We start from the raw sequence: 60,948 nt of genomic DNA, 5'->3' as shown, positions 1-60,948 counted from the left end.
TTATATTGTCATTGCAAGAAATCACATTAATATGTAACAACCGCAAATAGGTCATAAACGCAGAAAAACAAAGAATTTTGTTTTTTAAAAAAATCCCGTTTTGTAGTCTTCCCAAGGTATGCACATTCTGAACGAAAAATAACTCAATAAAACCTATAAGGTGATATTCAAGTTAAAAAAGACCACGATATCAATAAATCTGCCACTGAAAACAACTAATTTACTGTATTCTACTAGTTCCTAGTAGGAATTTGCCCCACTGTGACTGTTTGAAGTCTGTAGCGCATTGCATCCATTCAGTATGAACCTTCACATGGATAAAATTCCACTACATAACAAATATCTTCTCATATCTGAAATAACCTAAATTATATTATTTGTCCGCATGTTCCTATATTCCATTAATTTTCAACTGATGCACAATAATCCCAAAATTTATAATAATAATAATAATAATAATAAGAAGAAGAAGAAGAAGAAAGTAAAGAAAATTTGTTTTCACAAATGACTACTTCTATTTTAAAACTCGACTTTTCTTGTTTGATTGATCTTTTTTGTAATTTTCAGTCATAAATTACAAATGTCAATATACACTTTAGGGGGTGCGGTGGCGCAGTGGGTTGGACAGCAGTCCTGCTCTCCGGTGGGTCTGGGGTTCGAGTCTCGCTTGGGGTGCCTTGCGGCGGATTGGCGTCCCGTCCTGGGTGTGTCCCCTCCCCCTCCGGCCTTACGCCCTGTGTTGCTGGGTAGGCTCCGGTTTCCCGTGACCCCGTGAGGAACAAGCGGTTCTGAAATATACACTTTCTAAATGAAGCCGTTGAAGGGATTATGGAATGAATCCGTTAATCCGCCCCCTTCTTAATAGCACAATTTTGATTTATTTTAATTAAAGCCTTAAAAATTAATAGCGCCTCTTATCAACAAAATGCTGAGAGGAGTTTCCAAATGTTCAGGGTGTTTCTCATGTGAAAACCCCTATCACTTCAACTCTTCAAGGGTGCAACATGACAAAATATGCAGATAACTCATGCCTGTTTTGTCAAGATTGCCGCAGCTGCAAAAGACAAATAACCCCTTTCACTATTTTTACTTACATACATTGAAGTAAATACATCAATTTTGTCCTTCAAACCAGGATATGTTAAAGATCACCTGCCTGCAGGTAAACTCAGAATGGACCAAAGAGTGGACAGTTTCAGACCTTGTTGTTATGCTGTCCTTTCTTCCTTCGGACCTTTAAAATTTATTAATCTGTTCAAGTGATTAATTGATTAATTGACAGATTCAAGTACGATAAAACTGATGCTCTTGCATGAACCTCACAATAGTAAAAGATCCATGTTAAACTATACAGTTAATAAATGCAATGGTACTACGAAAAATAAATAAAAGAATTAAATGATAGAAATACTAACAATAATAACTGTTGCAATAGTAAGAATGTTTAAAAAATGTAGCTTTATGCACTTTTCCTCTTTATGCATAACATGTGTATCAATTGTTCTTAAAAATCAGTGTTTGATATCTTATGTTTAGTGATTAATAATTCTTAGCTCAGCACAAATTATGTCTGAGGAAAATTCGACATTTGAATAAAATCGAAATCATTACACAGCAGTTTTTTTTCAGTACGACAGACAAGTTATTGTCCAGAAATGTGTAAAGCAGTTTAAAAGCTACCTCAAGTTTTCAGTTAATGTGTTCGATTTTAATGTTTTTGCAGTTATCAAATCACCACATTCACCTTATTCAGGTGTTTTTTCTGAGCTGTTCATTTATACCCTTTCTGTTTTACCTTTGTCTTATGCATCACCAAACAAAAATATGCCATGAACACATTGACCGGAGTCTGCTGTAGCCCTTTGCTATAATAGCCACCAGCATCCGACGGATTTATAGACAAAATGATTTCAAACTAGACAAATACCTGAATGCTTTTAAAAACATTTTAAAAATCAATCATGCATGAATCATTCGTCTGATCTTTAATCCTACATGGTTACATGATTGGTCTTTGGAGATGTAAAGAGTGTAAAACCGTTTTGCTGGAATTCAGTTCCACTGAGTAGAATACAATAGAAAAGGTTATAAAAGTGCACAAAAGGAGCAAAAAAAAAGACCCCGAAAGACTGTGGCTGTTTGACTGACCCACTAAGAGCGACTGCGGAAAAGTGAAGTATCATGTTGCCCATCAAGGTAAAAGGGAAAGAAGACATTTGGAAACAAACATCGCGCAAACAACTTGCAAAAATACAGCTCATTGGAAAAAAAATCTAAATGTTTAAGGTGTATAATCTGTAAACGTTGCTTTTAAATTTAAATTCTAAGGGTAATGAAAAGAAAATAAACACATCAACGGACAACTTAAATTTTGATGTATTTTCAAACATCAAACAGAAAATATTTCAAGAAAGAATTAACGACAACATACACAGTTAAAATTTCGGCGTTTTCATTGACAAAAGAATGCAAAGGCAATATGATTTTACCTGCTTTCGGCTTTTTCACTTTTGTTAAAATATGCGATTTAATATTATCAAATTAGCGGTCTTTGAAATTAATTAATTCTTTTGTGGGGAAAGTATTTCTTACTATGAAAAGGAAACCTGCAATAATTTTGTAATCTCATTTATAGCATTTATTACAGTGAGAACATTGCTGAAATGCTGATTTCCATGAGTCTTAAAATAAATGCATGGACTTCAGAAACATGCCACCTTGTCTCCCACACGGCAGTATTTTATCTAAATTCATAAAAGCACATTTATAATATGGGAATAGTTTGATTTCCACAATGAAATTCACACGAGACAAAATGCACAGACAATATTGATTTATATAGTTTGATGTTACACTATTTAATTGGAATGTAGTTATCTCTTAGTTCTGAAATTTATAACACCACTCACACCTATGTGTAAATCATCTGCTAGAATTTAACACAGCTTTATTTTCTTTACAAAATAAGTACGTTTACTTAAGATAGAACTGCAAACTATAATCGCTTTGCCAAATTAAAACATATTAATAATTATATTATATTATATAAAAGAAAAACACAGTTATTATTTAAAGCAGTTCAGAGTAAACTTGAATTTAACCTGGAAATGTACGCAAATGTGTTACTATGTTCTAGTTACTATAAAGATGAAAGGGGTGATTCAAGCCATGTATTAAATGGAAATACGGCCAATATTTGTATATATTGACTGAAATAAACAACGTTTCAGGTTAATATATTTTAACAAAAACTTAAACTAAAGCAAGATGTTAATCTAATATTTTCATAATTTGGCACAGGGTTTCAACCCAGTGACCCTCTGCCAACCAATTGGACTCAACTTGTTATTCTGGGTGGAGCTCCTACACTGTTTAAAATGTGACACTCGGAGCGCGGTGACACGATTCCTTTACTTCTGCCAGGAAGAAGTGCTAGAAACTTCCAGAACTGCCGAAATGGTTGTGTGGACAGATGCTGAGCGCGCCGCCATCACCGGCATCTTCTCGAAGCTTGACTATGACTTCGTAGGGCTTAATGCTCTGGCCAGGTACAGTTCTCTTTTCACGTGTGATGTAATTAAATAAAACAACCACATTTGAAACTTAGCAAGCAATGTTTTCCGGACGGATTAATTTTGGCGGGAAAACATTCTTCATCTTTCAGAAGATGGCTTTCCCGCCAAAACGCGTCCATCCCGAGAAATAAAGCGTCTTTCGGTAAAGTTGAAGTGTGCTCTCCCATTGCTCAAGTCCTGCACAGGAAGGAGTTCGGAACATCCATTATTCCTTATTTAATTAGAAGTTCTGCGTGTCTTTTTTCCTGCTATTAAATAATATTACTTCCGATTATAATGTTCATATTCTGATTATAATCATGTTCATATTGATAATGTAACAATGAAGGTTACAACTCGTGGTTCTACAGGTCAGTGCTATGTGATCCATACTGTAACTTATGACTCTTGTATGTCACTGCTTGTCCCACCCAGGTGCCTCATCGTGTACCCCTGGACCCAGCGGTACTTCGCCAAGTTTGGTAACTTATACAACGCGGCTGCCATCATGGGGAACCCCATGGTCGCAGCTCATGGCAAGGTAGTCCTGCGTGGCCTAGACAAAGCATTGAAGAACATGGACGACATCAAGAACGCTTATGCTCAGCTGAGCGAGCTGCACTCCGAGAAGCTTCATGTGGATCCTGACAACTTCAAGGTGAATTTCAGTCATCTGATCTCTGTGAATTTTATTGCACTGAAATACAATAGGAATGTCAACATAATTATGGAGCATGGCAAACTGCAACAATCATCCACATTTACTCTACAAAGTGTGATGTAATCATACATGTTTATTTGCACTTTATGTGGTGGCAGTAGGGGGTGCGGTGGCGCAGTGGGTTGGGCTGCAGTCCTGCTCTCCGGTGGGTCTGGGGTTCGAGTCCCGCTTGGGGTGCCTTGCGGCGGACTGGCGTCCCGTCCTGGGTGTGTCCCCCTCCGGCCTTACGCCCTGTGTTGCCGGGTAGGCTCCGGTTCCCCGTGACCCTGTATGGGACAAGCGGTTCTGAAAATGTGTGTGTGTGTGTGTGTGTGTGTGTGTGTGTGTGTGTGTGTGTGTGTGTGTGTGTGTGTGGTGGCAGTAGTGGGATAGCTGGTAGTGTAGTGGTTACAGTTGCTGCCTTTGCACCCAAGGGTCACAGGTTCAGCTGAGCAAGGTACTTACCCTTAAGAATTGCCCCAGTAAAACTGCCTAGCTGTATAAATGGGTAAATGTAAATGATTTGGAGAAAAGCGTTAGCTAAATTAGTAGTTGGCCAGTTTGTTTGAGAAGTTCATTCTCTGCTTTTCTCTTTGCAGCTGCTGGCCGACTGCATCACCATTGTAGTGGCTGGGCAGATGGGCTCTGCCTTCACCGCTGATGTCCAGGCTGCCTGGCAGAAGTTCCTGGCTGTTGTTGTCTCTGCTCTCTGCAGACAGTACTACTAGAAGTTTTCTTCAACTAGAGCACTGAGCAACAGCTCCGGAGGTGTTCTGTTTTGAGGAACAGGAACATTAATGATTTAATAAAAGAGGAATTAAGAACCATTTCTTGGGAGCATTTCATTTTTCCACTGTATTCATCACACTACCATACTTATTCATAAATTAACTGAATATTTTACTTAGCTGTTCTACATGCAGTTATTAAATAACTTACAAATGACACCTGCTTTTATGTTAACGTTCACAAAAATATTTTATGGTAAATGAAAGACTAAAGAAACCGATACCAAAGTGAAAAGTGACATTAAATAATGTAAGCTGATTGTTGAGTGACATTGATAGATATATTTTGCCATTCTTTGTCAAGCATAATCATGCATGAAAACTGAGATGGTCTAGGGTGGTTTCCTGGACTCATTCTTCAGATTATGACTTGAATACTACGTTAGGGATGCTATTTATTATCAAATATTTAAATATGATTTGTGTCTGTAAGACTATCATCAACACCAGGATCACTTGGAGTAAATTTGTAGTGACAAACAAGTGTTTAGTTTACATAAAGCCAGGGAGGTGTTAGTTGAGGGAACTGCAGAACACTTTTTTTGGACTATTTCTCAATTTACAGAAGGGCAGCACAGTGGCATAGTAAGTACTGCTGTTATATAGCTCTTGCGTGGTGTGAGAGGGCATGGGTTCAATCCCTGCTCAGTCTGTGTGGGGTTTGCATGTTTTCCTCGTGTCTACGTGGGTTTCCTCCCACAGTCCAAAGACATGCTGTTCAGGTTCACCCATAGTGTTTAAGTGACAGAGAGTTTCACTGATGTATGGATGAGTGACCCCATTGTAAGTACTGTAAGTCACCTTAGTGAATAAGGTGTATGGTAATCTTACTAGAGCAATTTAGAGTAAGCGTGTTGTTCAAGGGTACTAGAGTTTTTAGAAGTGGGATTTGAACCTGCAGCTTTGGGGCCAAAGGGAGCAGCGCTCACCACTATTCTGCTCACGTTTAAAAATGAGAGAAAATTGTGATTTTCATTAATCATGCCTTAGTGGAAATATTGCGGCCTGTTATTAACAATGATAAGTGGAACATGTGCACGGAGCTGCGATACGGGCGGTAATGGTGATCTGTCAAAGCACAGGTCCTCCTGGGTGGAACCACTCTGTGCTGCGAGATAAAACAGACGCAAGTTTCCCCAGAGCTATATGTTGCTGGTGAAACAATGATAAAGTCATGAGAAATTATATACACTTGGATATCTGGCATAGATTTAGTAGGCTACTACCGACTGATTTTGATTTTAAAGTGTATAGCATGTTTGTATAATCCTGTTCACAAAGATGAACTTTTATAAAAGGCAGCAGGAAAGCTAAAAATCAGAAATCTAGAAAAAAATATAAGTAGTTGAGCAAAGTCACTAAGAAAAAAACATATGCAAATTTTATATCAATAATAAAAAACTATGTGCAGAATTTAGAATATTAAGTATTATAATAATTCCAAAATACATTTTATGTAGCTACCAATTTTATTGCTAAGTTGCTTCATATAAAAGCATCTTGGAAACAAATACAAATGATTTCATTTCTCATTTGATTTATAAAATTAATTTTTTTTGTGTTTTCTCTGGGGAAAGCATGATTTCATTGAACTTTAATAAAACCTAACAATATATGCACGAATTTGAAGAAATGAGTTGGCAAAACGAAGTTGGGATCTTTCTGAAGCCTTTGTCCTCTAAGACAGGAAAGAGGCTATCAGTTAGGCCCAAATTTCTTCAAGGGTAGACAAAGTCTTAACGTTATGATAAACGGTGCTTGTGTTTTCAAGATAATTGTGAGATATTCTGATGTTCCTTGTCTGTAAAGGGTTAGTTTTTTTGGGCCGTTCTGTTAAAAAAAAAACTGCTTATGTGTGATGTTGCTTTAGTATAGGCAGCGACTTACATTATAATTAGTGTTTTTTAGATGGAGAAAGAGCCAAAAAGGGATGTATAAACTGAATAGTAACATATAATTTTAAAAGTACAGGCAACACTATATACTCTAAATACTAAAAATTTTAAATATATTATATTTAGCAAAATGTTATGTTTTTGTAAAAGTTGTAATTTAAGGTTTGTATTGATAGTAAAAATAATGACATTTCAGCCAGTGCCTTCCTCACCTTAATAAGTGATATAATGTGTCTGTTTTTATTTTCATTTATCTATTTATTCTTAAAATTTAAAATTAATTCATTCAGATGAATGTCCTTTAATTGCATTTTCCAATAACCACTCAAATAATCATTGGTATAAAATACAAAAAACATGGTAAATATTTAAAAGTAAATAACATTTAAATATGACAGCAAAATCATTTTAATTTATTTAAACTATTCACAGAAATAGTTGTTATTTTAATGATCCAGTGTCCACATACAAATAAACCATTTCTGAGTGTGAAAGAAAACATAATTTTAAAAAAAAAAAAATAAATATTTTAAAAGGAAAAATTCCCAACCCATTCATTAAAAAGTCGATTTAAAATATATACTATATATGGAGATAAAATGTGTAAACTATGTAAAAAGTATTTTTTACATTATTATTTCTCATCTCCAGATGTGCTTAGAAATAAACTGTTGATCAACAGAAAATTAATTCTTTGCTGGCTTTCAGCTCTTTTGATAGTAGGGGTATTTAGAGAAAGTATTTAGAAAAATTACCAGGAACAACAGATACAGATCATTCATAACTTATCTCCAGCTCAAGTTTAAAAAATTAATTTGCTATCATTTTCCCTGACTATTTAAACAAGGATTTAAATGATCATCATTGTGGACTTTTGACTTCTCATTTTATCATTTGACTTTTCATTTTATCATTTTTTAACTTTCTGGAACTGTAAAATTAAACTTAAAAAATTAAACTAAGCATTACAGTTTAGTTAAAAGGTGTAGTGTGCACTAATACACTTTATCGCAGCTAGGTCATATCAGTCCTCGGGTTCCCTTGGAAAATTTCCTTCAAGTTCAGACTGAACATGAGCACATGGTCACATCCGAAACCAGAGTATCTTACCTGTATAAAGTCTAAAAACAAGTGTTGATCAGAATAGTTTGTACCGATGGCCCAATGTTTGCAGCTGGGAAAATTTCCACTTCATGTTAAATTGTACAAATCATCCATGGCTTATTAGTATGCATGAGATTTAGTATTTGTGATCAGATAAATATTTGTGAGTTGTACAGCTTATTCAGGAGTAATACTTTTGTTGGCTGTATGTCTATTTTATGTAAAATATAATTTTAAAATAAAATTCTTAAACTTCAAAACTATTACATACCATTGTCCTTAATCATAGTTCTCTCAGCTGAAGAGAAGATGGGCAGTGTGTTTACATTATTGAGACATCCACAGTCAGCCTTTACTTTCTTCTCTCCCCTCATACCTAGGCCTTCAAAACATTATCTGAATTCACAACATAACTAATTTAAATATATATTCAAACATTAAGAATTCTATTATAAAGTCATTTGAAAATGTACTATGATATTGTCTCAGTGTATAGAGTTCATTCTAACATGAAATTTGTCACTTTAAGTACATATACAGTATAGTCTACACAGTTAAATAAGGCCTGTGTTTTTATTCATATATATTTTGAACAGTTGCATTTCCCTTTGCATGTTTAGCAAAGCAAGTGCAGGTGAACTGCTTCACCCAATGGTCAATGGCCAATAGAAAGTGTCTTGGGAGGAGCATCACACACTGTCACTACTACTGGACAATATAAACGGGCTCACTGCACAGTTCACACACTATTTCAGGACACGGTATACTGTTGTACTGACAAAGCAGCCAAGAGCCACAATGAGTCTGTCAGCCAAAGAAAAAGATCTTATTAGAAGCTTCTTCAGCAAAGTGTCTGGAAAGATGGATGTTGTTGGTCATGAGGCTCTGTCCAGGTAACTAGTGCTTTTTGTTTTAACTTTTCTACTTTCATAACTTAACATAACTTGTCAATGCTTGTAGCTGTTGCCTAAGTGCAGCTGGTAGCATAGTGGTTTAAGCTGCTGCCTTTGTGTCCAAAGGTTACAGGTTCATATCCTAGCTCTAGTATCCTTATGCAAGTTACTTAGCTTGAATTGTTCCTGTGAAAAAATAACCCCTGTGTGTAAATGGGTAAAGAAGTGTAAGCAGCTTTGAAGAAAAGCATCAGACAAATGTAAATGCTGTATCTAACAATTTGTGTTAACATGACTTCAAATGTCAATGATCCTTTGGCACAGAATGCTGATGGTCTACCCTCAGACCAAGACCTATTTCTCCCACTGGAAAGACCTGACTCCTGGCTCTGAGCCAGTGAGGAAACATGGGAAAACCATCATGGAAGGTGTTAAGGAAGGAGTCAACAACATTGATGACCTTCCTGCAGGTCTTGTCAACCTCAGTGAACTGCATGCGTACACACTGCGAGTGGATCCATCCAACTTCAAAGTAAGTTGTAGTCATTTTATGTTATTATTCTTTATTTGATGAAAACATTTGTCTAAATGTTATTTGAGATAATATCCCTATTTTTTCTCTGTATACAACATGGTCACATCTTTCAGCATGTAATTTAAATACATTTTTCTAAAACTTGTGCACAGTTATTGAAACTGGAATTACTGCACATATTTTCAAATAAAGCAATAAAACATGTCTTTTTCTCCACAGATCCTGTCTCACTGCATCCTTGTGGTTCTCTCCATGATGTTCCCTGGTGACTTCACTCCTGAGGTGCACGTCGCTATGGACAAGTTCCTCACCAATGTGGCCCTAGCTCTGTCTGAGAAATACCGATAAATACTAGTTCTGACTCTATAACAAAATAAAAAATAAAGTGAATGATTCAATTCTGTTGTATTGTCTTTTTATTTGAGGACCAAAATAATTCTACAATGAATCAGTAATATCAGCATCTGTGTCTCTGTTTATTGTTGTGTTTCGTCTTCTTCAAGCTGACTTCACATGTAACCTGTCCCACTTATTGACTGTGGAATCTTACATTAAAAGTACAAACCTTACAGAATTTCCAAGAAAATACATGCAAAGTTAAAATCTGCAACATACAAAAGCATCACTGCATTAGGACTCAAAGTGTGAACCTGGTTGTTAATTGTGTGCTCATGTAGCACAGAAACAAGAGCAAAAAATTAAATAAATTAAAAAAATTTAAGTAACTAGAAATAAGAACATAACATTGGACGATGTTCCAAAAACAGGTGCTTTCAGGACATAAAGAAATTCCAGGAACCTGTGTAAATTCAGTTTTCATTTGTAGCAAATCTGACACCAGCCTCTGAATAAATGCTTCGAAAACATAAACTTTTCGTGGTTACTTGCGTTTGATATATGATGTCCACCTGGAGCATAAGACAGAACAGCTAACATCTCTCAAGTCCTGCACTGTATATCTTGTCTGGATGTGGGGCAAGTAAATATTACCAGGAGAATTATCTGGAGTACTATGCTGCAATTATTGCGTATCATTCCAGTTAATACTCCTGATAATATTTATAACATTACATACATATAATATTGGAAGGCTAGAGGCAGATTAGGCTCGCTGGAAAATTATTAGGGGGAGCGACTATACACCTTCAGATAAGCATATGTATTTTTTTACATTTTATTTTATTTTATTTTATTTTATGAATTGTTAAAACCCTTTCCAAACGTTTTTATTATTTAAACGTTTTACTATGTATATTTAAACTTCCCGAACAGCTGTAATGAATATGAAATCGAACTCTTATTCAGTCTCTCAAGTCCCACGGCAGCACACTGGCGCAGCGGCTTGTTCACGTTCATATAGATACTTTTGGAGCTGGTGACTAAAAAAACTGAAAACGATTATAAACCGATAATAAGAAATCAAATTAATGTTTCATGTTTGTGGTTTTATGGTTTTTAATGACAGAGCAAAACCAGAGTGTAAAAGTTTGGCATGAGCGCTTGGGTAACTTTGTGGGTGTAACACGTATGTATTTGTTTTTTTTAAAAAAACACTTTTAATGGTTAAGGGTTTCAAAGTCCCAAGTTTTTTTGTCAAAGTGGATATTTATATTTGTTTTAAAACTCTGATGTCTGTCACTCCTTGAATTAATAAGATGAGATGTTTGGATGAGTGAATAATCTCTGTCATGTTAACGTTGAGAAATGTCTTTATGATAGTAATGTTTGGATGTTATTCCGTGTTTTTGATGTAACATATTGGAGGGTTTTAACTTTTATTCTAAGTTACGGTATCAAATATACTTATAGTATGCAGGAAAAAAATCAAAGATACAGTTGTGCGTTTGTCCTTAAGTACTAAAATCGCAGCACTGTCACAGCAACAATCTGTGAATGTTATGTTTTACTTGAAATAAGTGTGTAAATTTTTATGTAGACACGATTAGCTATTTACGGCAGCGGCGCCAAGGAGATTTCGTCTCGTTCACTTCACTCAGTTTCAGTCTTAATGACTGAACCAATGCAGACTTTTCAAAGCAAGAGAGACTAGTAGTAGCACATAATGCCAAAACGGCATTTAGAATTTAAAGAAAACAATAGTAAAATCATGTGTCAAATGGAAAATATGTGGAGAGCAACGAAAAAGAACTCGAACATTAGAATTTTCTCCATTACATTAATTTATTTAGCAGACGCTTTTCTCCAAAGCGACTTCCAATGAACTCCATGTAGTGTTATGAGCCCGCATACCTTAATCACCAAGGTAACTTACACTGCTAGATACACTACTTACACTGGGTCACTCATAAATAAAATGTACTCTCTCTGTCACTCACACATTACGGGGAACCTGAACAGCATGCTTTCGGAAACCGGAGGAAACCCACGCAGACATACAGAGAACATGCAAACTCCCCACAGACTGAGTGGGGATCGAACCCACAAACTCTCGCGCTACCTAGGCGCTGTAAGACAGCAGCATAACTCAGTGTTCCACCGTGTCACCCGCCTTTACAAGTGAGCTGCAAAAAACGGCAAATACCGTATATAACCCAACTTTAACACGACATGAACAACTTACTTTTGCCATTAACTCATGTGAATATGTTTAAAAAAGTACAGTACTGACATGACATGTTGTTGCCGATCATGAGTATCACGTCGTGGGCTGCCATCCCGGGCAGAAGGAACGCTGCAGGAGTTAACCTCAGAGATTTATGAAACGACGTAGTAGTACATATTTATTTGTACTCCAGTGTACAAAGTGAGCAATCAATTGATTTGAGATTTTATTTCTAATCCGACATGTGCGGTCCTTTCAATCAATGATTCGTGTGGGACCCCCCCCGGGACCCCCGAGTTCCCCCTGTTCGCGAGGACAGTTCAGCCAATCACGTGCGGCTTCATCTTGTGGGTGGACCGAGTGGCAATATTAAAAGCCGTTTAGCTGCTCTGGCAGAAGCAGAATTTAGAGAAGGTCTAAAAGAGCTTTGAAAGATCTCCAGAGTTACCAACATGGTTGTGTGGACCGATGCTGAGCGCGCTGCCATCACCGGTGTCTTCAAGAAACTCGACTATGATTTCGTGGGTCTGAATGCTCTGGGAAGGTGAGATCTTCTCTTCTCCCCCTGAATCTCTGTAGCTTTCATTTTTTTGTTTTGCAAGAATAATATCATCATGTTGCCGACTGTAAAATTTAAGCTGGTTAATGAAATTACACTTTATGCTTTATATCATTTTCAAAGCCTTTCAGTGGCCCTCTTTCCAGCAGCTGTGAGTTTTTCTCATGGTAATAAATGTTTCTATGTCATTACTCTATTTTCATGTGACCCTGTTTGTACCAGGTGTCTCATCGTGTACCCCTGGACCCGGAGGTATTTTGCCACCTTTGGAAACCTGTTCAACGCAGATTCCATCATGGGAAACGCAAAAGTCGCTGCTCATGGAAAGGTGGTTCTAACCGGACTGGAGACGGCCATGAAGAACATGGACAACATCAAGAACAGTTTTGCCCCTTTGAGTGCACTGCACTCGGAGAAACTGCACGTGGATCCCGACAACTTCGGGGTGAGTTTTCTGTATCCGTTCTCACTGAATTGTCTCACACCTTAATACCAAAAACTGTAGTAACGTCACTGAAGTTAGTTATGGAGCAAAAGAAGGATTTGTCTTTACGCTTTGTTATTCCACAACTGCACGTGTGCATCGTGAAGCCATAACCAGTTACAGGCTGTATGGGTAGTTCAAAGTGCAAGTAATTATTGATCTTGTTATAGTTTGTGTTTGTTTGTGAAAAGTCCATTTTCTTCTGTTCTCCTTGCAGCTGCTGGCCGACTGCATCACCATTGTGGTGGCTGCGCAGATGGGCTCTGCCTTCACCGCTGATGTCCAGGCTGCCTGGCAAAAGTTCCTGGCTGTTGTTGTCTCTGCTCTTGGCAGACAGTATCATTAATATTTCTCTTTTTGTTGTGAGAATAAACTGATCAATGATTCAATAAAAGTAAGTTAAAAGAGCTCACTGACTAATGTGTAATCTCTGTATTTCCAAAAATTGCACTGTAATCAAGATGGAGGTGATCAGAATGTCATAAACTCTGCAAATTTACCACTGTAGTGTCATATTTCCAATATTTAAAATGTTACTGAAGTTTTGCTCATTTAAAAATGCTGTTTTTGAAAGAGAACTGTGTTGGCCATGCAGAGTATCAGTATTGCAATAAATTCAAATTGGAAAGCATACACTGACTATCATCACATTATTTCCAGTAAAAGATGTGTGGACTGAAATTGAATTTTAGCATGATAATGTTATCCTGAATTGATGGAGGATGTAGAATTTTAAAGCTCTATGAACACTTCAGTGTGCACTTTTCTCTGAAGACACAATCATTCACCCATTTATATACTTGGTTAATTATGGGAGCAATTTACAGTAAGCACCATCCTGAACAGTACTGGGTCTGAAGACAACAGCACAAAATACTTTGCCACCAGCAACCACTACCACTATGTGTTACTCAAAAATGCAGCTTGTGCTGAAATTCCTCGCTGTCACTGCCTCTGCCCTTTGCAGACAGTATCATTAAAACCCTTCAAGAAAAGCAATATTCATTATCATCATTTTCAGAACTGCTTGCCCCATACAGGGTCGTGGGGAACCGGAGCCTACCTGGCAACACAGGGCATAAGGCCGGAGGGGGAGGGGACACACCCAGGATGGGACGTCAGTCCGTCGCAAAGCACCCCAAGCGGGACTCAAACCCCAGACTCACTAGAGAGCAGGACTGTGGTCCAACCCACTGCGCCACTGCACCCCCAACAAAAGCAATATTTAATTCTGACAAATGACCTTTCACTTTGACAATAAAGAAATTAGCAGCATCCACTGACTGGTTTGACCTTTCCATACCACTGTAAAAGTTTGAATGCTTTACACTTTTATTTTAAGTTACTTCATATAGCTCTCTCTGTAGTACTCAGAACAAAAGGAACAAGCTGAGAAATAACACAAGTAACATAAATACATTTATTATTAAATTTCAGTTTGTATTGAGGCTGGATGGGTTATAAAGCTATGACTTAAGCAATGCTGAAAAGACTTTCGGCGACACCGAAAGTAAACACACACAAATGTCGATAGAATGAACTGATTCTTTAGCTAGAACTGAAAGAGAAAAGAAGACTACAAATCAAGAGTTCAAAAACAGTTACACATTTTTCAAATTAGCCACGTGTAAATTTTCTGGATTCAGAAAGAAATGAAATTAATTGAAATATTGAATAATCTTGGGGGGCCGACAAGTGACAATGTAGATTAAGAGGATCTCTGTGATTCATGGGCGAAAGACACCCAGGTTCTATACGATTTTGCTACATATTGTTGTCTTCAGTTGCAGTACAAAAAAATTTGTACCTCATAACGAAGATGAAGAGATGGTCATTTATCTCTTTTCTTGCTGTGTAGAATTACATGAAATATGAAAACCAGGGAGAGCTCAAGGTAAATGTTTCTGGAAACTTCGATGATATTTGTAAAGGGTAATTGAGTGTATACTGAAAAGTAAATGCAAAGAGAATGAGAATCTCATATATCATAGGGAATAGTAAAATAAAAGCAAAGAAAAAAAAGTTTGGCAAAGTCAACAGAATTGTGGAGTAAATATATAATTCTGAATATTAATGCACTGTAGTCGCTTTGTCAATGTAAATTCTTGAACTTTCACAGGCAAAACAACTGGTCAAGACTTGGGGAACCAAAACTATTAGTAACAGAAGAGTTAATTATATTGTGGGAAGGCATACCTCTTTCTTTTGCACCTAGGAGACATTTGACAAAATGTTCTTTTCATCATATAGATGTCCTATATCCCTATATTTGTCAAATTTGATGTTGCCCTTTTGCCAAAAAAAAAAAAATATTATTAAACATTAAATAGAAAGTAAAGGTTAAAGCATAGTGGTGGTGTTTCTCACCATTCCCAATCAGAGGCTCAGGGTTATCTCTGCACCCTTCTTGGAGCCATACAAGGGAGGGAGTTGTATGCTAAAGGCTGAGATAGAACGGGTGAACGGATGCATGTGTGCTCAAGATAGCCAGCTTGGCAACTAGACACACCGTCTGGCTATAGTTTGTCCTTTCCAGACAACTTTGCATTGGAAATTGCTGAAACGTGTTATGTGTGTGAATTCAGTTATTAATGTCAAGTGTCATACATTTTCAGTTCCTCTTATGTAAATAAAAATCCCACAGAATGGCAAAAATCAGGTCTAGCCATCAGCAATCATCCTTTGTTATGGTCAGTACGGCATTTTCAAAATATGCCACAATACAAAAAATACCCCTTTTACATTTAGTTTCTCTGAAGCAACTTACAGTTTTCAGGTATTTACAATTATTTACTCATTTATACAGTTGGGTAGTTTTGCTGCAGCAATTCAGGGTAAGTACCTTGCCATTTACCCTAGGTTTACAGGTTTTCAGAAATTTGCCTTATATGAGGAATAATCAACCTCAGCGATATCATTTCAGCATAATGCTCTTTTACCGTGAATAATCTTCATATGCAATATAAACAAAACAAAAGCTTAACAAAAGACTTCTGCAAGGGTTTATGAAAATACAGACCCTTTTTTACAAGATTGACTTATTATTCAGAATGACAGTGTTTTTGCCCATTAGGTAGTCAATGTAGGTCCACAGTGGGCATTTTATTCTGCACAACTCTTCATATGAGATACTTGTCTGAGATGTTTTGAAACACAGATGCACACTGGATGTAACAACCCTGAAAGGTTTTTGTCCCACATTATATTGGTGCAAATAAAGCTGTTTTGTAGCTACATCTAATTTATTGATCCTTACAGTACCTTGAAAACAATGACCAGTAGTAAACAAATAGGTTTCAAATGGTGGCTAGGTTCCACTCTTTAATATTGGAAATCGATGAAGATCAACGTTCCTTCAAGCACTTTATTAACACCATCATAACAGTGCCATAGGGAGATCAGCTTCTGTATTTTTTTTTGCTTCCTACCACATTAACAATCTGCAGGGGAATTTTCACTTCAGAGTAAGTACTTTGGTCAAGGGTGTCATAGCAGGTGCACAGATTCAAGATTGAGTCTTTTCAGTGAAAGGCTCCAATTACCAGCTATATTTTAGTAACTGGTAGCCTAGTGGTTAGAGCTGCTGCCTTTGGATCAAAGGTTGCAGGTTCCAGTCTGACACCCACTGTAATATCCTTGAGTGAGATACTTACTTTACACTCACTTCAGTGGAATTACACAGCTGGGTAAATCCTTGTAAGTTGCTTTTGAGAAAAGCATCGCTGAAGGAATAAATGTAACAGAGTCGGACCTTCTGGAAACTCAATTATTTAAACAACGAAAACAGTTTTAATAAGTACCACAAAGCTTGCTTAAGTAAATCCTTATTCTCACGATCAGCTGAAGATCATCCAAGGGATCATTTCGTTAGTGACACCAACAGTGCCCTTATCAACATTCTGTCCACCTGTTTTGCAGAATGACAGACACAGCCAGTGATCTTATGCGCTTTATTTTTTTCTATAATGAACATCTGTGAGCCGAATTATCAAAATGTTTCCCTCCAGTGTGTACTGTGCCTCCCTGCGTTGGACAAGGGGTTACTGTATTAATAATGATTGAGTAAAGTAATGTGTCACATTAAAAAAACAAGCTAGATAAATTATAAAGATTGTTATAAGAAATTATAAAATTCTTTATATTTATACTCTTAGACTCTTTAATATTGGAAATCTGTGAAGATCAACATTCTTTCAAGCACTTTATTAACACCATCATAACAGTGCCATAGGGAGATCAGCTGGTGCGGCCGTCCCCGCACCACCTGGCGCCGAAACTTCATCAATGATCTTAAGTTCGCTGGCGTATCCTGGAACAAAGCTGAAGAGCTGGCAGAGAACTGGAAGCGGTGGAGAGACCTCCTCACCCGAAGTGCCCAGCAGCACGGGAGGATCTAAGACTAAGATACACATACACACACACACACACACACACACATTTTCAGAACAACTTGTCCCATACGGGGTCACAGGGAACCAGAGCCTACCCGGTAACACAGGGCACAAGGCCAGAGGGGGAGAGGACACACCCAGGACGGGACACCAGTCCGTCACAAGGTACCCCAAGCGGGGCTCAAACCCCCGACCCACCGGGGAGCAAGACTGCGGTCCAACCCACTGCACCACCACACCACCGCACCCCCTAAGGCTAAGATACTTTTAGTAATATTACAAATAATGTTATGTGGAGACTGAGTATGCTTCATATGGTTTTATGTGCCCCTTTAATAATTTGTCTGGATTTATGTCATGTACATTTCTTGTTTTATATTTTAACAAACAAAGAAACTCTGTTGTGGATCTCTCTTTTTATGTTTTATTATGTTTCAGTCAAAAAATGCATGTTATCACTTTTTAACTTTGTAAAAACTTTCTTCACATAGAGTTTAAACTTTTTTCACTTTTTCAAACTCAGCACCAAATAAGACTTTTCCACATACAGTTCAAACATACATGTAAAAGTTTCACTGATTAAAAGGCACTAGACATCTGATGCAAAGACTGAAAAACCATTATCAGCTTCTTCAGTGTATGAACACCCAGGGCTTATCCACGCCCTGCCCTGATCAGCGTTTTTACCCTACATACCTACTCCACTATCTGACCAGTCTCATTTCAGTGGTTTGATTGTTTAAATTCAAAATGAGCAAGCACAATTTGAAATGTTTGTCCCAGGATTCTTTGCCATTTAATATTTTGTCTATTTGCATTCTTTTTTAGTTTTATTCACAAGTTGCATGTCTCCTGACTCGATATATGACTGTATACATTTTCATGATGTTTTAAAAAAATTCATAAAGGCTTTAAAAGTCTTTTGTTTTACATATCCATTTTGGGTTTTGCATCAAATATCCAATTTATAAACAATAATGAACCTCTGGATTTTTAGTGTTTTCTATAAACCAACAAATGGAGTAGTTTTAATGAATAAAAAAAGACACTGAAAGTAAGAATATTAAAATGTAGGAATGGAAATCTCTGTTTCTCCCTATACAGACAATTTAATTAAAATACTTAAATAATAATTAATTTTAAATTTAATTATTTTTGTCTTTCCAAATAAGAGGTGTGTGCCTTGATTAATTCAAATTGTCTTAATTTTTTAATACATTTTATAAACATAAAAATTATTTTTTGAAGGTTGTTTTTTTATCTGACAATTTTTTGAAGGTCACATTTCCATCATATGGAAACCCTAAATATAATAAAGCAGTGATAAAGTTATCTCAGTGATGTGTTTGGAGGAGGAGCATTGTGACTTGTCACCACCATACAGCAATATAAAAAGGCTCGCTGGAGGTGCTCACACACACATACATTACTTTCTGTACCGTCAAGTTGACAATCCACAGCAAAGATGAGTCTCTCAGTCAAGGAGAAAGATCTTGTCAGGAGTTTCTTCACTCAAGTGTCAGGGAAGTTGGACGAGATTGGTCACCAGGCTCTGTCCAGGTAACTGGCCTTTTCGTTCACTCATAACTCATAAAGATGACGGCAAATCATAATTAGTAAAAACAGCAGCACGGTGCTTCAATAAAATACCTATTTAACTTCGAGGCCCTTGGCTGGCACTTATTAATCAATGATGTTCTCCCGCAGAATGCTGACGGTCTACCCTCAGACCAAGACCTATTTCTCCCACTGGAAAGACCTGACTCCTGGCTCTGAGCCAGTGAGGAAACATGGGAAAACCATCATGGAAGGTGTCAAGGAAGCAGTCAACACCATTGATGACCTTCCTGCAGGTCTCGTCAACCTCAGCGAACTGCATGCGTACACACTGCGAGTGGATCCATCCAACTTCAAAGTAAGTCACTGAAAAGTTTTTGTTTTAGGTTAGTTAGTAAGTTAGTTTGCGAATGGCTTGACATGTTTGAAAAAGATATTCTGCAATGTCCTTTGTGAAGTATTACCTTCATAGTCAGAAATGACACACAAAATTAGCACTGTTCTTTAACCTGGAATAACCGGATACAATTTGTTTGCCAGGTATAAAGTGATAGAATTTACTTCTTGCCATGCTCATAAACATGGTAATAAAACATGTACTTTTCTCCACAGATCCTGTCTCACTGCATCCTTGTGGTTCTCTCCATGATGTTCCCTGGTGACTTCACTCCTGAGGTGCACGTCGCTATGGACAAGTTCCTCACCAATGTGGCCCTGGCCCTGTCTGAGAAATACCGATAAATTCAGAATATGACTTGTTTAAGAAGTGATTCTATAAAAAAATAAAACATACACTGAATCAATAATTTGAATTTCTGAGTGTTTTCATTTGACTTTCAACTATTTTCTGCTGCATTTGTGAATGTGTCATTTTGTGTCCCAATAAAGACCAATTAAATTTGATGAATTCCCAACGTACATATTCAGCGGTGGAGAAGCATCTTAAAATGAGCACCCGTTTCCTCTTACAATGATGACACTAAACATAAAACACCAAGTTAAAAAAACCAACATTAAACACAATGAAATATGGAAAGTTTCTATAACCAGTGGTCCCCACAGAATGCTGGATCGGACTCCTAAGGGGTGTGAATTTACATGAGGTATAAAAGATGTGTGTGTGTATGTGTGTATTTGTGAAATGTACCTCATAGCAGCTGGTATTAAAATTCTTGGTGGTGTGAGAGGGCGTGAGTTGGATCCCCACTCAGTCTGTGTGGAATTTGCATGTCCTCCCTGTGTCTATGTGGGTTTCCTGGGTGCTCTGGTTTCCTCCCACAGTCCAAAGACATGCTGTTCAAGTTCATCTATAGTGCGTGAGTGACGGAAAGAGTGTGTTACACTGATGTATGGATGAGTGACCCAGTGTAAGTAGTGTATCTAGCAGTGTAAATCACCTTGGTGAATAAGGTGTGTGACTGATAACACGACATAGAGTTTGTTGGAAGTGGCTTTGGAGAAAAGCATCTGCTAAATAAATAAATGTAAATGTAACTTTGTAATCTGTGCATATTGCATGTTTCTAAAGAGGGCAACACTGCAGTGTTACTAAATTTTTACTGTCTTCTCTTCATAGTCTCTCATTGAGCAAACTGAATCATTATTGGCACTGCTAATCTTGTCAACCGTGATACCAGTTGGAGAACAATGAACCACAAATTAGACTAGTTAAACCATGGAATTTTCACATTTTCACTGTACTGCAAAGCGATGTACTCAGAGTAAATAGAAGTGCATTTCGCAACAGAGAGTTACAGAGACAAATATATGTGTACCAAATGAGCTGCAGCCTATCCCAAAGACACTGGGCACAAGGCTGAAGGGGGCACACCCTGGACGGGACACCAGTCCATCACAGGGCCCGAACTAGGCACCCAGGCACACAACCAGATGATGGTACTGGAGCAATTGCAGGGCAAACACCTTGCTCAATGGCACCACAGCCAGAGGCAGGGGTCAAACCTCCAACCTTCAAAGCAAAGGCAGCTGCTCCAACCACAACACCACCAGCCACCCTTATGTGTGTAATGATAGATAAATTAAAGTAATGGCTGTTGAAGGACTCAGTTATGAGGCTGTAAGGAGCTCGGAAAAGTTGAGGATTCGAAAGACATTAGATTTGAAAATATTACAATAAAATACTAAATTCATCCTCAAACTCAGTTTTTCATTAGAAACTGTCACCACGCACCCTTCCACCACCTGTAAAAAGCTGCCCTTGTTCACTTGAAAACACTAAATGAAACGATGATTGCATTATTTTAGAAAAGACAACTTGCAATAAACTAAACTGGCAAATAAACTTGCAGATAAAATTACATTTTTTTATGATTTTATTATGCAAACTGTTCTTTCGGAGGCTGTTTTCAACTGTGAATGCCTACAGTTATATGTGAGTGTGTTCTTCTAGACAAGAATACTGCAGAAAGTTTTTTAAATTCTTTACTGAGTAAAGTCACAATGACATATTCTCACAATCTGTTTAATACACGGAAGATCTTAACAGTGTAGCCAAGTTTTATAAATGAAAGCACCCTGTGAAAAAGCCACCCAACCTGGACAAGGTTTCTGCACATTCAGTCTTTACAGGATTTTCTGAGTGACACTCTGTGTGTTTAACTATGCACAATAATACATGATAATGCACTGTCAAAAGACTATGCACTTTGAGTACATAACCATTTTAATTCAATTATTTCAGTGACATTTAGTCTATTTTCACACACATGATGTACCACATCAGGGGGAGACAGTCAAATCAGCCTAATCATTTGGTTCTAATAAATTAACCCAAATTACGATATTTGGCAAGTTATTATGCCGCTTTTTTAATGCATAACAATACCAAAATGTATTGGTAATATATATGTGTTGCACACTGTATTTAGTGTTCTTCCATATATTCACATTTGTTAGTCTGACGATAACAAAACAGAATGTGTATGTTTTATTCACGTCACAATGTTTCACTGGAAATTATAACTGCAGCATTTGAAGCAATGAAGTCACAACACGGACAAAATCAATGTTAAAAATTTCATAAGACATGTATGTCACAAGACACATTTCTCTTTTGTGTGTGTGTGGGTGGGTATGCGGGTGTGTGTCAGTGACTCCAATAGGCCTTCTATGATGTGTAAGAAGAACCCCCCCAATGTAAGATGACTTGTCCAATTGCCTTCACACTTCTCTTCTGGGTGGAGATAAAGAAGATCATAAAAGACTGCTCTGCTGCTTTTACTCTCACTGCACTCTTTCACCACGTTACGAGACACATAAGAAACAGCAGAGCTGCAAACATGGTTGTGTGGACCGATGCTGAGCGCGCTGCCATCACTGGCGTCTTCGAGAAACTCGACTATGATTTCGTGGGTCTGAATTCTCTGGGAAGGTGAGATCTTCTCTTCTCCCCCTGAATCTCTGTAGAGATTTTCATCTGTAACTTTCATTTTTTGTTTTGCAAAAATAATATCATCATGTTGCCGACTGTAAAATTTAAGCGGGTTAATGGAATTACACTTTATGCTTTATATCATGTGTAAGACATTTTCAAGACTTTTTAGTGGCCCTCTTTCCAGCAGCTGTGAGTTTTTCTCATGGTAATAAATGTTTCTATGTCATTACTCTATTTTCATGTGACCCTGTTTGTACCAGGTGTCTCATCGTGTACCCCTGGACCCGGAGGTATTTTGCCACCTTTGGAAACCTGTTCAACGCAGATTCCATCATGGGAAACGCAAAAGTCGCCGCTCATGGAAAGGTGGTTCTAACAGGACTGGAGACGGCCATGAAGAACATGGACAACATCAAGAACAGTTTTGCCCCTTTGAGTGCACTGCACTCGGAGAAACTGCACGTGGATCCCGACAACTTCAGGGTGAGTTTTCTGTATCCGTTCTCACTGAATTGTCTCACACCTTAATACCAAAAACTATAGTAACGTCACTGAAGTTAGTTATGGAGCAAAAGAAGGATTTGTCTTTACGCTTTGTTATTCCACAACTGCACGTGTGCATCGTGAAGCCATAACCAGTTACAGGCTGTATGGGCAGTTCAAAGTGCAAGTAATTATTGATCTTGTTATAGTTTGTGTTTGTTTGTGAAAAGTCCATTTTCTTCTGTTCTCCTTGCAGCTGCTGGCCGACTGCATCACCATTGTGGTGGCTGCGCAGATGGGCTCTGCCTTCACCGCTGATGTCCAGGCTGCCTGGCAAAAGTTCCTGGCCGTTGTTGTCTCTGCTCTTGGCAGACAGTATCACTAATATCTCTCTTTTTGCTGTGAGAATAAACTGATCAATGATTCAATAAAAGTGTAATTGAAAAGAATTCACTGACTAATGTGTAATCACTTTATTCTGAGACATAATCATAAGATCATAAAATATGCGGATGAGTACATTATGTTGCTGCTCGCACACCACAACAAATATGTTTGCAATGATGAACATTTTAAACCGCTGATAAAAAATAAATCATGATCCACCAAAGGTTGTGCCGAAAAGTATTTCTAAGACAATTCAAATGTGTTGGTCGTACAGGACATGCTGGCCCTGTGTGCCTTACGATTAACAGCAATCACTTCTATTTTTAATTAATGTTGGACAAAAAGCATCACAAACACTCTGTCTTTAGCATTTCCAAGAATATTAAACTGAATGAAATGAATAAGCACTACTGTGGTGCAATTGTGTAACATAACCCGAGTTGTTGTATGAAAATATTTAATTGTAAACAATTCAGTTTATTTTATTTTTATAGTGCACTCTTCTCACGCAGTGAATCTGAGTGCTGAACAAAGGATGAGAGACATAATACATATAAAAGGTTGACTATAAATTAAATTACTGCAATAACCATATTAATCATTTAAGCTATAAGTAAGACAACTGGCCATGGAAGAAAGGAACAAAAAACTCCCAACCAAATGGCAAATATGAATATTGTTGTTTAATATGTTTAAAAGTGATACTTTTTTTTTTAAACATGTGTAATTTGAGAAGTGAAAGAAAATTCTGTACTGTAGCATGTTAGTTACAGAGAATTAAACGTTGGTTAAATTTAGTTAGGTGCATATAAAACTAGGTTCATGTAATCTGCTCACTCTCTTCATTAAGATTTTAGTTATTTATGTGAGAAGAATCATAATTTAGCTGTGTACATATAAATTCTAAGTGGAGCAGTTGTAAAATAACTAAAATAACTACCATAAAGACAAAAAATAGGGGGAAGCTATATTTTCTGTTTTGGGACAGCTGCAGACTTTTAGTGGTAAACTTTATCACTTTTGTTATGCAATATGTGTCACATTTTTTATGTTATGAGTATTGTTGTATGTCTTATGCTCATGGGTTGTAAATGATCTTACTGCACTTGAAGAGTGAAACTGAAAGTTTTCAGTAGCTCATTTAATATGTCATAATTCTTATTTCAGGCAAACTAATTTTGTACATGGTATGAATTGGCAAGAACTGTCAATAACAGCTGAGGGTGTTTCCTGAACAGTTCTAATCATAAGCAAAATGGTGTCAGATAAGTGTTACGGGTCAGTTTAGGGTGGACATACTGTAAGTATCAAGATAAATTTAAGATAAGTTTAAGATAACTGGTCTCAGCAGTGGACATGTGGGCTGTTTTCAGGTTGCTAGTGAAAGATAACTTGATTACTACAAACTGTTCATGTATTATAACTGGTGCAGTTTTAAATTCTGTTTCTGCTTTGTGAATTTTTTGTTAAAACAAGAAAAAGAAATAAAAAAATGAATGAGACTCCAAATGGAATGTGTTCAAAAATGCATTCGAAATGGGGTTAACTGAAAAATAATGTGATAGAAATACAGGAGAATCAATGAAATACCCTCAACATTAATGTAATAAAACAGGCCAAAAATGAATGAAAGCAGATTTGATACAATGCACACTTTCAAAAAATGTGATTTTTTTTTTCTTTCTAATGGTCAATAAACGCATATGTACACTTAAAACGATACTTTTTTTGAAAAATCTGCTTGCAGTGATTACAAGTGTTTAACTTGCAAAATAACTCGGAAAATAACATGTGACTAGTAAATAATTTGCTGAAAAGTCTATATAATATGCCCACAGTTATTCATTAGAAGTTAATTAAACAGCTGGAACAATTAAAATAAAGTTAATGGAATATTACATAAACTTCTGCAAGTTAGCTTTAAATACACTGTCATGTGCACGATAGTTTGTTTTAATTTTCATACAGGAAAAATTAATGATTCTTAAGATCTTCTGGTGGATATTTTAAACACTTGTAAAAATCTGCTAAATGAAAATGTATTGTTATCTGAATAAATAAATGTCTTTTTATTTCCATTGGTCTCAATTTCCCATTTAACATTTTCAAAATGGTCTTACCTAGACTATGCTTTATGAATGAAGTTTAATTGAAGTGTAATAATCTCTGTAACAATCTGCTGAACTTCATTTGACAATTTCCAATGTGTATCATCATCATCATCACCAACTAATTTCAAAATCTTTACAAATATTTAGGGACATCCATTTCAAACCAGGGCTAACATTGTTCATATTACTGAACTCTATGAAAGGCAATGCAAAGGTACACCAAAGTAAGAATTCACATAAATTTACTATCCTTTGCGTAAACATTGATGCGATGGTAAAATTACCTTGGACATTGAGGTCTAATTCCAATTAGGTAAGAATGGGAGATGTGCGTCTATGTGTGAGAGCTTTCACAAAACTCTGGAACGCAGCTAACGAATGACCAAGCTGTCCCACTAAGAGTGAAAAAGAATGTGTTTGGAGGAGGAGCATTGTGACTTGTCACCACCATGCAGCAATATAAAAAGGCTCGCTGGAGGTGCTCACACACACATACATTACTTTCTGTACCGTCAAGTTGACAATCCACAGCAAAGATGAGTCTCTCAGTCAAGGAGAAAGATCTTGTCAGGAGTTTCTTCACTCAAGTGTCAGGGAAGTTGGACGAGATTGGTCACCAGGCTCTGTCCAGGTAACTGGCCTTTTCGTTCACTCATAACTCATAAAGATGACGGCAAATCATAATTAGTAAAAACAGCAGCACGGTGCTTTAATAAAATACCTATTTAACTTCGAGGCCCTTGGCTGGCACTTATTAATCAATGATGTTCTTCTGCAGAATGCTGACGGTCTACCCTCAGACCAAGACCTATTTCTCCCACTGGAAAGACCTGACTCCTGGCTCTGAGCCAGTGAGGAAACATGGGAAAACCATCATGGAAGGTGTCAAGGAAGCAGTCAACACCATTGATGACCTTCCTGCAGGTCTCGTCAACCTCAGCGAACTGCATGCGTACACACTGCGAGTGGATCCATCCAACTTCAAAGTAAGTCACTGAAAAGTTTTTGTTTTAGGTTAGTTAGTAAGTTAGTTTGCGTATGGCTTGACATGTTTGAACAAGATATTCTGCAATGTCCTTTGTGAAGTATTACCTTCATAGTCAGAAATGACACACAAAATTAGCACTGTTCTTTAACCTGGAATAACCGGATACAATTTGTTTGCCAGGTATAAAGTGACAGAATTTACTTCTTGCCATGCTCATAAACATGGTAATAAAACATGTACTTTTCTCCACAGATCCTGTCTCACTGCATCCTTGTGGTTCTCTCCATGATGTTCCCTGGTGACTTCACTCCTGAGGTGCACGTCGCTATGGACAAGTTCCTCACCAATGTGGCCCTGGCCCTGTCTGAGAAATACCGATAAATCCTGGTTCTGACTCTATGGCTAAATAAAGCATACAATGAATAAATGAATGGACTGAGTCAGAATGCTTTTTTTTCTTTAAACTGTTTCTTAGCTGTTATTGTGAATGTGCAATTTTGCTTCCAATAAAGCTCAGTTGAATTTGAAGAAATCCCAGCAATTGAGCAGATTCATTGCTGCAAAAGCATCCTAAAATGAGCACCCTTTTCATCTTATAACCATAACACTAAACATAAAACACCAAGATAAAAACAAGCATTTTTAGGGTGTATGTTTGCGAAGATGTCAAGATGTTTAGGGTGTATGTTTATGATTATGTTCATTCGCTCCACGCCAGCCAGACCACTATGTTCTTCCCACGCATGAAGGATAAAGCGCGGAGTTTTTCAGTTCTGGCTCCGTTACAGTGGAACGACCTCCCCCTCTCACTCAGAACTGCTGAATCTTTGTCCACTTTTAAAAAGGGTCTGAAAACTCATTTCTTCCAGACTCATTTCACCCATCATCTCTTAGGATCATGTAAAGTATAAATGTTCACACCTGTAGGTACACACACACACACACATTTTCAGAACCGCTAGTCCCATACGGGGTCACGGGGAACCGGAGCCTACCCGGTAACACAGGGCGTAAGGCCGGAGGGGGAGGGGACACACCCAGGATGGGACGCCAGTCCGTCACAAGGCACCCCAAGGGGGACTTGAACCCCAGACCCACCGGAAAGCAGGACTGCGGTCCAACCCACTGCGCCACCGCACCCCCCCACCTGTAGGTATACATGTTCATATCATGCTTGAATTAGTCCTTTACAGAGCCACTCCTGCAATGTAATGTAAACATTTATATGCATTTCAAACAAAGACACACACACACACCTTCTGAACTGCTTGCCCCTTACAGGGTCACGGGGAACTGGAGCCTACCCGGCAACACAGGGCATAAGGCCGGAGGGGGAGGGGACACACCCAGGACAGGACGCCACTCCGTCGCAAGGCACCCCAAGCGGGACTTGAACCCCAGACCCACTGGAGAGGAGGACCCGGTCCCACCCACTGTGCCACCGCACCCCACACCTCAAACAAATAAGTAAATAAAAAAAAATGACTAGGAAGGTGATTAGGAATTGTTGATAGGAGTTTTATGCAGCCACTTGTGTGATGAACGTCGGTGCATATGGTGAAAGAAACAAACTAACTACACTTAAGAATCACACCTCTGCAGCTATGTCTCATTCTCCTAATGTAATGTACAAACTGTATTTGCTATGAGATGTATGTCACTTTGGTGAAAATGTCTCCTAAATGAATTAATGTAAATATAAGATAATTTTACTTCCAAAACCCCAACTCATCTTGATCAAACTTCCAACAAACATGTATATTCATGCAAATGTAGAATACTCAAGAAAAGGATTTACTTTGGTTTTGTTAAACATACATTCACTCAAAAACTAATTTCTTTTACTTCTGTTAATCTATGGTCATAAGAGTACAATAATCAGATTGAAATATAAAATTGTTCCTGTTAATGTCCCAATGTTAACCCCCTTTCAAAGATGAGACCGACATTGATTGATTGATAGGCTTACATTAAATATGATGAATAGGCTGAGAGCACATTTTTTTCCATGTTGAGCGAGTTAAATTTTAAAGAGTTAATCAGATCTTAATTGCTTTTGAAATTAGTTTTTTGCTTCCTCCCTCCTTTTTTATAATTAATGGCATATGGAGTATGTTAACACTTTCCAAACATGCTAGCATTAAATAAAAGCTTTGAAAAATAGTAGAGATTTATAAAGGTTAAAACAAACAAAGAATTTTATTGAAATAAATTCAAATTATTATTGGTCTTTAGTATTTTAATTTCTTCATAACTGCTGCAGAAATGAGGCAGGTAAATAACTAATCTTATAGCTGAGTTAATATGTTATGATATGTTAGTATTAAGCAATATGTTCAGTATTAAAATAGTATAGTATATACAATTTTAGGGGGGCGTGGGGGTGCGGTGGCGCGGTGGCGCGGTGGGTTGGACTGGGTCTTGCTCTCCAGTGGGTCTGGGGTTCGAGTCCCGCTTGGGGTGCCTTGCGATGGACTGGCGTCCTGTCCTGGGTGTGTCCCCTCCCCCTCTGGCCTTACACCCTGTGTTGCCGGGTAGGGTGTGTGTGTGTACACTATTTTAGTATATATAATAGTATAGTATTAAAATATGGCAAAAAACATGCTCATTATGATGGCTCATAAATAAGTGTTATCACTTTTATAATGGTGAAAAATAGCAGCAGACAGAAGTTGTATTTTTTGCTGATTAATTTAATTTCATGTTATTTAATAATTTCCCTTTACTAAACAGGCAGCAAAGAGGGCAGTGAGCAAGAAATGCTACTGTATGATAATATTATAACACATCTTTGGTATTAATAACATGACCTTATTTGGCATTTATTATAATTTATTATTTAAAAAGTAGTTTGAGTAGTGAGTACTTATTGAGTGAGTACATATACAGGTACATATACTGTATATGTACACTGAGTAGATATTCTGAGTATAGCGAACACATTTTCCATAGTTTCGAAAAACTTCATATTTCTTTAATGCTCCTTATTCACATTCCTCTGTATATTTATTTTTTAGTCTAACTAGCAATGTCTGCATTTATTTGCACAGTAGTTTTAATTCATTTAAAAGATATAAACATATTTTTATATGCTAAAACTGTATATTCAAGTTGTTAATGATGATGGTGCTTTAAAACATTAAAGATTCAAATCTTACATTTACATATACATTTATTCATTTAGCAGACACTTCTGTCCAAAGTGACGTACATCTCAGAAAAAATACAATTTCTGTATCACCTTAGGAGAAAGAGACATGGCTGCAGACCTCTGACTCTTAAGTAAACCTAGTTTGTTACTTTCCACTTTACGCACCGATGTTCATCGCTTGAGTAGGTGCATAAAACGCAGGATAAATGAATCCTGATAACCTCCTACCAAAATTTTTTTATTTTTTTATTTTTATAATAAGATACACAAAGAATCACACACAGTGCCGGAGTAGTGGCTGTATAAAGGCTTAACAAAATAACTTGACGCTAGTACTTTTCGCTGAGTAATTTTTAAGGAACAATGTTTTCAGATGAGTAATATCTTGACTACTCCACCCACCTCTGGTTATGTTTTACTAAATATTGATTGATTCCTTATGAATTCCCAATTCTTTTTTCTTGCACTGTACAAGCCAGCTACAGAAACAAGATATAGGAATTCTTTGCTTTTTTCATTAAATAAACTTTGTTAAAAGCAGTCAATTTAAGCCTCTCACAACACACTTGAGAGTTTCTGCTGAAACATGTTCTCGCTCTCTGGCTCTACACTTCCACCAATGGCCTCAGCTTTTCTTCTGGGTGGAGATAAAGAGCATCATAAAAGGCTGCTCTGCTGCTTTCACTCTCACTGCACTCTTTCACCACGTTACGAGACACATAACAAACAGCAGAGTTGCCAACATGGTTGTGTGGACCGATGCTGAGCGCACTGCCATCACCGGTGTCTTCAGGAAACTCGACTATGATTTCGTGGGTCTGAATGCTCTGGGAAGGTGAGATCTTCTCTTCTCCCCCTGAATCTCTGTAGCTTTCATTTTTTTGTTTTGCAAGAATAATATCATCATGTTGCCGACTGTAAAATTTAAGCGGGTTAATGGAATTACACTTTATGCTTTATATCATTTTCAAAACCTTTCAGTGGCCCTCTTTCCAGCATGTGTGAGTTTTTCTCATGGTAATAAATGTTTCTATGTCATTACTCTATTTTCATGTGACCCTGTTTGTACCAGGTGTCTCATCGTGTACCCCTGGACCCGGAGGTATTTTGCCACCTTTGGAAACCTGTTCAACGCAGATTCCATCATGGGAAACGCAAAAGTCGCCGCTCATGGAAAGGTGGTTCTAACAGGACTGGAGACGGCCATGAAGAACATGGACAACATCAAGAACAGTTTTGCCCCTTTGAGTGCACTGCACTCGGAGAAACTGCACGTGGATCCCGACAACTTCGGGGTGAGTTTTCTGTATCTGTTCTCACTGAATTGTCTCACACCTTAATACCAAAAACTATAGTAACGTCACTGAAGTTAGTTATGGAGCAAAAGAAGGATTTGTCTTTACGCTTTGTTATTCCACAACTGCACGTGTGCATCGTGAAGCCATAACCAGTTACAGGCTGTATGGGTAGTTCAAAGTGCAAGTAATTATTGATCTTGTTATAGTTTGTGTTTGTTTGTGAAAAGTCCATTTTCTTCTGTTCTCCTTGCAGCTGCTGGCCGACTGCATCACCATTGTGGTGGCTGCGCAGATGGGCTCTGCCTTCACCGCTGATGTCCAGGCTGCCTGGCAAAAGTTCCTGGCCGTTGTTGTCTCTGCTCTTGGCAGACAGTATCATTAATATTGCTCTTTTTGTGAGAATAAACTGATCAATGATTCAATAAAAGTGCAATTTAAATGAACTCACCGAATGTGTGACCTCTGTATTTCCAAAAAGTGCATTATAATGCATTCCCATGTGTCTCCTCTACTCATTTCTCTGCACTGGCTTCCCAAAGCAGCCCAGATCAAATGTAAGACCCTGGTTATTGCCTACAAATGCATCAGTAGAACTGCTCCCAGCTATTTACAAGACTTGATCAACCGCTCCACCCCAACCAGACCACTTTGCTCATCTTCTTCTGCCCGCTTGGTGGTCTTGCACACGAAAGGTAAAGCATGGAGGTTCTCGGTTCTGGCTCCGTTGTGGTGGAACGGCCTCCCCCTTTCACTCAGAACTGCTGAAATTCTGTCCACATTTAAGAAAGGTCTGAAAACTCACCTCTTCTGGACTCACTTCGCCCATCTCTCAATGAGCTCATGTATGGTTTAAATGTTCATGTACTATAACTTTATGATCATGCCCAGAAAAGCCTTTACACAGCCGCCACTCATGTATTGTATGTAAATGTTTGTGTACCTTTCAAAAAGAAACTGTAGGATGAAGATCAGGAATCGTCTGTTCTGAGTTTTAAGCTCCTACTTGTGCAATGAACATCGTTGCATGAGTGGAAAGAAACAAACTAAGTTTACCTTAGAATCACACATCTGCAACTATGTCTTTCTTTCTACTAATGTAATGCACTAATTGTATTTCTCTGAGATGTATGTCGCTTTGGAGAAAAGCATCTGCTAAAGGAATAAATGTGTAAAATGACAGAGAAATTATTAAACATTTCAGAAACTCTGCAGATTTAACGCTATGGTGTCATTATATTTCCAATACTTAGAGTGTTACGAATGTTATACTTCTTTTTTTTTTTTTTTAAAAAAAAAAAAAAAACCTGCTCTTTTTAATGTGAAACTGTTGACCTTGTCGGGGGCATGATGGCGCAGCGGGTTTGGCCGGGTCCCGCTCTCTGGTGGGTTTGGGGTTCGAGTTCTGCTTGAGATGCCCTGCGATAGACTGGCGTTCTGTCCTGGGTGTGTCTGCCCTGCATTGGTGGGTTAGGCTCCGGTTCACCGCGACCCCCCTTAAGACAAGTGGTCTCAGACTCTGTGTGTGTTGATCATACAGAATAACACTATTACAATAAAAGTGAAAACTGGAAGGCATTAATTGACTCATCTGTCATCACATTATTCTCGGTAAAAGACATGTGGACTGAAGTTGAGTTTTCCATCATTTTACGTTTACATTTATTTATTTAGCAGACACCTTTCTCCAAAGCGACTTCCAATGAACTCTATGTAGTGTTATGAGCCCACGCACCTTATTCACTAAGATGACTTACGCTGCTAGATACACTACTTACAATGGGTCAGTCATCCATATATCAGTGGAACACACTCTCTCTGTCACTCACACAATTTTTTGTTACCCTGAATTAATTTAGAACATAGAATTTTCTAACTCTGCATAAAACACTTTAACAAAGGTTTAGAGGCTTTTCATGGAAAAAATTTTTGAAATTGACAGTCATGCAAACAATGTTGTGCCCTGAGTATGATGATGTACAAAATAGCTGTAAATGTTTTTTTTTCTTTTTAGTGGAATAACTATAAAAAATATATTAAAGCATTCTTTCAAAACATTCTTCAATCTTTAGCAATAGAAGGCTGGAAATAATGAACACATTATTTGTGGAACCACTGCTACATGACAGGAATTGCTGTTGTACAATATGTAACTGCTGGAAAATAGATCATTTTTAAGATCCGAGATGTAGAAATGTATTCTGTCTTTACTTGTTAGTTTTGCATAACTTTTTATTAATAACAGCTTACATTAGATTCTCGCATTCAGCTTGTTCCATTAAAAACATTTACACATTTAAAACCTATACTTAAAATTCTATGAATTGAATGCATTAATATTTTCTAAGAAAAATTTGTTAAATATTTTCAACAAGTTAAGAATTACATATCGGGCATAAACTTTGTTTTGGGGCAACTGCAGACTCCATTGTAGCACCGGTTATCTCTTAACACTAAAGCTGATTTCCTGCGAAACCCATTTCATGTCATGTGTTTTACATTGCTTACCAATTGCTTTCCCAACTTGCTAAGTGGCTCGGGTACAAACTTGTTCTCTTGAAAACATGAATGGATCGCTCTGCATACTCTCAAACTGATCTGCGAAAATTAACTTTAAACTAGAGTAAATGTATTTAGACTGGTTTGAACCATTAACATTTATGCATACAGTATCCAAAATTGTGAAGGGGTCAACAAAATAAATGTTTGAAACTCAAAATAACCATACAAGGCATGTAAACTAAAATATTTAAATGTCACCATAACAAACGTCTATAGGGCATATAACCAAATTTTCCAAATGTTTCCTTTTTTGCATCTTTGTGAATTAAACAATGGACTGCATTTGCACTTTCAGCTATTAATAAAAAATGTATTGTTTTTTTATTCTGTCTTTATTTGGTTATTTTGTGATTTTTTTCCAATTATTTCTTGTATAGATTGTTTGCACAGTTTTTTATGTTGTGTTTGTATTATTTACTGTATGTTAGTAGAGTGTATATTGTATGGTGTATGCGGGGGGCGCGGTGGTGCAGTGGGTTGGACCACAGTCCTGTTCTCCAGTCGGTCTGGGGTTCAAGTCCTGCTTGGGGTGCCTTGCGATGGACTGGCGTCCCGTCCTGGGTGTGTCCCCTCCCCCTCTGGCCTTACGCCCTGTGTTACCGGGTAGGCTCTGGTTCCCCGTGACCCCATATGGGACAAGCGGTTCTGAAAATGTGTGTGTGTATGGTGTATTTGAATATTTAATTTTATATGTAAATCATTCAAATTTGAGTGTTAATGTTATTTGAACCTGTATTATGGGTATTTAAGGTATGTGTTTTGCTTTTATTTTATTTTATTTTGTTTTCTTACTTTGTATTTTATTTGTCTGACATACATATATGTTTTTCCCAAGCTAAATTCGGGGGTTTCTCAGTCAGTAATAATGTGGGTAGCTCACGGTCCTCATCTGTAGTACTTTGAGATGACAACATGGTCAAAAATAGTTTTCTATATGAACTGGCTGTATGGTTATAGATATTTGATTATTTTAATTAAGGATTTAACACTGAATGTTTTGATTTAAAATTGCTGTTTCAGATATTTCGATGTACATGACATGATTTAAAGTTATTTCAATAAAAATTGTGTGGAATGTTGATAAAGCTTTTAATTCTGGAAGATCATCTATCTCTGAGTGCTGTTCATATTTTGTGTGCTGTTTAATGTACAGGTCAGTTCAAATGCGACATGTGTAACTTCAAGGTTAAATTATTTTAAAATATCCACCCATCCATCCATCCATCCATTGTCAACAACCACATATCTAATTAAAAATTGCACAGGAGTATTGTAGTTTGCACAAACATAAGCTTTAATTACACTTGCAAAATGATGATTTGAGGGTTAGAAGATATTTATTTTTAATCTAAATGGAGTTAGTTAAGAGCAAGAGGTCAGTTATGGGTGGAAGGTGTAAATTTCAAGATAAAATGGGTCTGTGTTTAAGATAACTGGTCTGAGAAATGGACATGTATTTTCTGCACAACGTCTTCAAGATTCTGAGGTGGGTCAGCGTGTCTTTCTCCCTGGGTTTAGACCTGGGGCTGGAACTAAAGTCTTTCTATGATCACCTGTCTGTGGGTTCCTTTGGCTTCCTCCCACAGTCTAAAGATATGGGTTGTAAATTATACTGTGTGTGTGTGTGTGTGTGTGTGTGTGTGTGTGTGTTTGTGTGTGTGGGCGCGATGGACTGGCGCCCGATGTTTCCCGCATGTTTTCCAATCAATGGGTTCAAGGAATTCGTTCTACTGTTTGTCCAGCAAGTGGCGCTGTGGCTAGAGCTTCTGCCCGAAACGGACACACCTGCTTTATGTTCACCAGATCGTGGCCGATTTATCATCTCGTATTTTTTATAAACATTTACATCTGACTCCATCAATTCATCGAGCTCGTTGAAAAGTGATAAAGACTGGAAATATTTTCAAAGATTTTTTTTTTTGTCTGAAAAGCAGATGGGAATGTAGTATAAAAGAGTGGTGCGTTTGGAGTGTTAGGACAGTAACAGATTATTTGTGTGTGTGTGTGTGTGTGTGTGTGTGTGGAAGAAACGCCAGGGACTGGACCCAATCACCATGCGCTTAGTTTCTCACCGGGGCGGAGAGATCAGACCGACGAGGTCTGTTAGAGCCCGAGTGGCATTGGCTGCCCGACTCTCTCTCTCTCTCTCTCACACACACACACACACACACACACACTGTGCGGGCAGTATGGTCGTAGACTGGACAGAAGCGGAGCGCCGCGCCGTCACATATGTGTGGGAGAAAATCGATATTGACGTAATCGGGCCTCAGGCTGTCGCCAGGTATTGTACTGTACTGTACTCTGCCACCGTACCCTGTTGTTTACCGTGGCTACCATGAGCCAGATAGATACCTTTCCCGAGTGAAGTGTGTTCGGGACAGTTCGTTCGTACCGCTGTTACTCTTCACTGCCTCGTGCGGAGAAACTCACGTGTTTGACTAAGTTAGTTTTGAAACTGTTCTTCTGACTCTTACATTTACACATTTATTCATTTTAGCAGACGCATCTCCAAAGCGACGTACATCTCAGAGAAATACAATTTGTGCATTACTTTAGACTTAGAAAGAAACATGATGATAGTTGCAGACATGATGATGTGATTCTCTTAACTTTGTTTCCGCTTATGCACCGATGTTCATCGAGTAGGTGCATAAAATTCAATAGACGAATCCTGATCACCTTCCTCACCTTTTTTTTTTAAAAAAAAAAAAAAAAACACAAACATTTGCATACAATATACAGGAGTACCGGCTGTGTAAAGGCTTCTGGGCATGATCATTAATGGTGCATGAACATTTACAACATATGAGGCTGAGCGATCGATGAGTGAGTCTGAAAGAGGTTGTCAGGCCCTTCTTCGCACTGAACAAGTCACGTGGTAATAAAATAACAGTTAATCTTTGTCAGTGATTATATAAAAAACTAAACTGGTCCCCCACTATTTCTCGCTAAATCGGTGAATAAAGACAGAATGATGACACCCACTACTTAGTACCGTTAGGGTTCTTACACAGAATGGGTTTCAATGTCGCTGTTTTTTGTTCAGTTGATGAGCGGTTCTGAGGATATGCGGAGACTCATCCCTAGGGGGCAGTGTCGGGGGGGGGGGGGGTTGGGGAGGTCGGAGCGTTAAAGACTAAGTGTAACATGTTTGTTCCAGCCTTCACAGACCGAATGCATTCCCGAGGATTTAATTATTACATGATTGTTCATAACTGAATACTTATTGTAACACTGCAACCAGCAAGACACACACACATTGGTAGGCAGGACTGGAACCAGCTACCTTTGGACCCAAAGGCACCAGATCTCAAACAAAGAAGTAGTCATGGCCTAATATTTTGATCTGTGTCAAAATTAATCTGTTAATGTGATTAATAAATTTTGCTTAAACACAAGGAAAATATGATTGTGAAATTCACATTTGCTTTCAGGTATCTTGACAGTAAATTTTTCATTTTGCACTAGAACAATTTATTGTAAATACAGTCATAAAAAATATGTGATGTGGTTTCCTGTTCTCAAACACAAATCTTACATACACTCTATAGCCAAAAGTATGTGGACACCTGACCTTCATACCTATATGAGCTTGTTGGATACTACGTTCCAAAACTGTAGAAATTATTATGGAGTTGCCCACCCCCCAACCTAAGGAGCCAAACCTGCAAATAAAGTGAGGAGGTTTGCATTGTTAAGCTTTTGTGGACTGTGATTTAGAGGTAAAAGTGGTATGTTGCCACCATATACATTTATTCACTTAGCAGACATTTTTCTCCAAAGCAACTTACAATGGATACTATGTAGTGTTACCAGCCTACACACCTTATTCACAAAGGTGACTTACACTGCTAGATACACTTCTTCCAATCGCTCACTCATCCATACATCAGTGGAACACACTCTCTCTGTCACTCACACCCTATGGGGGGACCTGAAGAGCATGTCTTTGAACTGTGGGAGAAAACCAGAGCACCCAGAGGAAACCCATGCAGAACATGCAAACTCCATACAGACTGAGCTGGGATCAAGTTCACTTGCACAACCCAGGCACTGTGAGACAGCAGCACTACTCGCTGTGCCACCAGTCTTTCGATCTGTGTTCCTAAGTTGAGGAGCCAGTGTGTATAGCTCACATATGACGTACATAAAATTGAACTGTTCCACGATGATGTACCAAGAAATTTTAACTAAAATGTTATATTGAAATTTGCCTTCTTGCTGAACAATAACGTGTGTGTTGTCTTTGTTGACAGCGTCCTGATCGTGTACCCCTGGACTCAGCGTTATTTCGGTGCCTTTGGCAATATTTCCAGTGTATCAGCTATCCTGAGTAACCCCAAGGTGGCTGCTCATGGAAAAGTTGTGTTGAACGCTTTGGGCTTAGCCGTGAAGAACATGGACAACATAAAGGCGACTTATGCAAAACTGAGCGAGTTCCACTCAGAAAAAGTTAATGTTGATCCCGATAATTTCAGGGTAAGTTCAGAACTGTCCCCTTAAAAAGCGGACTGTGATTGACCAGCTTACGGTGTCATAGTGCTTTTTTGCATCATAATTCCTTATAAAACAATGCTGTCATTGTATTCTTTTTTAATATATGCTTTGTCCTATTGTATCTCCTGTCTCATCATCGAAAGCTCCTGGCCGACTGCATCACCATTGTCATTGCAACCAAATTAGGTTCTGATTTCCCACCCGATGTCCAGGCTGCATGGCATAAGTTTCTGGATATTGTTGTCTCTGCGCTGAGTAGGGAATACCACTGAAATGCACCTTTGCAAGGTAAAACCATGGGAATGTACAGGTAAAACGGTCATATAGTATTAAAGGAGTTGCACCTGAACAAGTGCACCTTTAAAATCTGTAACTTATCTAAATATATATTGATTTGTTGCTCAGCTGACACTTCCACCAGAAGCTGTGGAAAAAGGCTCCACGTCACATCAGTACCAGTCCCAGTTTCAGGAGCATGCGATGCTTTTTGAAGCTGAATTTCTTCCCGTGACATCTTGGGACCGTTGAGGCTACTCTGTATTGCCTCTCGATGTCTTTCTCTGTGCTGTTGCTTCTGGATTCACTTTGTAATGCACTGAATTTGCTGCATTCAGATTTTGTCTGTAGCTCTTGCTCATAGGCTCATTTTGTGTAAACTGTGCTACTGTACTTCATTTTATTAATGTCAAAGTGTGATTGCTGTCTTGTGCTCTTGAGAGTGCTAGTGAGCTGTAAAATGTGGACTTTCTCCATCACCTTGGACAAATGCGTGTACAAAATAAATAGACTTAGATGTTTTCTTTTACTGTTCCCTTAACAAATACCCAGAATCAGAAGTTCTTCTAACAATATTACATTTGCAAAAAGCGTGTAATTTGTTTATCATTCATTAGCCATTAAAGTGGATGAAATTAAATCCCATGCATTTCGTTGCTGCTGTATGAACACTCAGGGGCTTGTCATTTTTATACTTCGTTCTCTTTTTTTGATAATAAATTCTGATGTGCTGCCCCTTAATTACAGACCACATGGATGTGCAGCAGGTTATGTTGCTGTGTTACGGCACCTGGGCTTTTTGGTTTATGTGATGAATGTGGCTCAGTTTGTGTGGAGCTTGTGTGTTCACCCTGTGTCTGTGTGGCTGTAATTCCACAGTCCAGAGACATGGGTTTCAGGTTAACTGGTCACTCTCAATTGTGTGTGTTTGCTTGAATGTGTGCTTATCCTGTGGACTGGTGTCCCATCCACATTGTACCTCATCCTGGCCTAGTGTCCAGTCATTCTGGGATGGGCTCTGGATCACCGTTACATAACAGCAGGTGGTTACTCACAATGAGTGAGTGTTCCTTAATTCCACTATGCTGTCACTTAAAACAGATGGTGGTAACATACTTAATCCCTTGTCCCGAGCGGGGTCACAGCAAACCAGAGCCCAACCTGGCAACACAAGGCGCAAGGCTGGAGGGGGAGGGGGAGGGGACACACCCAGGACGGGACGCCAGTCCGTCGCAAAACACCCCAAGCAGGACTCAAATCCCAGACCCACCACAGAGCCCGACCCAACCCGCTATGCTACTGCGCCCCCTCACAGAAAGCTTTAAAGCAATAAATCATGGTCTGACACTCAGTATTAACATTTATATTAAACAATAATGGTCACACTGTTAAGAATTAGAAAGTAGACTGTGCCTCGGTTTCATTCCTCATTTTATCCTCTCAAATGAAATTTATATATGACACCTGGAGCATGTATCAATAAAGGATCTGTTATTGATATGATTGATTGAAAACCTGTTACGAATCAGTTCCAGCATTACCCGTAATAATCTTCAAAATCATTGCAAACTTAGTTTAAGCCCACAACTTAGCTATGTTGTAATAAAGAACATTCAAGAGTCTCATTGTCCCTACAACATCTGCAGACGAGGGTAAACATGTTGAATAAACAAACATACCAATATCTATAATAATCACTTTTATTGAAGGATTGATTTTTGTTGGAAGTTATCTGGTGCAAAGTGACAAAGGCGTTGCTTTTATGCTGCACCACTTATCTTGACTGCATAGCCTTATTGTTATACATTTATTGTGTTAATGTTACAACAAACTGTGCAAAGATACAAAAATCATTAAATTATTCACACTAGACCGAATTCTCCAAGCACATGCTTTGGTTGAAAAACGACCATAGAGTGCACACTGCTTTAATGTGCACTCGTGTTTAATTGCTTAAATTTTACACGCTAGGTACGAGTGTGTGGCAAAGTGGTCAACAGCACTGTGTTTAATCTCCAATCTTTTCACTTACCAAAGCGTATTTTGTCCATCTGCGTTCTGGTGTCTCACGGAGGACGTTGGTTTGAAACTCTCTATCACTGTGAGCTTACTTAAGGTTAAAAGTTGTACATGCTATTCTTTCCAAGCCTCCTTGTTTGTTTACTTAAAAAGTTTAATGTATAAAAAAACCTTGACTATCGCTGGCTGGGGGATCTTAGATACCCTCCTTGTTTCCAGTTGCTGAGACGGCTGTGTTTTCACGCTGCTCTTTCCCGCTGTCCTGTCCAGGACTTCTGTCAGTGTTATTATATGGACACTGTCAAAGCACTGATTCTATAAACATTAGAAATTGTTTTAACACCATTAGACTGGATATGTTTCTTAAAATGTGACATTTAAGTTGCCAAAAAAGGGTTATAACAAAAGAGATTTTGCACATATTTTATACTGCTCAAATTAAACTTTCCATTTTGTTATAAGAAAAGAGTTTGCTGACAATACAGTTTTGCACAAGGCAAGAAAAAACAATTCCAAGTTATTGTGGTTTAAATGTAAAAGACATACCAGAACTGAATGAACAAATACTAATTATAGATTTCCTTTTTTATTTTATGTTGTACTCTAGTTAGTGATAGAATTTCATTATCATGTCACTATTTATATTATATAACAGAAATTTCATAATTCTGATTTCCTAATAAGGCACCCTAACAGAAAAATCAATACAAATTGCCCAAATGCACAAAAGAAATTTATGCACAAGTGAGAGGAGCTGACTCATAAAAAACAGAAAACATGAATCAAAAATAACACTTGTATACAAAGTTCTCTTACAAAAAGGTAGTGGAGGTGGTGCAATTCTGAAGCTCTTCGAAGCACACAGAACACACAGCTCATGCATCTCAACAAGACCTCTTATCTGTATTTCTCAGAAAGCACCGCTGCAAGGGCAGAGAGGAACTTATCTAGGGCAGCATGTGCCACCGGTGTGAACTCATCAGCCATTCGGCATGCCAGCGTCACAAGGATACAGTGACACAGGAGCTAGAGGAAAAGCCAAAACAAATATTGTGTAGTGCAGGTAAACATTTAGTACATATCACAGTATTCATGAGACAGAAATGAAATATTATTTCAAAAAGACTGATAGCACAAACAAATAAATAACAAATAGACAGAATCGTGACAGTAATAGAATAGAACAAAGAATCGACTGGACTACCTGCAAGACAAACCCGGCCATTGCTGGAACACGTTTGTGTGATATTGTCTATTTTGTGTTCACATTAAATAAAAAAGTGTAGCCTGTATGTAGTTACTGCTGTTAGTGCTGGCCTTATAATACTTTATTTATATTCTTCCTGGAGGCCTCAGCTCTGGTTGTAAGAGTTTCTCTTGCATTTTTTGTTGCGCAAGTATTTGCCTTTCCGTTATGTAATGCAAGACAAATCAATTTTAGTAGCAAAAGTCTTTATGCTGAAAGAAACAGGACATCTTCAAGCTGCCAAACTAAATTAGAAAGCAAACACTCCAATTACATTACTTCATTTCACAGATACTCTTTCGCTAAATTGACTTCCAATGAACACTACATAGTAAATCCAGCCAACACCTTATTCACCTGAGGTGACTTACACCATTAGATACACTACTTACATTGAGTCACTCATCCGTACATCAGTGAAACACACTCTCACACTATGGGTGACTCAGAGTCACCAGTCTACCTGAACTACATGTTGCTGGACTGTGGGAGGAAACTCACACAGGCAAGGGGAGAACATGCAAACTTCACACAGACTGAGTGGGGGTCAAACTCACGTGCTCTTGCATCCTCCAGGCACTGTGAGACAGCAGCGCTACTTGCTGCGCCACCCTGATTGGTTTGACATATGTTATTGCCTTGCTTCATCTGAAAACACTGGGTCCTCATGTAATGTTTGAAAGACAGATTTTCAGAGATACACTTTTCTTTGTATTTACTAATTTTTTCACTTTTGTGTTTTAAAAATTTTATTGCAAACAATACCTGCATTTCCACATACAGCCATTAGTTGGTGGTAAAAAGCACCCAAACTAAGAGTGTCATGATTTACTCACTAATTCTCTATAATCGCTTATTACGATGTAGTCTAGCATGTATCCCAGAAGTCTGGGGCATGAGGCTAGTCAGGGTACACTTGCCTGGGTGCTGTAACACACAGGGCACACGTGTGTAAACAGTACAGCTAAATCTGTGCCCAATCATGCAGCCCAGATTCTGTAAGGCACTAGCGCTACATGCTGTGCCATCATGCTGCCCCAACCTCGTTTGAACTCACATGTAGAATTTTAAAAACTCCAGTCAACATGTGCTTCTGAGTGATGCTAATCAGTAACAAGATGGAGAATGTTACACTTGTTCATGGACTAGATCAGTGGCTTTAAATAGGAATTTGTGGAGAAGATGTATTTTTATATTGTCTCACTTTAATTAATCACTTGTCCTTATCAGGGTTGTCACGGTCCAGAGCCTATCCCAGAAGGCTAGGACAGGTACTCCCTGGTAGGGAGAGCAGTCTATTGCAGGGTAGCCACACACATATTCTCACGCTATAGGAAATTTTGAGCAGATAATGAACATGAGACACATGTCTTTGGGAGGAAACAAGAGCACTCACACAGACATAGGGAAAGCGTGCAATCTCCTTACAGACAGAACTGAGTTAGAACCAATGCCTAAATAATGCAGGCACTGGGAGGCAACAGTACTACCCACAGCACAGCCCTGATTTTATGAGCTGTTTTAAATTAGTTTTAATTATAATTGAACTGAAACTCAATGCTAAAATGTCAAAATAGGTCTTACAGCATATTTTTGCATTTATCACAGCTATATATGAGAGTTTCACACAAACAACACAGTGAAGATGTTAAGGTACGTCTCCGTTATTATGCTTTTGTTGATTGTATAAATAATAAAGCAAAGCAAAGGTGGCCAGTTGCTGACAAATATAGTGCTTGTTGTTTTGAGCTAATAAGAGGTAAGAAAATAAAAGCCCTGCAATGTACTGGTGTCCCATCTGCAGTGTACACCCTATGTTACCAGGTGTTTGAACACAGTGAACCCACAGTTGATGGAAATGAAATAAATAAGGCTATACAGTGAATTTTTGATCCATTATAGCTTTATTTGAGATTTTTACAGAATCTAACCTGTGAATAAATTGAGGGCTGTTTTTATCATTAAGCTTTTCTGACTGTCACCTAGTTATTTACAAACAAATCAAATTATGAAGTCTTCCAATCACAGCAGCGTTTGTAAGTTGAGGACCCAGTGTAATCACGTCTCTGAAGTACGTCGCCATCTCATACAATAATTTTCTCCTGATTTTTCTTTTCCTTAGAACCGTATTATAAAGTGGTAAAAACACTGCACTGTTTTTTACTCCCTTTTGGTTAAAAATTGAACAAACAGAATTAGTGCGCTACACAAACATCAGACAAATAATCGTGATAGACAGGCTAAAATTTCCAGTTAGGCATTCACGGTGAAGTTGTGGAGAGCATTACCTTGAAATTGGTTGGATGTATTTTCAGCTGGTAGGCATGCAATGCGCTGAGGGGTGCCATTGTGGTGGTTAACGCACTGATATTCTTAGACCCTTCCACTATTGCCATGATGATCTTCTTCCCGTGAGAGCGAAGATGCTCAGATTGAGGACTGATGTCTAAGTGGGCAAAGTATGTCTTGGTTTTAGGAAAACAGGAAAACATCCTAAAGATCAATCAAATAAAGAAGAAGCATTACAAAGCATGAAAAGCATGCACAACATTTTGTACGGCAGATCACTAAAGGGATTCAAAGATTGGTGCTGGAGTTATAAAGGATGTAAGATGCTCACGTTACTGCTGACGAATGGAACAAACAGGAGTTGGAAAAAGGCTCCGAGACACCAAACAATATGTAAATGTAAAGTAACAAATAAAGGGATGGGCCACATTTCTCTTTCAGAACATCTTTTGCAGTTCTTGAAACTATGTCATACAAATCTCAGCTGCATGGAGTTGTTGATGTTTGACTTCATTTATTGACAACTCCGGAGTCTGTTTAGCATTCTTTATTGGAAAATGGATGGCTGGCTACAATGGCTCTATATCGATTAGGCATTTTGCAAGAATTGCTGGACATAATGGCCCATTACATACAGCACCATGTTTAACATTGTTTAACAGACATTGTGAGCTGAAGGTCCCATCTGTTTTCCTACAAACAAAAACGTGTTTGAATATCTGGAAGAAGGTTAAACACAACCTGTCCAACTATTTTTTCACTCATCCAGGCATTGTGCTCATTAGTACACATTGTAAATTCCTGCAGTTTGTTTTGGTAAATTTTGACATGCAGCTACTGTTCTTCCTTTCATCACAAATCATTTTGACAGTTTTCAAGCAACACTTCACCAGTTCCTGGATGCAGTTCTGACACCAGTAAATAGCCTCTTTTGACTTCTGTTATGCTGCATCTTGGTTTGGAATCTTTCATAGTGCTGAGTTCCATACCTTCATAAGAGCAGACACATATAGTGTGGTAGTTAGAGATACTGGTTTTGGACCCAAATGTTGCTGGTTTGATCCCCCTCCAGCTGTAATACCCTTGAGCAAGGTACTTACCTTAAATTGCTCCAGTAAAATTACCCAGCTGTATAAATGGGTAAATGATTGTAAGCATGTAAAAATTGTGACCTTAACATTGTAAGTTGCTTTGGAGAAAAGCATCAGCTAAATATGTAAATGTAATGATAGCTGTGTAACTTTTTTTGTAAATGGGATTTAAGATTCAAGGATTTCTGGCATTACAAGTGAGTTCATGCAATGTTTCTGGTATTTCTTCCACTTGTATATTTTACAGATGTATATTGCTAACTTTTTACTTTCCCTACACTTTGTTGGTGAACCTTATTATATCACATCCAAAAGGAATAAGAAGGTTTCCTTGGCGGAAAAATAATCTTTACCATACGGTAAGAGCAACACATTTCATTTTATAAAACGGAATAGAAAAACTGAAATTTGCAAAAGCTTTTTTTTTTTTTTTTTAAAAAAAGGAAGAAATATAACTGTAATACAGAAAAGTATGTTTCAATTATTTCATTGGTATGTGCTTTTATTGCACCTAATGAGTTATTTTGAAATCATTTGTTCTAAGTCATGGGAGAAGGGTTAATAAAACATACCTTAGGAGAGATTCTGCACCAATTTCCTCGGCATCTTCAGCCACCTTTTCCCAAATAGTGACCAGAAGCTCTTTTTCAAACTTGGAGAGCATAATTACCCTGCGCTGTTTTGGTGGCGCACAGTTGTCCTTTGGCAGGTTAACCCTAATCCGTCTGCACACAAGTAAGGTGAGTAAGGCTAGTATAAAGAGCCACACACTGGTACTTCAGAACAACAGACACAATATGTCATTATGCAAAAATAATACCAACCACTTTATTTTAGCGTTATATTATAGGAAACTAGGTTCGGAAAATTATAGAAAATAACAGGATAGCTGTCTGGTTTAGAACAATCCTAAAGCTACACTTCAACGATATTATGTCATAATGAACAATCATATTTCAAATTGTTCAAGTAGAGCAAAATGTTTTCTAGGTATCATAAATATTGACACGTTAATTTTCATTTTTCTCAGCACTGTTACATCGTGCTGCTTAGTGGGCGGCAGAGTTGAGATCATACAACCTATTAGGTAGACAAAAAGAAAACACATTAACTTCCCTTAACCTGAACCTATAAGTAATATGTATATGAATTTTAGCCCTTTGAGATCGAGAGTTGACAATCATTATTTATAATCGTAATAAAACATATAAATACAGCTTAAAAGAGGAAGAATTTTTCTGCCACCAGACCCCTGGTGGTTTAGAGAGAGGGCAGCTCTGAATGTGACGCCGGTTCTAGGTTCGAGACCCGCTGCCGTTCACTGCGCCCTAGTAAAGGTACTCACTCCCAGTCAATCCAGTCGGTCCAGTCTGTGTGAACAACTCACACCGAGCTGATGACACGACACTGGAAGTTGGAGAAGTGCCCGCGAAGTAGGTGACCGCTAATGACATGTCCAGTAAAACCCAGGGTAGCGAGGCGGCGGATTTTCAGTGACGTCAGTGGGATTCCCCCCCAACCCCAGTGGGAAATAAAAGAAGGATTGACTGTTTGATTGAACGGAATCGTCGATGCGAAGGTCCGGACTCTTTCCTCCGGCCGAAGACGACTGGGAAAGTCCTCGTCCTGCTGAACACCACGTCCAAGCGTCCAGCGCCCTGAAGCGACTGACTGTCCTCAGGGTGGACAGTCTGGTAGACTGTTATTGCCCGTGCGGGGAAATCAAGCTAGTGCGTAGTGTTAGTCTGATTTAAAAAAAAAAAAAAAAAAAAAAACTGAATAGTTTGTCAAAACATTTCAGAAGAAACCTTTAATCATCCTTTAATGAATGAATGAATGAATGAATGAATGAATGAGCTTTATTGCCAAGTATGTTTACACAAGGAATTCGTCTTGGTGACAGAAACTTCCACAGCACAGACAGAATGACAGTGACAAAACACAGATAATAAAAGTAGAGTGGGTTAAGATAAAGAAGAAAAATATATAAAGTACACAATGACTCCCACCAAACTTATGTGCCCAATTACAACAAGTTACCCTTCCGTAATGATACATTTCTCTTTCACATTATGTGGGTCTTCTGCCAGATTTTTCTTCGAAGTTTACATTACTTTTAATAGTCATAGTGCTGCCTGAAAGTATGTGAGCCCCTTGTGTCCCTCAGTTTGACCACGAAAGGGTTATTTAATGAGACCCAGTCTTTATCATCTGATATGAGAGGTGTCTTTTTACCACTTCTGTAAATGATGACTATGATTTGCACACCTGATTCTACTTACCTACTTGGTGTAACCAATTCAGTTTGGGGTTCACTTATTTTTGCACCTGCACTACTTCTGTTGCTTTAGAGGAAATGATGTGTGTAGTAGAAAAACAGAAGTAGTGCAGGTGCAAAAATAAGTGAACCCCAAGCTGAATTGGTTACACCAAGTAGGTAAGTAGAATCAGGTGTGCAAATCATAGTCATTTATTCTTCTTATAAACTTAACATTTATAGAGAAATAATGAGCATCCCTGTAGAGTTCGCGAACTGTCAAACAGCACTGTATAGCTCTGGTTTTGTGTTAGTCGACATGCTTATGTATCCTGGTTGTTGTGCTGGGTTCTATTTGGGCAGGGAAGTATGATCTGTGTGGCTGGACTCTTTCTGTTCTTCAGAATTCCCATTGCTCTTATTGAGAGAATATTTATTCAGAGAGACTGAATTTCCTCCCATTATATTTCCACTGCAATGGAAGCCTATCTCAAAAAATACCCGACGCAGACAATTCTCTACACTATTCTCATTAAAAAAGTGAGAGAAACAATGTAGTTTCGTTAAAGCAGAGGGTTTTTGCTGCAGGGTTGCATGTACAGTTAGATACAAAAGTTTGTACCCCACTCATATTGCCCCCAGTGATCTTACCCCCAGTTATATTGCTGAATCTTGAGTGGAATAAGTGAACACAACTTCGGTAGGGTACAAACAAAAATACAGTTTATCTGCAAATGTTAATACACAGCTTCTATTTGCTTGTGATAAGATTTGGTGAAGTGAGTTATGAAATGCTGCACAATATAAACACAGGAGCTGAACCATGTGTTTAATAATGATTTCTTTATTTCTTTATTTTTTACAGGTAATGCTGTACTCTAAAGTTCCTAATTTTTCTGCATCAATCTACAAATATGTTTCAAGGCTTCTCTGCTGTTTTTTCCAACATATTTCCTTATTTTATTGTAGTTAATATAAATGTATGTTAAAATATTTTCAGGCACTCTCCCCAAGCATATATTAATTTATAAACAAATACCTCAGTATAAATAATTTTCTAAATAATCTTCCATTTTACACTTTGGATTGTCATGAGATAACTTTCAGTCTCTTTTAATTCAGTTATTATCCAGTTCTCAAACCACTGTGTTTCATGTAGCGCAGGAACTGCTGTCACTCTGTTTAGCTGAATCACCCTTTTCTAACGGCCCTGGATTTTGAGCCAGCTGGTTCTGGGAAAAGGTGTGTGACTGACGTGTGGTCGATAAAGGGTCCTCAGCACTGCTATCCGGGGACCTGCAGAGGGCCGAGGTCAGCGGGAGTCCCTAATCACGCTGTACAGGGCTGCCCCACCTTTGCCCGCAGTGAACCCGGAAGAGCCCATGGGCTGGTGAGTTACACTGGGGCCTCCATTATGACTCAGCACAGCACTGACCGGAGCAAACACCCCCCTCTGGCTTTCACACTGGTACCTTGCCCAGCATCAACCTTCACTTAAGATATATCTCATTACAACAGCGCTCACTGCATTGTAGCCAGACTGTTCCGCATGTGTTGTTGCTTTCAGATAAGTGGTAATAAAACAGTCTTTCATATTTTTCTGTCATACTTTATATTATGTTACTCTATTCAAAAGGGGGGGGCGCAGTGGTGCAGTGGGTTGGACTGGGTCCTGCTCTCTAGTGGGTCTGGGGTTCGAGTCCCGCTTGGGGTGCCTTGTGATGGACTGGCGTCCCCTCCTGGGTGTGTCCCCTCCCCCTCCAGCCTTACGCCTTGTGTTGCCGGGTTAGGCTCCGGTTCCCCGCGACCCCATATGAGAGAAGTGGGTCAGAAGGTGTGTGTGTGTGTGTGTGTGTGTGTGTGTGTATTCAAAAGGGAAAACTCTAAAATGTATCTGTCACTGCATGAGAAGAACACTCTATAAAAGTAAAGTGAATTGAAAAAAATGCACCTGAATTGAAAATGGTTTCTGATAAAGTTTTATGCAGCTACTCATGTGATGAACATTGGCTCATATGGTGGAAAGAAACAAACTAACTGTACTTACAAATCAAATGTCTGCACCTATGTCTCTCTTTCTGCTAATGTAATGAACACATTGTATCTTCTATGAGATGTATGTCGCTTTGGAGAAAAGCATCTGCTAAATTAATACATGTAAATGTGAAAGCAGGTGTAGGACAAACTGTTTCACCACTATAGTTAACTCTGACCAAAGTGTATTCTTTTTTCAACAGCTAAAATATAATGTCACAACTGTAAGAATTCATAGAAATCATTATTAGATAAGCCAATGTCATTTCTTAGATGGTTGAAACTTACCACCATGTGATCAGCAACTAAATACAATATAGATATCCATTCTGGGAGCCCAATTTGTCCATGTGTCAGGAAGAGATCTGGGTTAAGGGCAATATGAGACTGTAAGGACATTCCAGTCCTTTGCCCTGCCATTTTCCTTAAAACTTGTTATTTTGTGGCTTCTTCAAAAGGTCACAATATTGTATATGACAGGTATGATGACACAGCACCTTCTAATAACTTGGAGAAGGGTGTACTGCAGTGTGTGTTTATTACACTGAAATTTTCAAAGTTTTTAGACTTTCCCAGTTTTGATTTTGACAAGTGTGCTCAAAGAAGCATGGAGGCACACTCATGTCTCCACTGGGTGTCAGTGAGAGCCTGCATAACACTGAGTCACCATAGGTCCATGCTCACTGGGGAAGGACTCTGAAGTCCTGCTGCTTTTGTGATGTTACACTTCAAATACAGGTGCGACAAGTTCTAAAATACTTCTGAGCACAATATTTTACATGTATTTTACAAAATAATAAAAAAAAACAATCTTAGAGTTGAATGAGAGGGGCTACAATGAAGTTAAAAAAAAAATGTTTATTTTCTGGTTCTGTAAAGAAAAATTTAAGCAGATTAAAAATGAGTGAACCTAATGGTGTAGTCAAACAGTGAGCCAAGATCACTTAGGAATCCTGTGTCTGTGGCTTAGGCTGTCCCAGTATAATAACTTGCATCCATCCTTAGACACACACATATTATAAACATCACACTGAGACAAAGTTCCTGGTGCCAAGACAAAGCCATAAGGGAAAGTTTCAGTCTGGGTATGAACAGCCTTTGTCACCTTTCATTTTAATGCTACTGGGCTTCAAGACTACTGTGTGTGATGAATCTGACAGGCAGTGAAGGCATTCTTTTGGGTGAATCATGTAACCAAGTTTTTAAGTGCAGGTTGATCTTGGAAGACGTTGAAAACATTTAGCTTTTTGCTGCAAGAGCAGACAGAACCAGGATGATTTTAAAAAGCATCAGTGATCTAAACCTTTGTGTTTGTTGAGGCAACACTCTAAGAAAGAGTTTAACTGACCTGTTTTGAGAGAAAGGAGGGGGTGTGATGGTGCAGTGGGTTTGGCCTGTGCCTGCTCTCAGGTAAGTCTAGGGTTCGAGTCCCTCTTGGGGTGCCTTGAGATGGACTGGCATCCTGTTCTGGGTGTGTCCCCTCCCCCTCCAGCCCTGCACCCTGTGTTACTCTGCCTTTCTCCTCATGCTCTAAGAGTCTGGGAGTAATGATCGAGTCAAGTCTGCCTTTCTTCCAACGTACTGAAGCCGCAACTGGGTCCTGCAGATTCATCCTGCCTAACATTGGCACAATCTGCCCCTGTCTCACAACAAACTACGCAACTCCATGTCCAGGCCATGCTGATATCCCACCTGGACTACTGCAACCCTCTCCTGTCTGGCCTTCCAGCCTCTGCCATCAAATCTCTCCAGAAGATACAAAATTCTGCTCCACAAGATGTGTTTGGCCTCCCAAAGCATTCTTATGCATCCCCTTCCTCCCCTTGCTGCATTGGCTTCCTATAGTTGCCAGGATCAAATTCAAGACTGGTTACAAAACTATGGTTACAAAACCATTTAAGAACCTGCTCCCTGATATCTACAAGACCTGATCACTCTCTGCACTCTAACCGGACTACTATGCTCCTCCACCTCTACCCACTTGGTGGTCCCATATAAAAGAGGTCCAAAGTCAGAAGCATGAAGGTTTCCAAGTCTGGCTCTGATGTGGTGGAATGACCTCCCCCTCTCAGCCGGAACTGCTGAATCTCTCTCAGCATTCAAGAATAGTTTCAGAACACATCTCTTCCAGACTCACTTGGCCCCGAATCTCCTTTGTGCTCGTGTGCATGTTCCTTATCTGTTTAATAATTAAAAAACCCTATATGCAGTTTTTAGTGTAATGTACACTGGTTTACACAGTGGTATGTGAAAATTTGACTGTACTCTGGAATCACATGTCTGCATTTAGAGCTCTCTGTCTGTTGGTGTAATGTATTTTTGTATTCTTCTTGCAGATGTACATCACCTTGGAGAAAAGCATCTGCTAAATGAATACGTGTAAATGTAGGTATAACAAGAACGGGGGAGGCACATCTATTCATTATTCATGCATGCTTGTGTATAGGTCAGCTAAGTACTATTGCTAAAAATTTTTATTCCCGAAAGAGTTATTATGCCAGTGCTTTTATGAAATATTACATTGTGAACAAGTACCAGTAAAAAACAAGATAGAACAATGTTTGCTGATCATTTGTTTGTAGCTGAAGCCCTGGGGTTGCTGTTTAAAGCACTTTCTGTCCTTGGAAGTGAAAAGTGTCTGTGAAACGAATACATGTAAATGTAATGCAAGCATAATAGCTGTTTGTGACCTGAGTGCACGGTCAATAACACTCTTGCTACCATTTTTCCTGCTTTAGCCACAAGAGGAAGTCTAATTACATTTAAACACATAAATGCTTTGCACTATATGGCACCCAGAGGACCACGAGTGAGGGGTGAATGTGAGGACGCTGAAAATAAGTGAGAGCACAGAAAGGCAGAGAAATCAGCAGCACCTTTCAAGACCAGTTGCCAGAACCTTAAATGAAAACAGTGCTGGACAGATGGAATGTAGGGAAGAAGGAATATAGGAAAGGCAGCTGTGTTGTAGTGGTAGGCTCTAAAATCATTTTACCATTGCTCTCTATCTCCATACACTCGTCCGTATGGCACTGGGAGAGGACAAGGAGTAAGATGTTACTGCTATCCGGTAGCATCAAGATAAGCAAGGAAGGAAGCTGTATAAAGAGCCCCTCAGGAAGGGTCATTTGAACACAGTATTACAAAAGATGAGTACGTACTTAGTGGGGGGGTGGACCACAGTCCTGCTTTGCGCTGGGTCTGGGGTTCAAGTCCCGCTTGGGGTGCCTTGTGATGGACTGGCGTCCTGTCCTGGGTGTGTCCCCTCCCCCTCCGGCCTTACGCCCTGTGTTGCCGGGTAGGCTCCGGTTCCCCGTGACCCCGTATGGGACAAGTGGTTCTGAAAATGTGTGTGTGTGTGTGTGTGTGTGAGTACGTACTTACATTTTGTATACACATAAAGTGGCTGTTGTTCCGAATTGTTATTAAATTAATCTGCATACTGCCTGTCTTTATAAGTTAATTGCTTCTTTCAATTTTGTCTTATCTTTCTTTATTTTTCTTTACATATATTCCTAGATAAATTTGTCTGATAAGAACAAGAATAATAATAATAACCTTCTATTAAATGCCTACAGCACTGGAAGTAACTTGACTGGTCAAGTGTATATAAGTTCCTTAATAAGTTCCTTATATAAGTTGTTCTGTTTTCTGAACATATTTTCAGCTATTGTATGTACATAAACCATTAATTACCTCTCACTGACCTGTGTAACTGCATCCATAAATATAAAAGTACATAAAAATCTTATCTCACCACACTTTAAAGAAGTTTTTTGGTGAACAATGTTTAAAGACACCAATGGACTCAAGATGTGTGATGTTTTTGAACATTTCTTTTACAGTTGTGTCTCCTTACAAGGCAGTTTCCATGGTCATACTCAGTCCTTTATTCCTTTCTTCCCATCTCTCCATTAAGTCTATAAATCTCCTAGTCTTTCTCTAGAGGGTTTGGAAACATTATCATAACAGACAATAGAAAATAAAAAAAAAAACACTGACAATTGTGAATAACATGCTCTCAGAATAAAGCTTCCAAATTCTTCAGGTTGATTGAACATGGCAGCCCAAACATCTTTAATTTATGGCCTATTACAGCTACATCTTTTAACCTTTATTGCTGTAGAAATTTCATCTAAGGGCGTGAAATTCAGCCATGACTCAGTGAAGCATGTTACAGTTGCATAAGCTCTTGCCACTGAACATTTGTTATGCTGTGTTACTCTTTTGCACCTCGATTCACACTAGAGCCATGATGTCCAAGCTGGGTATTTGAATGGCCCTTTGAATTCTGCCGATTACAATGACGTTAAATAGAGCAGTACAGGAGCTGCCAGACAAAGTCAGGGTCCGATACTGAACACGGACCTTTGAGATATTTCCACTGCTTTGTTGATGCTGTCACGACAGGCTGACAGCTTGGAATTTGAAATCTTGAGTTGAGGGAATTTGAAGGAAAGGACGGTCAGCTGGGCCTTTCTTATTCTTAGATGTTAATCAAGCACTGGGAATAAGAACACATTCAGCCCCGTGTAAGTGAGCTGATCGCATCAAAGTATAAAAAAGTTAATAGAAGGTATGCTGCTACAGCTCCGCCCACTACATATTCGCCTAGCGTGCAGAACTGAGTCATCAGTGAGAAATGCTTGGGATTTACCCCACCGCTGCACTATCCTACTGCATGGCATGCCACATCTAACTGAATCAAAAATAAAAAGATCTGTCAAGTTTCTGACGAGACAAGCAGTGTATCACTTGTTTCTGTCTCTCAGCAGAGGAGGTTTGGGAGGCCGCCTGCTGCTCAGAGTTAAACATCTGATGCTGTTTGACAGCTCAGGCCTGTGACACCATCACCATAATGGACATGCCTCTGGAACCATGATTCCAGGCACTGCTTCTGCCCTCCCATACCTGACCAGAGTTACCTTTGGCTCTTACCTTTGATACATAGTCAAATTTGTCAAAATCTCTAGTGAAAACCATTTTATATGTTGTGTACCAAATACCAAACAGGGAAAGATTTTCACAGCAATTCAAATTTTCAAGACTTGATCAACCGCTACACCCTAACCAGACCTCTACTCTCTTCCACATTTGTCTGCTTGGTGGTCCCACACATGAAAGGTAAAGCACAGAGGTTCTTGGTTCTGGCTCCGTTGTGGTGGAACTATCTCCCCCTTTCACTCAGAACTGCTGAAACTCTGTTCACATTCAAGAAGGGTCTGAAAACTCACCTTTTCCAGACTCACTTCACCCATGATTTCTTAAGATCATGTAAGGTATAAATGTTCATGCACCATCAAGTTATGATCATGCCCAGATAAGCCTTTATGCAGCTACTCCTCTAATGCATGGAAATGTATGTGTATGTAAAAAAAAAATTAGCAAAAAGGTGATCAGGAATCGTCGATATTTTGGGTTTTATGCAGCTACTTGTGTAATGATTATTTGTGCACATGATGGAAAGAAAGGAAATGTACTTAAGAATCACACGTCTGCAACTATGTCTCTCTTTCTCCTAATGTAATGCACAAACTATATTTTCTATGAGATGTTTGTCACTTTGGAGAAAAGTGTCTGGTAAATGAATAAATGTAAATGTAAATGCAGAATAATCAATCAGAAGGAAAAGTGTGCAATTTTAGCAGCTACCATTTCTTACGTAGTGGTACCATAGACTGCACATCTGTTACACAGACCTGATCCTTCTCTAACAAGTTTGCATGTAAACTATTACGTTAAAATATTAATGTACATTTCAGATTTCCGATCTCATACTTGAACATACACTTCAACTGTGTACGAGATACTGTGGCTTTTATGCGTCTTTTCTCTTTTTGCATGTATGTTTTTTCCCTTTTAGGCAGTGTTCTTAGGAACAAATCATTTTAATATCACAGTAAGGTGCTCACCCGATAGCAATAAATTGCGCTGTTTGAAGTTACACTTGAGCATTTTCAATTAGGGAGTCGTAACTATTCCCTCAAGCAGTTTGTCATTCTTGCTGAAAAAATAACTTGGCTAAAGAAAAACACCATGAAATGACCATTCCAGACCCCACAAGAGCTCCCTCAACACTCTGATCACCTGCAGGAATTCTGACATAGAAAGAACATAGAAGAACACCAACTTACAAAGTGACCTGCATGTTTAGCAGGCGGGACTGGAGTGTTTGAAACATCTGCGAAATCAATTCAGGCCAAAAAGCATGTCACCTTTCATGCGTAATTATTAATATCATATGCTGGGAGATGAAGAATAAAGTGAAAAATACATAGAAAACATAGAGAAAAAGAGAACAAAATTTCTCAGATGTTACATCTGCTACTGCATGCACAACAAATCTTTGCTGTTTGACAGACCAGAAGAAATCATCTCAAGCACATTTTGCGACGTGAGTAATAAGCGGTCAAACACAAAATGTCTAACTTCAAGATTAGTTTTAAAAAAATTTGCAAAGGGAGTCGAAGTAGTGAACTTAATATGCCATCAATGGACAACTTGATCAGTCACGGCACAAACTGTACGCAGATCTTTGAGATGATCTGCTCCGGAAAGAAAACTCGCCAGGTATTATAAAAATTTAACGGCGTGGTGCTCATGCTTTTTTTTTCAGTGGAAGGACCGCTAGTAGAAAAGGCAGGGAGATATATTGGGAAGGGTATTTACTGTAATAAAAAGCTTTTGTCGCAGACATTTCCTCTTGGCCAGCAGTTAAGAACACGGATATAAAAAGCAATCACATAAATCCTGAGTCAGTGCAAGTCCTATCATTAAGTTCATATAATTAGATTCTAAATAGCCACTTCCACATATGACTTCATTCACCGCTGCATTTATTGTACCACTGCTGGTGCAATGCAATGTTCAGGCTCACACTTTCAATACACACATCATGCATCGCATTGTCTTTTGGGCAACGCACATTTTGCTCACTTCTTGCACAAGAGAATAGTAGAAAGGTGACAGTGTAAGAATGGATTTTTGGGCAATGTGTTTCACTTTTGAGAAGAGACATGGAGAGGTCATAAATAGTTAGTGGGACCATGTGAAACCGCTCGTTCCGGAGGAGCCGCGGTGTGACGCTCCAGTCCGGTTGGCCTCATTGTTTCTCACAAACCACAGCCAGACCACTTATGCTTAAGCAGCTGAGCTGTTACTCAGAGTGCTGCACAAACAATCCATATCTCTTGTGGATGTGGTCAGTTCTTCTCCCAGTGGAGGGACTCTTGACAAAGCCTTTGCCGGCTTAGCCCTGCCTTTCCAACATTTTATGACAAATGGATGAGTTTCACTCAGAACTGCAGGGACGGGTGGTTCTGTGCATCGGATCTACTGGCGTATTTGTCCTTGTCCTCTGGCTGGGACACAAAAGAATGAGTTGGATGTTATGTCTCACATCCTTTTTCCAGTCAGAATCGGCTGAGCAGTCAGAACCCACTGGTATAGAGCCCACTTTATGCCACACTCAACGAGACTAAAAAAGCGTGTGTTTCTTTTCCATAATCATTATTTATCTCACTCTTAGCATTTAATCTACACACTTTTTTTGTTTTTAAATTGGCAATGTAGGGAATAAAAAAACACGCCCAAAGCATTTCTTTTAATGACATAAGGTATAACTAGTTGAGATTTTTCAGATTAACAGAGTGTTTGTGTGGACAAACTTGGAACCATGGCCACTTGTCTCCGTGATGTTTCAGGGAGTATCAACGCCACATGTTTTGGTTTAACTAAAAAAGTGAGAAAAGAAATTTCCAACATGCCTGCCGTAGCATAGCTGACATACCAGTGGTAAAGAAATGGTAAACCATAGTATTCCAGTATTTTACACTAAGACCATTGGCTTAAGCTGCTAAGCCACTGGTTGCTGTTGATGAAAGCAATCAATATTATGAAAGCTGTTAATGACAAAGCATGGTTTTGGCAAAATAATGTATTCTAAATTATGCTATTATATTTTTTTATTCAAATTTAATGGGAAGAGTCAGTAGTAAAATGAATATTGTTTGCTTTCAAATGTTTCTAGGACATTCAGGGTATCACATAATGTGTTTTTACCCTAAAGAGGAAGAATTGGGTCACAAGATGCTTTTAAAAGAAAATATGTCTTGTCCCATGAAGAGGTCTAGATGCTCAGACATGCAGAGAGTATTACAAATCAGAGTTCCTTTAAACAGCTCTCAAAAAAAATTCTGCTGAGAGATTTGAGCTGATGTTACATGGTGTTACATCTGCGTGTAGTAAACATCACACTGCTGGTTTCCTCCTATGTGCTTTGCATATACATGCAGTATAACAGTTGTCTGATTAGTCAATAGTCCACATTTTTTAAATTTTATTATTACATTTATTCACTCTATCACACACACACACACACACACACACACACACACCACATCATCTGAACCGCTTGTCCCATACAGGGTCATGGGGAGCCAGAGCCTGACCTGGCAACACAGGGCGTAAGGGGAGGGGACACACCCAGGACGGGACGCCAGTCCGCCGCAAGGCACCCCAAGCGGCACTCAAACCCCAGACCCACCGGAGAGCAGGACCCGGGTCAACCCACTGCGCCACGGCACCACCGCACCCCCTGCCTTGTTCACTGTGTTATAAATTAAATATGAACATAATATAAATACATTTAACTTCAGAGATTAGCTTCATTTTTTTTTTTTAATGGCCTTGTGTTTTCTTGTCTTTATCTTCTTAATCTATTACCTGCAGGGATAGGTGGCTATAATGTGATGTATAATCACATGTGGCTGGTTAAGAATTAGATTTATTCTGTTTCTAAATTCTAAATTTCTGAAGAAAATGTGCTTTTCAGATTAGTTTGACCATCAGTGCTGTTTTACTTTTAGTCCATCACATTTCTTTCATACTCTTTTCATTGCTTTGGAATCCTTCATGTATATTTTATGTTTCTCACTTCCTAACTTCCAGCTGGTGTCTTCTGTCAGCTTCACTGAGCACTGTCGATTATCAGAGCAGAATACCAGTCTACTGTACTTCACATATTTGTGTATTACAGATTTAAGAAAGCTCATAGATATCATTCTCTGAACTGACAAGCAATCAATTTTCACTGCAAAGGCACGGGACCTACAGGAACAGGGATCTCCATAATCCCCATTTTACAGCTTCATCTGTCCCAATGGAGACTCCACAGGTTTTTGGTTAATCGTCTTTCTTTTAGATTTTTAGATTTTTTGACTCCAGCTTTTGTAGACCTTCACTTCATTCTGCTAAAAACCACCTCTTCCTCTGTGTCACCCCCTTTGCTTTATATCCTCACCAACATCTGAACCATACAGACAACCTGGTGACTAAGACCACAGGGAGCAGTTACTTGTTCTGCTGTCGCCCAAATACATGTCCAGGAGTTCCACTTCAGCAGTGCACTATGAGCGCAGTTGCACATTGGTCCACTAGATGGCAAATACTGTACAGTACAGTACAGAATCTACCTGCTGTGCATGAAGGTAAATAATCATAGGGAAAACATTCAGCTATTGAGAGAGGATAATAGTGATGCTTGATAAAATTGTATATTGAGCATTTAAGTATACAGTATCAAAAAGCGCTCTAAAATCAGAAATTTGTATACTGTGGCACGCAGCGCTGTTGGTTTGGATGGGCGAAGAAAGACGCGGAGGCAGCGTTCATGACGAACAATTTATTAGAACACCGGCACCAGGGAAATAATGCTCTCGGTCCGAGGACCCCGTTTCCTCCAGAACCTGCGCCTACAGCCAGCCTTCCCAGCCTGCCTAGCATCCCCAGGCTTTCTCTCTACATACTCGTAGGCAAAGGCACCACATCATTTTTCCCCTACGTGCCCCCACTGGTTGCACACCCACATTTAACATTTATTCCCCAGAATGCAAATATTTACATTCAGAAGTTTCTGTCTTAAAACAGTAACGCGGGGCCGTTACAATACTTTTAGTATTTTACGTTATGGACATTGAAGGCACATATATAACTGTAGCTATTTAGATGTTGCCACCCTGCTTGCTGTCATTTATAGTTAGTGGGAACTGAGTTAATTCACATGATCTTTAGAAACCACAAGCCAAATCCCCATTTGGGTGTTTGCTGCTCTCTCACTGCAAGCTCCCAGGGCAACTTACAGGATTAAATAAAGGCAGATGCTGGATTTGGAAAAAAAAAAATCAAGAGCCTGTTTTGAACTCTTGAAGTACATTTAAAGACACAAAATACACACACACACACACACACATTTTCAGAACCGCTTGTCCCATATGGGGTCACGGGGAACCGGAGCCTACCCGGTAACACAGGGTGTAAGGCCGGAGGGGGAGGGGACACACCCAGGACGGAACGCCAGTCCATCGCAAGGCACCCCAAGCGGGACTCGAACCCCAGACCCACCGGAGAGCAGGACTGCGGTCCAACCCACTGCGCCACCACACCCCCCAGACACAAAATAAAGCATTTCAAATTATGCGCTCTTCCACCGAGAAAGGAATCTCACATGATATTTCCTCTCAGACCGTTCATTGCACACTGGGACAATCTCCATTTCAGTTTCTACAGAAAGTGACACACAGAATGTCTTTTCTGAAATTAGGACTTGAAGAGGAAGTTGTTAAGGGTAAGACTGCGAATGTGTGTTTCTCTGCATAAATAAATGCTTCCATTGATGCCATGTTTCCTGTTCGGCACCTTATTGAGATGCAAGCTGTTGCCTAGCCATTGTCCGGTGATGGATGAAAGGTTTTGTGCTTTTCATTTTAACTGCCGCTTGTCTTACAAAGAGTTGTGTTTTTTCCATGCCCTTACATCAAGAACTGTATTATGACCAAATAAAATCTTCCTGTTGTCCCTCATCCCATGGCACCCATTACACCCCCACACTTTATGTCTTACCATCCAAAATGAAGTATAAACTTAGAGATAATACAAGAGTTTACTGTGTATGGCATATTTTTAAGAGTGAATCCAAAAAAAATGTCCACATATATTACTTGCAACATGCTTCATTCCCAAGAAAGAATTGGGAAATTTGTGCAATGAGGTTTACAACGAAAATTAGTGCAAAATGTAACCTCCTGGGGCTACTGCCACAAGTTTCAAGAAATACAAGCAAATAAGCAAGCAAAAGTATTTTATCCTTGTTTTATTTAGCAAAACATATCATGTATTAAACATATAGGTTTATGTTACATATAGTAAGTTAGCTATGTAGGTCTGAAAACTGTCCTTATGTCTAGTGTTGTATGTTTATATTTATGCTTATTTACGCAGCACCGTGGTCCTGCGAGACACGACATTTCGTCCCACTGTATGTCCACACATGTAGTGGAATGACAATAAAGCTCGACTCGACAATAAAGCTTGGCTCGATATAGAATTAGTTATTCAGGAAGTTCCACTGTGTAAGTTGATTTTTTTCAACCAACGGAATTAATAACTAATTTATGTCATCTGAAAATTTAAAGAGCTTATTCCAAGTGTCACTCTCTTTCTGCTTGACCTGCAGGGCTTCACGAACAAGCTGTCTGTTTCCTGCCAACACAGTGGATACAATGGAACCCGGATCTTTCCCTGCCCTGCTCTGTGAGAACACAACTCTTGATCTGCTGCTGCTGCAGATGGTTTCATGAACTGAGTCTGCTATGATAAAAAAGGGGCAAAACAACATGTCCTATTTCAAAATTTATTTATCATATTGAAGGGACCAGGTCATGAATTTTGACAGAGTCTTCCAAATGTGTTCAATTTATTGTAAGAAATGCTTTCTCAATAAGAGAGACTATAAGTGGAAGAAAATAGTTGAAGACTTCATACTCAAGCAATCAATGGGAAAAGA

The 60,948-nt window shown here is 38.7% G+C and overlaps 9 protein-coding genes across 9 annotated transcripts; 8 read left to right on the top strand and 1 right to left on the bottom strand.

The window, feature by feature from the left end:
• The first annotated feature begins 3,396 nt into the window (after window positions 1-3,396).
• LOC108939899 (hemoglobin subunit beta-like) lies at window positions 3,397-5,081 on the top strand. The gene is made up of 3 exons (XM_018761554.1): window positions 3,397-3,548; window positions 3,990-4,212; window positions 4,854-5,081. Exons 1-3 carry the CDS (start codon window positions 3,457-3,459, stop codon window positions 4,980-4,982), a joined length of 444 nt encoding a protein of 147 aa, XP_018617070.1. The 5' UTR covers window positions 3,397-3,456; the 3' UTR covers window positions 4,983-5,081.
• Window positions 5,082-8,836: 3,755 nt separating this feature from the next.
• Window positions 8,837-9,817, top strand: LOC108940056 (hemoglobin subunit alpha-1-like). The gene is made up of 3 exons (XM_018761877.1): window positions 8,837-8,934; window positions 9,259-9,466; window positions 9,689-9,817. The coding sequence occupies exons 1-3, from the start codon at window positions 8,840-8,842 to the stop codon at window positions 9,815-9,817; spliced, it is 432 nt and encodes a 143-aa protein (XP_018617393.1). The 5' UTR covers window positions 8,837-8,839.
• A 2,576-nt stretch (window positions 9,818-12,393) lies between these two features.
• Window positions 12,394-13,475, top strand: LOC108939842 (hemoglobin subunit beta-2-like). The gene is made up of 3 exons (XM_029246969.1): window positions 12,394-12,576; window positions 12,814-13,036; window positions 13,293-13,475. Exons 1-3 carry the CDS (start codon window positions 12,485-12,487, stop codon window positions 13,419-13,421), a joined length of 444 nt encoding a protein of 147 aa, XP_029102802.1. The 5' UTR covers window positions 12,394-12,484; the 3' UTR covers window positions 13,422-13,475.
• A 5,456-nt stretch (window positions 13,476-18,931) lies between these two features.
• On the top strand, window positions 18,932-19,764 carry LOC108940054 (hemoglobin subunit alpha-1-like). Its single transcript, XM_018761874.2, has 3 exons — window positions 18,932-19,026; window positions 19,174-19,381; window positions 19,636-19,764. The coding sequence occupies exons 1-3, from the start codon at window positions 18,932-18,934 to the stop codon at window positions 19,762-19,764; spliced, it is 432 nt and encodes a 143-aa protein (XP_018617390.1).
• A 2,558-nt stretch (window positions 19,765-22,322) lies between these two features.
• Window positions 22,323-23,285, top strand: LOC108939841 (hemoglobin subunit beta-2-like). The gene is made up of 3 exons (XM_029246990.1): window positions 22,323-22,414; window positions 22,678-22,900; window positions 23,157-23,285. The coding sequence occupies exons 1-3, from the start codon at window positions 22,323-22,325 to the stop codon at window positions 23,283-23,285; spliced, it is 444 nt and encodes a 147-aa protein (XP_029102823.1).
• A 2,649-nt stretch (window positions 23,286-25,934) lies between these two features.
• On the top strand, window positions 25,935-26,767 carry LOC108940055 (hemoglobin subunit alpha-1-like). The gene is made up of 3 exons (XM_018761875.1): window positions 25,935-26,029; window positions 26,177-26,384; window positions 26,639-26,767. Exons 1-3 carry the CDS (start codon window positions 25,935-25,937, stop codon window positions 26,765-26,767), a joined length of 432 nt encoding a protein of 143 aa, XP_018617391.1.
• A 3,513-nt stretch (window positions 26,768-30,280) lies between these two features.
• On the top strand, window positions 30,281-31,217 carry LOC108939900 (hemoglobin subunit beta-2-like). Its single transcript, XM_029246995.1, has 3 exons — window positions 30,281-30,372; window positions 30,610-30,832; window positions 31,089-31,217. Exons 1-3 carry the CDS (start codon window positions 30,281-30,283, stop codon window positions 31,215-31,217), a joined length of 444 nt encoding a protein of 147 aa, XP_029102828.1.
• A 4,260-nt stretch (window positions 31,218-35,477) lies between these two features.
• Window positions 35,478-38,931, top strand: LOC108939755 (hemoglobin cathodic subunit beta-like). Its single transcript, XM_018761349.2, has 4 exons — window positions 35,478-35,678; window positions 37,654-37,876; window positions 38,038-38,182; window positions 38,300-38,931. Exons 1-3 carry the CDS (start codon window positions 35,584-35,586, stop codon window positions 38,164-38,166), a joined length of 447 nt encoding a protein of 148 aa, XP_018616865.1. The 5' UTR covers window positions 35,478-35,583; the 3' UTR covers window positions 38,167-38,182; window positions 38,300-38,931.
• A 2,092-nt stretch (window positions 38,932-41,023) lies between these two features.
• hbae4 (hemoglobin alpha embryonic-4) lies at window positions 41,024-45,498 on the bottom strand. Its single transcript, XM_018761662.1, has 3 exons — window positions 45,388-45,498; window positions 43,724-43,928; window positions 41,024-41,215 (listed from the first exon to the last, which is right to left on the bottom strand). Exons 1-3 carry the CDS (start codon window positions 45,477-45,479, stop codon window positions 41,087-41,089), a joined length of 426 nt encoding a protein of 141 aa, XP_018617178.1. The 5' UTR covers window positions 45,480-45,498; the 3' UTR covers window positions 41,024-41,086.
• Window positions 45,499-60,948: the final 15,450 nt, after the last annotated feature.

The sequence above is a fragment of the Scleropages formosus genome, chromosome 20, assembly GCF_900964775.1.
Source record: "Scleropages formosus chromosome 20, fSclFor1.1, whole genome shotgun sequence".
Taxonomy (NCBI): domain Eukaryota; kingdom Metazoa; phylum Chordata; class Actinopteri; order Osteoglossiformes; family Osteoglossidae; genus Scleropages; species Scleropages formosus.
Note: the sequence above shows the minus strand (reverse complement) of the source record. Positions and strands in the feature narration are given on the sequence as shown.

Coding starts and splice junctions, on each gene's coding strand:
- LOC108940056 (XM_018761877.1), top strand. CDS start 8,840: ATGAGTCTGTCAGCCAAAGAAAAAGATCTTATTAGAAGCTTCTTCAGC. Junction 8,935..9,258: donor GGTCATGAGGCTCTGTCCAG/GTAACTAGTGCT, acceptor CCTTTGGCACAG/AATGCTGATGGTCTACCCTC. Junction 9,467..9,688: donor TGGATCCATCCAACTTCAAA/GTAAGTTGTAGT, acceptor TTTTCTCCACAG/ATCCTGTCTCACTGCATCCT.
- LOC108940055 (XM_018761875.1), top strand. CDS start 25,935: ATGAGTCTCTCAGTCAAGGAGAAAGATCTTGTCAGGAGTTTCTTCACT. Junction 26,030..26,176: donor GGTCACCAGGCTCTGTCCAG/GTAACTGGCCTT, acceptor GTTCTTCTGCAG/AATGCTGACGGTCTACCCTC. Junction 26,385..26,638: donor TGGATCCATCCAACTTCAAA/GTAAGTCACTGA, acceptor TTTTCTCCACAG/ATCCTGTCTCACTGCATCCT.
- LOC108939842 (XM_029246969.1), top strand. CDS start 12,485: ATGGTTGTGTGGACCGATGCTGAGCGCGCTGCCATCACCGGTGTCTTC. Junction 12,577..12,813: donor GGTCTGAATGCTCTGGGAAG/GTGAGATCTTCT, acceptor TGTTTGTACCAG/GTGTCTCATCGTGTACCCCT. Junction 13,037..13,292: donor TGGATCCCGACAACTTCGGG/GTGAGTTTTCTG, acceptor TTCTCCTTGCAG/CTGCTGGCCGACTGCATCAC.
- LOC108939899 (XM_018761554.1), top strand. CDS start 3,457: ATGGTTGTGTGGACAGATGCTGAGCGCGCCGCCATCACCGGCATCTTC. Junction 3,549..3,989: donor GGGCTTAATGCTCTGGCCAG/GTACAGTTCTCT, acceptor TGTCCCACCCAG/GTGCCTCATCGTGTACCCCT. Junction 4,213..4,853: donor TGGATCCTGACAACTTCAAG/GTGAATTTCAGT, acceptor TTCTCTTTGCAG/CTGCTGGCCGACTGCATCAC.
- LOC108939900 (XM_029246995.1), top strand. CDS start 30,281: ATGGTTGTGTGGACCGATGCTGAGCGCACTGCCATCACCGGTGTCTTC. Junction 30,373..30,609: donor GGTCTGAATGCTCTGGGAAG/GTGAGATCTTCT, acceptor TGTTTGTACCAG/GTGTCTCATCGTGTACCCCT. Junction 30,833..31,088: donor TGGATCCCGACAACTTCGGG/GTGAGTTTTCTG, acceptor TTCTCCTTGCAG/CTGCTGGCCGACTGCATCAC.
- LOC108940054 (XM_018761874.2), top strand. CDS start 18,932: ATGAGTCTCTCAGTCAAGGAGAAAGATCTTGTCAGGAGTTTCTTCACT. Junction 19,027..19,173: donor GGTCACCAGGCTCTGTCCAG/GTAACTGGCCTT, acceptor GTTCTCCCGCAG/AATGCTGACGGTCTACCCTC. Junction 19,382..19,635: donor TGGATCCATCCAACTTCAAA/GTAAGTCACTGA, acceptor TTTTCTCCACAG/ATCCTGTCTCACTGCATCCT.
- hbae4 (XM_018761662.1), bottom strand. CDS start 45,479: ATGCTCTCCAAGTTTGAAAAAGAGCTTCTGGTCACTATTTGGGAAAAG. Junction 43,929..45,387: donor GGTGCAGAATCTCTCCTAAG/GTATGTTTTATT, acceptor ATTGATCTTTAG/GATGTTTTCCTGTTTTCCTA. Junction 41,216..43,723: donor TACATCCAACCAATTTCAAG/GTAATGCTCTCC, acceptor CTTTTCCTCTAG/CTCCTGTGTCACTGTATCCT.
- LOC108939841 (XM_029246990.1), top strand. CDS start 22,323: ATGGTTGTGTGGACCGATGCTGAGCGCGCTGCCATCACTGGCGTCTTC. Junction 22,415..22,677: donor GGTCTGAATTCTCTGGGAAG/GTGAGATCTTCT, acceptor TGTTTGTACCAG/GTGTCTCATCGTGTACCCCT. Junction 22,901..23,156: donor TGGATCCCGACAACTTCAGG/GTGAGTTTTCTG, acceptor TTCTCCTTGCAG/CTGCTGGCCGACTGCATCAC.
- LOC108939755 (XM_018761349.2), top strand. CDS start 35,584: ATGGTCGTAGACTGGACAGAAGCGGAGCGCCGCGCCGTCACATATGTG. Junction 35,679..37,653: donor GGGCCTCAGGCTGTCGCCAG/GTATTGTACTGT, acceptor CTTTGTTGACAG/CGTCCTGATCGTGTACCCCT. Junction 37,877..38,037: donor TTGATCCCGATAATTTCAGG/GTAAGTTCAGAA, acceptor CATCATCGAAAG/CTCCTGGCCGACTGCATCAC.